This window comes from Pan paniscus, chromosome 7 (genome assembly GCF_029289425.2).
Source record: "Pan paniscus chromosome 7, NHGRI_mPanPan1-v2.0_pri, whole genome shotgun sequence".
NCBI lineage: Eukaryota > Metazoa > Chordata > Mammalia > Primates > Hominidae > Pan > Pan paniscus.
The window spans coordinates 69,938,067-70,010,155 of NC_073256.2; the positions used below are offsets into that span (position 1 = coordinate 69,938,067).

Genomic DNA, 72,089 nt, shown 5'->3' on the forward strand with positions numbered 1-72,089 from the left:
TTCTGCTTATTCCCAGCCCTGAATTATTTAACATTTTAAATATGAAGCTCTTGTTTATTTTGAAAACTGTGATAAAATATGTATAACATAAATCTACCATTTTCACTATTTTTAAGTGTGCAAGTCAGGGGCACTGATTACATTCATAATGTTGTACAGTCGTCACCACTATTCACTTTGAGAACCTTTTTTTTAAATCATCTCAAACAGAAACTCTGCGCCCATTATACAGTAACTCCCTTTCTCCCCTTCTCATTTGTTCCTGAGAATCATTTGCATTTTTTAGGAAGGAAGCTTGAGTTCATTGCATTTTCATCCGACAGGAGGAATGGCAAGTGACTTAAAAACTTCTGATTCTGCATTAGGCCAGCAACCTTGAACATGGGCAAGTAAGCATGTCTTTATGCCAAGGCATGGGGCATAATAATATACAGACTCACAATGCCATGGAATAGATAGCCTTTGGGGTTTCACAGACCCAGAAGAACATCTGTTGGTAATACTTAGGGGCTCCTCAGCCAATCTGGGGATATTTAATTATCTAATTATTTCAAATAAGCCAAGAATCACATGTTTAGGATTTTGGAAGCCTATCCCAAACTAGAAATAAGATACAGAAAGGTTCTCATTGTTTTTGCGGGTGAAACACTTAACCCTGAGTATCAATGATGTTGTAGCTTATCCAAGCACTTTTAAGGAGTGCTTACAATTTTTTCAGAAGTTTGTAAAGGCAAGTTTAGTTTTTGCTCTGAAATGGTTTCCTACATTCGTGTTAAAGACTGCATTTAATTCTTATATTTCCACAATACCTTCTGGAGAGCGCTCATGGGAAGGCAGAATAACCTAAGGCTGAGACACTGTGGGAACCAGATGAGAATCTATTTGGGCCTTGATAGGGATCCTGAAGTTAAGATATGTGGAGACCCTTCAAACAATAGCAGTTTGCAGCTCTGCTAATTATTGGCTCTTGCCTATCTGTTACTGTTAGAATTACTGAGCAAAAAGGTATTGTATTGAAACCCTGGCTGAAACAAGAGGGAGAATTTATGGAGGATTAACTTTCTTTTATCTTTTTACCTTTTAAATAGGGTAATAGTCTCACAAACTGAATTAAAGGGAGGTGCTTTCTTAAAGGCTTTGAAGTTTTTCTTTACAAACAGAGTTGAATTTATTTGAGCCCTTTCCCTTCAAAGTAAAAGCCCCACAAGGAAATGATTTCCTTCATGCATTTCTTGCCCTTTGTGAATTAACAGGAGTTATACAGTAAAAGAGAGGGCCTAATAGGGAGTGGGGGCAAGTCAATCCCTCTAGAATATAAAATAAATGCTGATGGGCTCTTAAAATGACAGAACCATTTTTGTAATGATGAAAAGGTTTTCCTTCTGCATCCTGGAAGCATGAAACCCTGAGGATGAGGATAAAGCTAACAGAGAAAAAAATTCCAAAAATGGTATGCCCCTAAGGTGTGTGCATCTTCATCTTGTACTATTTATTTGTTATTTTAAAAGTAAATTTTATTGCATATATTTGGTGCTATTTAAATTCAGCCAAATGCTGTCCGATGGTGGGGCTTTCTGTATTTCAGCCTCTGAAAAAAATAAACAAGAAAATCGTGTGTAAATGTTTTAAGATAGCCAAAACTGATGTCTTACAAGTTACCAATTTTCATGGCCACCCTATCCCCAGAATAATTTTCCATTAAGAGTGTCCTCTGCAGCAGCCTCAGCTCCCCAGCCAGTTCTACCCCGCTGAGCTCTCCAACTGCACCTCCTTTCCAGGACTATTTCTTCATTTGCACAATGGGAATATAAATGTGGGGTAAGTCAGGAAGCTATAATACTTCTGGGGCTAGAGGCATGGGAATAGAGAAGATGTTCACTTTATGCACTTTTGAAACATTTTGCATCAATTTTATTTTATTAAAAAGAAAAAGTTGGGTGAGATGAAGCCATGTGTGTAGGTGTGCTGACTCACTTTTGTAGGTGACAGTGGGCGTGTCCTGGCTTGGGTCTGTTGTCAGCATGACATCGGGTGAGTGATGACATGAGTCTGGCTTCACCTTCTCTGATGGTAGAATGAGGGGTGTTGAGGGGCAGATGTCTCTTGGAATTTTGAAAGCAAGCATTACTTCCTTTGGAGTTGGGCTCTGGAGAGCAGATTGGGAACGTTTGTAGTGGCAGACAAGTTGCAAAGATAGTACAAAATGTTCCCATATACTCCTCACCCAGTTTTCCCCATTCTTAATCTCTCTATATATGTATGTGCATATTTTTCCTTTTGACTTAATTTCTTAAGTACTTAAGAGTATCTCAAGCCTAGACACTTTGCCAACTATCTAAAGCTCACCTCTGGATGTTCAGACACAAGTAACCTATTAATGTAACATTCTGAGGAAGTCCCTCTGGATCCTACTCCAATCTTGACTGGCTGCCCTTCCTGTCTGAGGATTCCCACTCCCTCCTCTGTGCTAGGTTTCCTGTTCCTAAAAGCCATATTTCTCTCTTCCTTGGTTTACTCATACATAAGCTTTTAAAATAGCTTTCTGAGAAAAAATACATGGGAAATAAAATTTTGCATGTCTAAAAATGTCTTTATTCTAGCTTCGTACTTGACTGATAAATTGGCTGCATACAGACTTTTCCTTTCAGTTCCCACGCTGCTGTTGGGACATCTATAGCCATTATGATTATGAGCCTTTGAAGGGGATCTGTTTGTTTTGTTTATTTTTCCTTTGTGGAAGCATATGTCATGTTATTTTTGTTCTCAGTCTTTTCTTCCCGTGTGTATATATATTCCTTTTTTTATACTACCTGTTCATGTTTCATGGTTGCAATATCGTCTCTTAGTTAATATTAGTTTTGGGGGAGAAATTTCTTCCCCCTGCACAGTCCCTTATTTCTTCCAAGTTGGTTTTTCTACTTGTTTTGGTCTCTGTTTCTGTCTCTGTCTCTATCTCTCTCTCTTTCTCTTTCTCTCCTTCTTTAATGATAAACCATTTCCTCGGGTGTTTGATAATCCTGGACAGGCAAAAAACAGTGGATTGGAAACTCCGACACACAAAGTTGTTACTGTCAGGAGATAGTCTGGACCCATAAGTTGAGCAATGTCTAATATAATTTTTAAAAAAGTGTTTCCTCCTGAGAAGGCCATATTGTCTAGCGAAGGCTGTTCTCATCTCCTGGCAGAAAGAGGAAGCCATCCTGCCAGTATTTTGGAAGCTGCACAGAGGAAGAGGAACCCGAGCTTCAGCAAGCAGTTCCCTTGTTTCACTATTGTAACCCACCTTTACATGTGGGGTGGCCCAAGCCAGAGACTTGGGTTAGCTCTCTTCAGGGAATAAACCTCCATTTTTTTTCCCCTCTGGTAGGGGAGGGTAATTGGGTAATTGGAGATCTGATAGTTGCTTACGTAGACTTTCAATCAGTCACCTAGTTTCCTAAATATATCTAGGTCATCCATTTACCCTTCTTTCAGGTATCTGATATGGTATTTCCAGAGGCTGTGGAGGATTCATATTAATCAGTTTGATTGTCACCTCTCTCCATAGGACTATGCTGTCTTGGGTCTGCTGATTCATTTGTGACTCTCCATCTACTTTCTAGCATCCAAAGTTATTGCCCTTAGCTCCTTTTTGTTCTCTCCTTTTCTGTAGATTTCTGTCTTAAAATTTATTTCTTCATTTTAGTGGGATTGCAGTAGAAATGATAATAGGTGCATGTATTCCACCTGCTATCTTTTTATTAGTGGTCTCTGTTATTATCATTTTCTCCCCTTGATGCCTTCACTTTTCATCCTATTACTTATCCACCTCATGATTAAGCGTTAGAAAAGAGTTCGCCAAATAATTTTGCACTTCAATGACACAGAGACCAAGAAAAAGAAAGATTATTTGACTTAGAGCAGAGCTGAGAAAGTGGCAAGTCAAATGTCTTAATTATTCTGTTATTTTACTTTTTAAATTGAGACAGAATCTCATTCTGTCACCCAGGCTGGAATGCAGTGGCAATCTGATCTTGGCTCATAGCAACTTCTGCCTCCCGGGTTCAAGCAATTCTCTTGCCTCCAGCCTCCCACCTAGCTGGGACTACAGGTGCACACCACCACACCAGGATAATTTTTGTATTTTTTTTAAGTAGAGCCAGGGTTTTGCCATGTTGGTCAGGCTGGTCTCGAACTCCTGACCCCAAGTAATCCACCCACCTCGGCCTCCCAAAGTGCTGGGATTACAGGCATGAGCCACTGTGCCCAGCCTTAATTATACTATTCAATGAATCTCCAGTCCAACAGCAAATGTCCTGTCTTATTTACATACTAAAGGTGTGGTGGTTGCTATCAACAGGCTCAAAAGTCCTCTAATAAGACAATTTCACAGAAAAAAATTTTTAGGCAATTGTTTGCCTAGTGGAATAATACAGCATACATTCTATACAGGCAAAAGTTCGCTAGAATTTGTTGACTTGTATTTTCAACAGTGCCCTACCACTGAAAGTGGCAGTGGAGTTGCAATAAAAATAGTATTTAAAACACATTATAAAAGATAAAACCACTTTATAGTCTTAACTACTATAGTGTGATTTTAATCTGCTTAATGCTTCTCTCGAAAATAAACTGAAATAAAAGTTTTTGTATTTTTTGACATTTGGAACTATTTTTTTTTCATTAAAAATCAATTTATGTGAAATTGTGGTTTTCTTTTTTTTTCTTTTATTTCTTGAGATGGAGTCTCATTCTGCCACCCTGGCTGGACTGCAGTGGCACAATCTAGGCTCACCACAACCTCTGCCTCCCAGGTTCAAGTGAGTCTCCTGCCCCAGCCTCCGGAGTAGCTGGGACTACATGTGCACACCACCACGCCTGGCTAATTTTTGCATTTTAAGTAGAGGTGGGTTTCACCATGTTGGCCCGGCTGGTCTTGAACTCCTGACCTCAGGTGATCCGCCTGCCTCGGCCTCCCAAAGTGCTGGGACTACAGGCATGAGCCACCACGCCCGGCCTATGGTTTTCTTTTATTTCCTCTTGATGCTTAAAAACCTTTTGAGACTCTGGGGAAAACTGTAGAAGACATGACTGTAAATACAGGGTGGTATGTCTTCAGTGATGGTGTGCCAGCCTCATATATTGAAAGTGAAGTTCCTGCTTCTGCATTTATTCATATGCTGGGTAATTTAAGCTACTAAAATGAAAGCAAATAAGAAAAATAAGGGAGAACAAGAATCAGGAAACAATGAAAAGTACTGAACATTTATTGAGTGCCAGTTATGTGCTAGGCATTTTCATGCATGTTGAAGTCTTTGCCTAGAGTTTTCTTTGTTGAACAAAAACCTTAGTGGGCTTATAACTGAGAACTTTGTATATAGGTAATGTGCTCTACCAGAAATTTAGTGTGAAGACTACTATTATTATAAGATAGCAACTATCTTCAAAGGAAAGATATCTGTAATTTGCTGTTAGAATGGCAATGTATTCTTTTAGGAACTTGCTGTGTAGAAATACATATATATTCATATATAAAGTCAACTCTTTGGCCAGGTGAGGTGGCTCACACCTGTAATCCTAGCACTTTGGGAGGCCCAGGCAGGCGGATCATTTGAGCTCACGAGTTCGAGACCAGCCTGGGCAACATGGTGAAACCCCGTCTCTACCAAAAATAGCTGGGGGTGGTGGCGTGCGCCTGTAGTCCCAGTTACTTGGGAGACTGCCGTTGGAGGATCGTTTGAGCCCGGGAGGCCCAGGATGCAGTGAGATGAGATTGCACCACTGCACTCTAGCCTGGGTGGCAGAGTGAGACCCTGTGTAAAAAAAAGAGTATAGTCAACCCCATTATTCATGGATTCTGCATTTGTGAATTCACATGCTTTCTAAAATTTATTTGTAACCCCAGGACCAATGCTTCTGGTTCCATGGCCATTTGCAGATGTGCTGAGGGGAACTTGAGCTGCCTGCCCATAAGGCAGAGCCAGGCAGTGCTCTGCATTCTTGCTTCAGCCCTCACACTGTGAGCACATGTCATTTTGGTAGTTTATTTTTTGGCATATTTTTTGCATGTTTGCACTTTTTGTTTTGGTGATTTCTCTGTTTAAAATGGCTCCCAAGCATAGTGCTGGACTGCTGTTCAGCATTCCTAAGCCCAAGAAGGCTGGGATGTGTCCTACAGAGAAAACACATGTGGTAGATAAGCTTCCCTCAGGCATGAGTTACAGTGCTGGTGGCGGTGAGTTCAATGTTAATGAATCAACAATATACAGTCATGCACCACATAATGACGTTTTGGTCAATGACAGACTGCATATATTATGATGGTCCCATAAGATTATAATAGAGCTGAAAATTCTTATCACCTAGTACTTAGTGCATGCCTTAAATCATTATTTTAGAGTATATTCTTTCTATTTGAAAAGTTGACTGTAAATCAGCCTCAGGCAGGTCCTTGGGGAGGTATCCAGAAGAAGGCATTGTTATCATAGAGATGACAGCTCCAAGCCTGTTGTTGCCCCTGAGGACAAGATGTGAAGGTGGAAGGCAGTGATAGTGATGATCCTGATCTTCGTAGGCCTAGGCTAATGTGTGTGTTTGTGTCTTAGTTTTCAACAAAAAAATTAAAACAAAAAAAACCTTTAAAAATTCAAAATAAAAAAGCTTGTAGAATAAGCATGTAAAGAGGAAAATACTTCTGTACAGCTGTATAATATATTTGTGTTTTACGCTATTACGAAAAGTCAAAACTTAAAAACATAAACTAAAAAGTTACGGTAAACTAACTTTATTATTGAAGAAAAATATTTTATAAATTTAGTGTAGTCTAAGTGTGCAATGTTTATAAAGTCTATAGTAGTGCACAGTAATGTCTTAGGCCTTCACATTCACTCCCCACCCACTCATTCAGTCACCCAGAACAACCTGCAGTCCTGCAAGCTCCATACATGGTGAGTGCTCCATACATGTGTACCATTTTTTATCTTTTTTTTTTTTTTGAGATGGAGTCTTGCTCTGTCTCCCAGGCTGGAGTGCACTGGCATGATCTAGGCTCACTGCAACCTCCGTCTCCTGGATTCAAGCGATTCTTATGCCTCACCCTCCAGAGTAGCTGGGATTACAGGCGTCCACCATCACACCAGGCTAATTTTTGCATTTTTAGTAGAGGTGGGGTTTTGCCATGTTGGCCAGGCTGCTCTCGAAGTCCTGACCTCAGGCGATCCACCCACCGTGGCCTCCCAAAGTGCTGGGATTACAGACGTTAGCCACCACGCCCGGTTCATTTTTTGATCTTTTATGCTGTATTTTTACTGTACCTTTTCAATGTTTGAATACACGTTGTGTTACAATTGCCTACAGCATTCAGTACGGTAACATGCTGTGCAGGTTTGTAGCCTAGGAGCAATAGGCTATACCACACAACCTAGGTGTGTAGTAGGTGCTACTGTCTAGGTTTATGTAAGTGCACTCTGTGATGCTTGCATGATGATGAAATCATCAAACCATACACTTCTCAGAACATATCCCCATTGTTAAGTGATACATGACTGTATATTATATAATGAGTCAATAAACTAAAAAACACATGACACTAGGTTATGTATATTAATCAACTGACAAAAATCTTGTGACCAGAGGCTCACAGAAACCTAACCTTTTATTTCCCCCAGGAGCAATGCTTCAATATTTTCTAATTCAGTGTTCCAAGTAACTTTATAAGACACAACTACTGTGAATAATAAGAATTGACATGTACACACATACAACACTGTCTTCAAGAAAAAAAATCAATTTGGGGAGATATAAAAATAAATAAAGATAATGCAAATGGAAGCATTTGAGTGACACTCAAAGAAAACAACTCAAACACATTGGCAGCTGAATGGAGAATGAGTCCATCTATTGAACTAATTTTTGGTATTCAAGTAAAACTCTTTCCTGCCAATAAAATGGAGGGGTGGCACCTACTGCTTGGCTGCTTTCTGCCTTTTTTTTTTTTTTTTTTTAGTACAAACAAGGCTGTACTCAAAATATGGATAAACATATCCATGTGAATTTTATATAAGGTTCTCCCTTGTAGAATAATTTTTCCTCATTTTCCTCACGTAGCAAAGAGAATGTTTCTTTGATCTCTTCCTGCCATCTAGGCAGTGCAATTCAAACTGCTGTTTAATATCCTTTGCCCTGGTTTATGTTCCCTGAAAGTGACAGATCGTTCTGTTTGTAATCTGCATCTAATCTGTATTTCTGCCAAGGTTCAGCTCTTGTTTTTCCTATTTAGCAGTGGACCAAAGTTTCAAGTGAAGCGTTTAAAGCTGGAGTTTGCAATTCACAAATGCAAAAAAATTAACTTAAAAACGTCGTTCTTGGAGGAGTGTGACTTGGATTAATTTGACTTTTTCTATCATTTAACATGATATCAAATGCTTGAAGGAACTTCAGAAATTCTGGCAGAATATCAGCCAAGGCCTGGTTTTCTCCTGCTGCCTCTCTCCACTGTCCTCCTCTTCTTCTCCCTCCTGAGGTTCACAGAAGAGTCCATCTGTAGCACAGATGTCATGATATTGAGTTCATTAATTCACGGTTTCTAAGACTTGATCAGTGATTTTTTTTCCTTTCTTCTTCTTTTTATTTCATATCTGGGGCCCTTCCGTCGTCTCTCCAGGAGCACTCGTTAGCTCCCTTTGGCTGGCTCTCTCCCCTTCTCTCCCTCCCTTCCTTCTCTTCCCCTCACAGCGGGCTCATTAATCCAGTGCCTTTACCCCAAAACAATTAATCCCAGGTTTTCTTCAGATTTTCTCTGTGCCTCTGATTTCTCTACTCAGACTCTTCACTTTTTCCAATCAATTCCCAGTCATTTGTCTTCATGAGAGTCCATTTCCTATCTAGGATCACCTGGGTTTAGCTTTTGCCAGAGCGTTTTTTTTCTACCAGACCCACAGGTGGTTTAAGGAGAATTTAGAACAGCGTATCTAAGTGCAGTTATTGCTGAATGACCTTGGGGTCAGTAGGCATGACTGAGAGGAGGAAGTCCATCAGTCCAGGACAATGAGCAGGTGGCTTTGGGCACAAGCAACCCACACAATTGTATATTTTCTTTGAGGTTGGCTGCCATTATATGATCTCAGTGTTATAACAGTAGACTGATTCAGTTACTCTTAAAAGCACCAAAATCTATTAAAAATAGTTTATAGAAGAAAAAAAGAAGGAACCTTAAACATATAATATTGAAAGCACTAAATCCAACTGTTGCAATTTACGAATAAGTTATTTACAAGTTTTACTAGAAGTAGGACCATAACTCAGGCCTATAGAGTTCTAGTTCAGTGCTATTTAATTTTTAAGTAATTAATCAATGATTGGCAAGTGTAGCAAAGTAATTAATGACTGGCAAATATTTGGGCTTGTTTCATTATTAAAATCAATCCTTTTATTAATCAGTATTGTGAATTAGTATAATCATTAGTTTTTGGTGAATATTTTCAGTTGCCTTGCAGATAGACATTTTTAACAACTTTATAGAGGTATAATTGGCTTACAATAAACTGCATATATTTAAAGTACTGTTTGACAAAATTTGACATATGTGTATGCTCTTGGAACCATCACCACAAAGCAAAATAATGAACGTATCTGTTACCATCACACATTTCCTTGAACCCTTTTGTAATTCCTCCCTCCCACTCCTTTTCGTTCCATCCATGCCTCCCAGGTTTGGCAACCACTGATTTGTCTTATGTCACCATACGTCAGGGTGTATTTCCTAGGATCTTATCTAAACGGAATTGTACAGTGTGTACTTATTTTTGTCTTTATTTTCTTTTTGACTCAGCATAGTTTTTTCAGATTCGTCCATGCCATTGCCTGAATCAATAGTTTGGTTCACTTCATTGCTGAGTAGAATCCTGTTGTGTGGATCTACCATACTTGTCTTTATCCATTCGCCTGTTGATGGGCATTTGGGTTGCCCCCTTTTGGGGTTGTAGACATAGTTTTCCAACTTTGGAAGGGTTAACATTTGGGGCTGGCCAATTCTTTGTCACAGGAGCTGTTCTGTGCACTGTAGAATGTTCAGCAGAATTCTTGATCTCTACCCATTATATGCCAATTGCACCCCCGCAATGTGACAACCAAAAACGTCTCCAGACGTTGGCAGATATCCTCTGGGAAGCAAAGTCACCTCAAATTGCAAACTACTGGGCAAAAAACAGAGCTGCTGTGAATATTCAAGTAGAAGATTTTGTATTGAAAATATGCCTTCATTTCTCTTGGGTAAATACAGCAGTGGAATGGCTAGGTCATATAGGTGCTTATTTAACTTAAAAAAAAATCAAATGGTATTCAAAAGTGATTAAAAGTTTCCTCCAGCCGGGTGCGGTGGCTCACACCTGTAATCCCAGCACTTTGGGAGGCCGAGGTGGGCTGATCACCTGAGGTTGGGAGTTGGAGACCAGCCTGGCCAACATGGAGAAACCCCCGTCTCTACTAAAGATACAAAATTAGCTGGGTGTGGTGGCGCATGCCTGTAATCCCAGCTACTTGGGAGGCTGAGGCAGGAGAATTGCTTAAACCCGGGAGGCGGAGGTTGCGGTGAGCCTAGATGGCACCGTTGCACTCTAGCCTGGGCAACAAGAGCATAACTCTGTCTCAAAAAAAAAAAAAAAAGTTCCCTCCAGCAGCGTGTGAGAGTTCAAGTTCCTCAACATCCTTGCCAACACTAGATGTGGTCAGTGTTTTCAATTTTACACATTCTAATAGGAGTGAAGTGGTATCTCACTGTGTTTTTACTTTTCATTTATCTGATGACTAACAATATTGAGCATCTTCATATGCTTATCTTCTTTGGTGGAGTTCTTGGAGATCATAATCTTTCATCACTTGATGACCCATATCTTTAAAACTGTTGTTTCATATATTTTGTCCATTTATTTAGTAGTTGCAGGTTGGAGGGTAGACCCAATCCCTGAGAGTTGGTCTTGGCTGAAAGCAGGACTCTGGACACCTGCCCACACATGTTTTCCTAGTAGTTACTCACAGCCACGTAACTCCCTGCTGTATGTCCCCTCTTTCTTCAATTTCCAGTCCTTAGACTTTTGCTTTTCTTGTTTTTGGCTTTTAACATTAGTTTGCTTAATGAAAAGTTTATATCATGTGTTTTCTCTTCTTGTTCTGATTTGCTGACTTCTGTTGCATCTTTAAAAATTGCCAAGGAGCTTATGCACAGTGGCTTACGCCTGTAATACCAGCACTTTGGGAGGAGTGTTAGAGGCCAGGAGTTCAAGACCAGCCTAGCAACAAAGTGAGATTGCTTCTCCTCATGGGGTCTCTATAGAATTTTTTTTTTTTTAATCAGCCAAACATGATCCTAGCTACTTGGGAGACTGAAGTGGGAGAATTTTTTGAGCTCAGGAGTTCGAGGCTGCAATGAGCTATGATTGTGCCACTGCACTCCAGAATGGAGCAAAACCCTATCTCTAAGAAAAAAAATTGCCATGGTAGCTAAATGATGTTTACAAGTTTTAATTAAATAACCAGATACACAAAGGATTAAGAGGATAAATGGATGGAAGGGATGGATAAAGATTGAAAATATCACTTCATTCCATGTAGAGATTTACTTTTGGTGTCCTTACAAGTAAACTGGTATAAAAGAAAACAAGTTATAAAATGGGTTTCATCAAAGTTAAACACTTTAAGAATAAAAGTTAATAAAGCAATAAAGTAAGCTACAGATTGGAAGCAAATATTTGCAACACATTCAACTTTATACAGCTTAAAAATAAAAGTGGTCAAAAGACTTTAACATGCACTTCATAAAAGGAGGTATGCAAATGGCCAGTGAGCGTGCAAGGGTGGACATCATCCCTAGTCATTAGGGAAATGAAAATTGAAACTGCAGTGATACTACTACACATCCACTAGAATGACTATTACTGAAAGGACTAAAAGGACTGACTATGCCAAATACTGGAAAAGATATGGAGCAACTGGAACTCTCATACATTGCTTGTGGGAATGCAATATTGTACAGTCACTTTGGAAAATGGTTTGACAGTGTTTTATAATGTTAAATACTTATTTATCCTATGAATCATCAATCTGAGTCCTAGATATTTTTCTTTTGGAGATGAAAACATATGTCTGTGCAAAAAACTTTTATGTAATATTTATAGAAGAATTATTCATAATAGTTCAGAACTGGAAAGCCCAAATGTTCATCAATAGGTGAATGGATAAACTTGACATGGCCTTATATGGAATACTACTCAGCAATAACAAAGAGTGAAATGCTAATACATGTAACAATCTGGAAGAATCTCAAAAATATGCTTAATGAAAGAAAAAGACTACACATGTATGATCTAATTTATATGAAATCCTAGAAATGGCTAAAACTATAGTGACATAGGGCAGAACAGTCATTCTTGGGGTTGGGGAGAGAACCAGCTGCAAAAGGACAGGAAGAAACATTTTGGGTAATGGAAATGTTTTATATTTTGATTGTGTTGTAGTTATGCAACTGTTTACAATCGCCCAAATTCATCCAACTGTACACTTAACAGAGGGGAATTTTATTGTATGTAAATTATCCTTCAATACAGCTTGAGTAGGGGAGTAAATGGGTGATATTTAAATTGGAAAGATAAATGGGGAATAACTATTTTCTATAGTGAATGGTGCAGTTTCTGAGCTGACATCTCATTCTGTGTTTAGGCTCTTCCACACTTTGTGGACACGCTTTCTTCAGGGATGTTTTAAAGAAAATAATATAAAACTTTGGCGTGTCTTCAATTTTTTACTGAAAACTGTAATACAAGTGCTGCACAAATCACTAGGAACATGCTACAAAACCAAACTAAACTTGCAAATATGTGATTAGCAATTTAGACTGGGAAGTGAAGACACACTACTGGCTCCTTATATTTTACTATCTTTGCTTTAAAAATGTGTGCTGTTAGACTGTGATTAAGGTGTTTGGGTGAAACATAATGAAAGAAAGAAGCAGAATGAAAGAAAGAGCACTACTGAAAACATGTACTTTCCTGACTGAGGAATATTAAAATCAAAGCCTAATTTGACAGCTTAAATGTTGTACGTTCAGCAATAAATAGTGGTGTGTTCAATAGTGACCTTTTTCCCTTGGGTCTTTGAAACCTGAGATCCACTTTGATTTTCTGAGCTAAAGTGTCCTGAATGGAAATATTGCCAGAATTATGCTTTAAAAACACAGGCAGTAAAACCTTGGAAGCATATAGAGAAAAAGGTCTTCAAGTTGTAAATCCCAGTGGGTAAGGGGTTTTTCAAAACACAATTTCTGGAAAATCTCTTGCTTTTCTAATCTACAGTGTGGTGCATTAAACAGGGCTTACAGACCTGTGTCCAATAATGGTACCCTGTGGGAACAGGAGGGCGTGTGCTGCTGAGCACCAGGACACTCTTCTCTTGCTTTCTCCTTTGTTTGTTTGTTTGTTTGTTTTTGAGACAGAGTCTTGCTCTGTCGCCCAGGCTAGAATGCAGTGGCATGATTTTTCAGCTCACTGCAACTTCCACCTCCTGGATTCAAGTGATTCTCCTGCTTTAGCCTCCTGAGTAGCTGTGATTATAGGCACCCGCCACCACACCCGGCTAATTTTTTTGTATTTTTAGTAGAGACAGGGTTTCACCATGTTGGTCAGGCTGGTCTGGAACTCCTGACTGACCTCAGGTGATCCGACCCCTCAGCCTCCCAAAGTGCTGGGATTACAGGTGTGAGCCACAGTGCCTGGCCTCTACTTTCTCCTTTGTTGCTTCGTTCGGCTTCCTGATTGGAGTTTAGAACGCATTTCTTTCTCTCTCTCTCTCTCTCTCTGTCTCTTTCTCTCTGTCTCTGTCTCTCTCTCCCTCTTTAGTAGATACATCAACTTCCTCCAAAATCAAATATCATAAATTCTCATTTGTGATAAAGAATTTTGTAAAAACCAGTGTTCTGACAAACTTATGTCACACTTGTGCCTGAAACATTTGTGTATTACAGATAAAAGGGGCCCATGGAAAGTGGGTTGCTGAGAACACTGGGCCTGGAAGTTGGACAGAGTTTGAATGTTGGCTCCACTATTGATTCTGTTTTTACTAGGTACATGATTTTGAGCCAGTGTCTTAAACTTTCTAGGCCTCAGTTTCCTTATCCATAAAGTGGAATTAATGCCTTGCAAAATTTTTGAGAGGAGATGTTGTATCTCAAACCTGAATGTCCCTTACGTTTGCCACTAAATCTACAGCATCCTAGTCTCCCATCTGCCACATGAAAGGGCCACCTCCCTGTCTTCTCTAGGTTCCCTAGGAGCGCTGTTTCACTTGCAGGCTGAGGAGCAGGCTGAGTTTCTGCAGTCAGTTTGGCTCCACTGTTCTTTGGCTACGCTGCCTGTCTTGGTTGAGGCTGAGCTGGGCTCGGTGCCGGTGAAGTGGTGTCTCTGCCTGCATGGGTCTCTGCCTGGTGCCAAGAGCTTCTACTCCACGTGCCTACACTTGTCTGCTGCTCCTCTGAGTCTCTGTAAGAGGGAGGTGTCTTCTGTAAGAGGGAGGTGTCTTCTGTTTGCATCCCCTTCACTCTGCAAATTACCAGGAATGCTTGTTCCCTGGTACGAGCCTGGCCTGGAGTAGCCCAGCTAATTTTTGCATTTTTTCATAGAGACGGTGTTTCACCCAGGTTGGAGTGCAGTGATGTGATCACAGCTCGCTGCAACCTCTAACTCCAGGGCTCCGTGGTTTCCATCATGGCTGCCTTCTTCTCCAGCTCCCCTGGTCCATGAGACAGACCTGCTTGTGCCCAGACCGAAAATGCAGACAGTATCCACGTAGGTGCTTTCCCGAGGGTCTTGTCCATGTAGGTGCTTTCCGGAGGGGATCGTGGGTCCTGTAAACTCAGGAGATGGATTGTGGGATCATAATGTCCATGTTTTTGTTTCTGTTTTTAAATACTTGGTTTTTTTTCCTACCTATGCTGATATCTCTAAATGTTACAGTTTAGTTTTACCTTTTTGAAATTTAAATAGTTTCTTTCTTTTCTTTTTTTGAGATGGAGTCTGGCTCTGTCACCCAGGCTGGAGTGCCGTGGCGCAATCTCGGCTCACTGCAAGCTCCACCTCCCGGGTTCACGCCATTCTCCTGCCTCAGCCTCCCGAGTAGCTGGGACTACAGGCGACCGCTACCACGTACGGCTAATTTTTTGTATTTTTAGTAGAGACGGGGGTTTCACCGTGTTAGCCAGGATTGTCTTGATCTCCTGACCTCGTGATCAGCCACCCTCGGCCTCCCAAAGTGTTGGGATTACAGGCGTGAGCCACCGCGCCCGGCCTTTCTTTTTTTTTTTTTTTTTGCGTTGAAGTTTCGCTCTTGTTCCCCAGGCTGGAGTGCAAAGGCGCCATCTTGGCTCCCTGCAACCTCCGCCTCCCGGGTTTGAGAGATTCTCCTGCCTCAGCCTCCCAAGTAGCTGGGATTATAGGCATGTGCCACCACACCTGGCTAATTTTGTATTTTTTAGTAGAGACGGAGTTTCACCATGTTGGTCAGGCTGGCCTTGAACTCCTGACCTCAGGTGATCCACCCACCTCACCCTCCCAAAGTTCTGGGATTACAGTTGTGAGCCACCGTGCCCGGCCTAAATAACAAAATTATTTTTCACGTATTCCTTTATGTCTTTGATTTTTTTGCTCACTTTTTTTTTTCTTGATGAAGTTTCGCTCTTTAGCCCAGGCTGGAGTGCAGTGGTGCGATCTCGGCCCACTGCAACCTCTGCCTTCCTGTTTCAAGTGATTCTTCTGCCTTAGCCTCCTGAGTAGCTGGGATTACAGGCATCCACCAACACGCCCAGCTAATTTTTGTATTTTTTCATAGAGAGGGGGTTTCACCCAAGTTGGAGTGCAATGATGTGATCATAGTTCGCTGCAGCCTCTAACTCCTGGGCTCAAGTGATCCTCCTCAGTAGCTAGGGGTACAGATGCATGCCGAGCTAATTTTTTAATTGTTTGTAGACAGGGTCTTGCTATGTTGCCCAGACTGGTCTTAAACTCCTGACCTTAGCGATTCTCCTGATCCTCCCACCTCAGCATCCCAAAGTGTTGGAATTACAGATGTGAGCCACGGTGCCTGGCCCTCACTCTATGTTAATAGGATTCATCAATGTTGGGAATAGCCATGGCTGTTCATTTTCATTACTATATGCTATACTATTGTACATACACACCACAATTTGTCCATCTGCTCTAGTGCTGATGGTAGTTGGCTTATTTCCAGCTTCTCACTATTATAAACAAAACCGTGATGAACCCTCTTGTACATGGCTCTGTACACAGTGTATAGGAACTTCTCCAAGCTGCATGTGCAAGAGCGTCATAGAGGGGTCACCCTGTATGCATATCTCCTACTTTATAGGTTAATCCAAAGCTTTTTTCCAAAGAGATTATACCAACTTACATCCCTGTCAAATAAATCAACATTAGTTGATCACCAACTATGTTATTTAGGTCTTGGGGGAAGAAGCAATAAACAGAACAGACAAAATCCCTGCCAGCATTGAGTTTATATTAAAGTGGATGGTGACAAATTTAAAAAAATAATATTACAAATGTAAATGAAATGAAACAATAATGCATAGTAACGGGGGAGAGGGTAAGAGTGGAGTGAAGTGCTCTTTCAAGCAAAGGTAATTGTGGTGGACTTTCTACCTCTTCAAGGAGGTCAAGGTCAGATTTAAAGATTTATGAACTTGGACTTCTTGTTTTCACTTCTGTAAGATGTAAGGAGCTTGGAAGTCATCTCTCTGTCCTAACAACAAGTAAAAACCTGAACAGACACAAACATCAGCAACTCTTTTTGGATCTACAAGGAGGGAAGGACACAGAGTAAAGTGCTGCCTGCAAGATTGGAGAGACAAGTGAATCCAGGGAGCCATGATTTACTGGAGCAGATACCCATAAGCAGAAACCTCTGCAGAAATTAATGCCAGGGAAGGAAAACCTGAACTGTAAATGACAAATTGGTGGAGCCTCAGAGTGGGCAAAGCTGAGAGTTAAAACTCCAGAGGGATCCACTGATAGGTGTGCTTCCACAATATTAGGAGATTTACCTCCGGAGCTTATCCAGGTTCCCACACTAAATATTGGAGGAAAATCCCCTTGTTCTTCTGACAGGGGAGGGGAAAATGAATCCCTTTGAAATACATCAGTGTATTCTGTTAATAAGGTCTGTCCTTAGGAGAAACAAGTTAGCTAGAGCCTGTCTTGCTGGGGTATTATCAGAGCCTAAAGACCTGGGGGAAGGACTGGCTGGGCAGGTTGGCCCATGCCTGTAATCCTAGCACTCTGGGAGGCCGAGGCAGGGGGATCACTTGAGGTCAGGAGTTTGAGACCAGCCTGGCCAACATGGTGAAACCTCTTCTCTACTAAAAATACAAAAATTAGACAGGCGTGGTGATGCACTCTTGTAATCCCAGCTACTTGGGAGGCTGAGGCAGGAGAAACGTTTGATGGAGGTTGCAGTGGGCCGAGATCGTGCCACTGCACTCCAGCCTGAGTAACAGAGTGACATTCCATCAAAAAAATTTTAATTTAATTTAAAAAGACCTGGGGGAGGGAAATACCTAATTCCAGTCAGCTTCAGCTTTCCACATGGAGAACAGAGGTAAACACCCACCTGTAGCCCACTGTAACCATCCTGTCCCACCTAAGAGGAAGAACTGAGGAGTACTTGTGAAGGTCACCATCCAGAGTCACAGGCTCACTAAAAGACTGAGACCTAATCGCAGGAATTCAGAATGCTTTCTCCCTGCACCCCTTGCCACCACAGCACTAAAGGTCATTTACAGCTATTTTTTTAATGTGGTACATAATGTCCAGCTACCAAGAAACAATTGTAAGACATACCAGAGGGCAAAAAAGCCCAACACAATTTGAAGAAACAGAGCAGGTATCAGAACCAGACTCAGACATGGAAGGGATGCTGGAATTATTAGACCAGGAGTTTAAAACAACTGTGATTAATATGCTAAAGACTCTCATGGGTGAAGAAGACAGCATACAAGAACAGATGGACAGTGGAAGCAGAGAAATGGAAATCCTAAGAAAGAACCAAAAAGAAATGCCAGAGATCAAAAATGCTGTAACAGAAATGAAGGATGTCTTTGATGGGCTTATTAGTAGATTGGACATGGCTGAGGAAAGGCTCTCTGAGCTTGAAGATATGTCAATAGAAACTCCAAAATGTGAAAAGCAAAGAAAACAAAGACCAAAAAACCAAAACAATGTCCCAGGACTATGAGACAACTATAAAAGGTATAACATACACATAACAGGAATACCAGAAGGAGCAGAAAGAAAGAAAGGAAAGAAATATTTGAAATAATAATGACTGAGAATTTTTCCCCAAGTTAATATCAGACACCAAACTACAGATCCAGGAAGCTCGGAAAATACCAAGCAGGATAAATGCCAACAAAACGACACCTTAGCATATCATTTTCAAACTACAGAAAATCAAAGATGTGGAAAAACATCCTTAAAGAAGCCAGAAGGGAAAAATACTTTACCTGTAGAGGACCAAAATAAGAATTACATCTGACTTATTCTCAGAAGTCATGCAAGCAAGAGGAAAGTGGAGTGAAATATTTAGAGTTGAAGTCAGGTACAGTGGCTCATGCCTGTAATCCCAGCACTTTGGGAGGCTGAGGTGGAAGCATCACTTGAGCCTAGAAGTTTGAGACCAGACTGAGCAACATAGGGAGACCTTGTCTATACTAAACATTTTAAAAATTAGCCAGGTGTGGTGGTGTGCACCTGTAGTCCCAGCTGTTCAGGAGGCTGAGGTGGGAGGATTGCTTGAGCCCACGAGTTCAAAGCTGCAGTAAGCTATGGGTGACATGAGTCTGGGTAATAGAGAGAGACCCCGTCTCAAAAATAACAAATAAATAAAGTGTTGAGAGGAAAAAACCACCAACCTAGAATTCTGTACCCTGAGAAAGTATCCATCAAAAGTGACAGAGAAATAAAGACTTTCTCATACAAACAAAATTTGAGAGAATTTGTTGCCAGAAGATCTGCCTTCCAAGAAATGTTAAAAAATATTCTTTAGAGAGAAAGGAAATGATATAGGTCAGAAACTCAAATTTGCATAGAGAAAGGAAGAGTATCAAAGAATGAATAAGTAAAAGTAAAATATTTTATTTTTCTTATTCTTAATTGATGTAAAGATAACAGTTTATTCAAAATAATAATAATAGCAACAATATATTCAATTATGTGTGCCTATGTATTCTCATATATAAGTGAAATGAATGACAGCAATGACACAAGGGATAGAAAGGAGAAATTAAGATTATTTTATCATTCCAAGATACTCACACTACTTGAAGTGGTACAGGGTTACTTGAAAATAGACTTGGATTAGTTATAAATATATGTTGCAAACTCTAGAGTAACCATTAAAAAAGTAAAAAAAAAAAAAACCACACAAGTATAATTAGCATGTAAAGAAAAGTGAGAAAATGAAATCATTGAAATGCTCTATTACAACCTCCAAAGGCAGAAAAAGAGTGAAAGACAAAAATAGGAACAAAGAACCAGGGCAGCAAATAGAAAATAGCAACAAATGTGGTAGATATTAATTCAACTATATCAATGACCGCTATGAATATTAATGGTCTTAATCCACTGTTTAAAAGACAGAAATTCTTAGAGTGAATGAAAACACAAGACCCAACTGTATGTTGTCTACAAAAAAGTCAGTTTAAATATAGACACATATAGGTTAAAAATAGAGGCATAGAGAGTAATATACCATGCTAACTTAATTAAAAGAAAGTGGGAGTAGCTATATTAATTTCAGACAGAGCAGATTTCAAAGCAAGAAAAGGTATTAGGGATAAAGAAGGGCACTATATAATAATAAAGGGGTCAGTTCTCCACAAAGACATAACAATCCTTAACCTGTATACATCTAACTACAGAGCATCAAACTATGGGAGGCAAGAATGGATAGAACTGCAAGGAGAAACAGGTGAATCCACTGTCATAGTTGGAGACTTCAACACTCCTCTATTATAAATGGACAGATCCAGAGGCAGAAAATCAGTAAGGATATAGTTGAACTCAACAACACATTAATCAACTGGATATGATGAACATCTATAAACTACTTTATTCAGCAGTATCAGGATATACATTCTTTTCAAGCTTACACGGAATATTTGCCAAGGAAGACCACATTCTGGGCTATAAAACACACCTTAACAAATTTAAAAGAGTAGAAATTATACAATATCTGCCCTTAGATTGTAATGGAATTAAACTAGAAATCAATAACAGAAAGATAACTGGAAATTACCAAAAACATGCAGATTAAATAACACACTTTCAAATAACACATAAGTCAAAGAAGATATCTCAAGAGAAATTTTAAAATATTTTGAACTAAGTGGAAATGAAAACACAAGTTATCAAAATTTTGGGGATGCAGCAAAAGTAACGCTTAGAGGAAAATGTATAGCACTGAATGCAAATATTAGAAAAGAAAGAAGATCTAAAATCAATAATCTAAGTTTTCATTTTAGATCACCAGAAAAAGAAGAGCTAATTCAATGTAAAGTAAGCAGAAGAAAATAAATAATAAGAATTAGACAAAAAATCAATGGAACTGAAAACAGGAAGTCAATAGATAAAATCAATAGAGAAAAAATCTGGTTCTTTAAAAAGTTCAATACAATTGATAAGAACCTAGCCAGGCTAACTAAAAAGAAGGAGGGAGGGAGAGAAAGAGGGAGATAGACAGTAAGAGAGAGAGAGAGAGAGAGAGAGAGAACACCAATGATCAATATAAGAAACAAAAGAGGGGGACATCAACATAGATCATATAAACATTAAAAAGATAATCAAGGAATACTATGAACAACTCTATCCCCACATTTGGTAACCTAGATGAAATGGACCAATTCCTTGAAAGACACAATTTGCCAAAATTCACATAAGAAATAAACAACTCGAATAGGCCTATATATATTAAAGAAATTGAATCAATAATTAACCTTTCAAAGCACAAAGCACCAGGATCAGATGTGTTCATTGGTGAATTCTGCCACACATTTTAAAAGAAAATGATACCATTTCTCCACAATCTCTTTCAGAGGATAGAAGGAGAAGAGATACTAACTCATTTTATGAGGCCAGCATTACCTTAATACCAAAACTAGACAAAGACTACGAGAAAAGAAAACCACAAACCAATACTTCTCATGAACATAGACGCAAAAATCCTCAACAAAATATTAGAAAATAAAATCTAACATTGTATGAAAAAATTATACACCACAAGCAAATGGGATTTATCCTGGATATGCAAGGCTGGTTCAACATTATAAAATCAATTAATGTAATCTATCACATAAACAGTCTGAAAAATCACATAATCATGTTAATACATGCAGAAAAAGGCATTTGATAAAATCTAATACCCATTCATGACAAGAACTCTCAGTAAACTAGGAATAAACGGGGACCTTTCTAAACTTGATAAAGAATACCTACAAAAAAACACCTATGGCTTACATCATAATTAATGGTGAAAAAGTTGAAGCCTTCTTGCTAAGATCAAGAACAGGGAAAGGATATCCCTCCCCTCTCATCACTCCTTTTTGGTATCAAACTGGAAGTCCTAGCTTATGCAATTAAAAAAAAAAAAGGAAATAAAGGTTATACAGATTGGGAAGGAACAAATAAAACTATCTTTGTTCACAGATGACATGACTGTCTGTATAAAAAAATTCAAAAAATTCAACAAAAATACTCCTGAACTAATAAGCAATTATAGCAAGATTGCAGGATACAAGATTAATACAGAAAAGTCAACAGTTTTTCTATACACCAGCAATGAACAAGTGGAATTTAAACTAAAAACACAACACCATTTACATTAGCACCAAAAAATGAAAAATACTTTGGCATAGATCTAACAAAAATATGTACAGGAGCTACATGAAGAAAATCACAAAATTCTAATGAACAAAATCAAATAACTAAATAAATAGGGAGCTATTTCATGTTCATGGATAAGAAGGCTCAATATTGTAAAGATGCCAGTTCTTCCCAACTTAATCTATAGATTCAATGCAATCCCAATCAAAATTCCTGTAAGTTTTTTGAATATCTTCTAACACATTCTAGAGTTTATATGGAGAGACAAATGACCCAGTGTGGCCAACACAATATTGAAGGATAAGAATAAAGTTGGAGGACTGATACTATCTGACTTCAAGACTTTATATAAAGCTATAGTAATCAAGACAGTGTGGTTTTGGCAAAATAACAGATAAATAGATCAATGGAAGAGAATAGGGAACCCAGAAATAGACACACATAAATATAGTCAACTAATCTTTTACAATGGAGCAAAGTTAGTCTTTTCAACAAAAAGTACTGGAACTGTGTGGACATGCACATGCATGCGCACCTGCGCGCGTGCACACACACACACACACACACACACACACATATATCTAGACACAGATCTTACACCCTTCACAAAAATTAACTCCAAATAGATCATAGACCTAAATGTAAAGACCAAAACTATTAAACTCCTAGAAGATAGAAGAAACCTAGGTGACTGTGGTATGGGGATGACTTTTTAGATATAACACCAAAAGCAGGATCCTGAAAGAACTAATTGATAAGCTGGACTTCATTAAAATTAAAAACCTTTACTATGCCAAAGACAGTGTCAAGCGAATGAAAAGATAAGCTACAGACTTGAAAATATTTACAGAATACACATCATATAAAGAACTGTTACTCAAAATATTCAAGGAACTCAACAAGAAAAGAACAACCCAATAAACAGGTCAAAGACCTTAGCAATACCTCAGTAAAGAAGATACATAGCTGGCAAATATGCATATGATGCTCCACATTATACATCATCAGAAAAATGCAAATTAAAACAATAATGAGATATTACTACATACCTATTAAATGGCCAAAATCTGGAACACTGACAACCACAAATGCTGGTGAGAATGTGGAGCAGCAGAACTCTCATTCATTGCTGGCAGGAAAGCAAAATGGTAAAGCCACTTTGGAGGATAGTTTAGTGGTTTCTTACCAAACTAGACATATCTTTACCATATAAACCAGCAGCTGTACTCTTTGGTGTTCACCCAAAGGAGTCGAAAACTTATGTCCACACAAAAACCTGCACATGGTTTCTTATAGCAGCTTTGTTCATGATCACCAAAACTTGGAAGCAAGATGTCTTGGAAGCAAGAATAAATAAATAAATAAATAAACAAACAAACATGTTGAGAATGGAATATTATTCAGTGCTAACAAGAAATGAACTATCAATCTATGAAAAGACATGAAGGAACCCTAAATGCATATTACTAAGTAAAATAAGCCAATCTGAAAAGGCTACATACTGTATGATTCCAACTATATGACACTGTGGAAAAGCCAAAACTATAGGGATAATAGAAAGATCAGTGGTTGTAAGGGGCTGGTGGAGTGGAGGAGGAACAGGTGGAGCACAAAAGATTTTTAGAGCAAAGAAAATACTCTGTGATACATGTCATTATACACTTGTTGAAATCCATAGAAGTTCTAACACCAAGAGTGAACCCTAATGTAACTGTTGACTTTGAGTGATTATGATGTGTCAGTGTTCATAAATTGTAACAGATGTACCACTCTGTGGGGGGTGTTGATAATGGGGGAGGCTATGCATCTGTGGGAGCAGAGTATATAGGAAATCTCTGTAATTCCCTTGGAATTTTGCTGCAAACCTAAAACTGTTAAAAAAAAAAAAAGATCTTAAAAAAAAGGGCTGGGGCTGGGCGTGGTGGTTCTTGCCTGTAATCCCAGCACTTTTGGAGGCCGAGGTGGGTGGATCACTTGAGCTCAGGAGTTTGAGACCAGCCTGGCCAACCCAGTGAAACCCTGTCTCTTCCAAAAATACAAAAAATTAGCTAGGCATGGTTGCGAGTGCCTGTGGGCTCAGCTATTCAGAAGGCCGAGGCAGGAGGATCGCTTGAGCCTGGGAGGCGGAGGTTGTAGTGAGCTGAGATCGCACCACTGCACTCCAGCCTGGGCGACAGAGACGCTGTCTTAGAAATAAATAAATAAATAAATAAAAAAAAATAAGGGCTGCGTGTGGTGCCTCACACTTGTAATCCTAGCACCTTGGCAGGCCAAGGCATGAAGATTGCTTGAGGCCAGGGGTTTGAGACCTGCTTGGAAAAAATAGTGAGATTTTTGTTTCTATTAAAATAAAAAAAATAGCCAGGTATGGTGGATTGCTTGAACCCAGGAGTTCAAGGATACAGTGAGCTATAATTGTGCCACTGCATCCCAGCCTGGGTGACAGAGTGAGATCCTGTCTCAAGCAAACAAACAAACAAAAAATAACTGTGTCCTTTTGTTGGTTTTAGTTTACATGGCTAATGATATGGGTACATTTTCATGTAGTTCCTTGGCTATTTGAATTTCCTCTTTTGTGAAGTTCCTATTGAAGTTTTTTGGTCCATTTTTGCATTGTCTTCCCTTATTTTCTTATTGATTCATCAGGAGTTTTTCACTCTCTTAATTATATCTTTTGATGAACAAAATTAAAATTATTTGGTCAGATTTATCAATCTTTTTTGCCTAAAACTGCGCTGTTGCTGAATTTTCCTGTGGTTTGGTTTCCTTCCTGCAATCTCTGTGGCTGCCTCCTGATGGATGCACCCGCTCACTCCAGTAAGGCAGAATGGCCTCAAGAGGTCAGAGCACAGGCTTCCAGGGATCCGCCTGGACCTCTGAACCTATAGCCTCATTCCTCATTTTCCCAGTCCCATGGAGCTGTTCACTCCTCAAAGCAATGGGAAAGTGCCTGGTGACCCATTCTTGCCATGTGGACTGTGTGATCCGGTAGCGGCTGCATGCTGTCTCTGGCCTCTGTCCCTGGGAAGATGCTGCTGGTGTGGCTGGGAATGTACTTTCCCTCCTTCGCTTTTCTTCTCGCCTCTTTCAGGCAGTGTCCACTCACACTTGAGTTTTTCTTGGTCCCCACTCCCACCCTGAGCTTGGGTTAGGACCCCCTTGTTGGTCTTCCTGTGGTGCCTACTCTCTACCATTATCACTGCCCTGACCACAGTTCATGCCCAGTGTTAGCGTCTTAAAAAAAGAGTAAACATCTTAACACTCGACACTGTGTGCTCCATGAGGACCAGGGCAGCCAACTAATCCAGCACGGTGAGCACCCAATAACTGCTTGTTGATCTGGAGATGAACACTGACTAAAAAGCATTGTCCAGGCCTTTAGCCTAGTGAGTTCTGTTGGCTGACTACATTTTAAAGATGTCTGTTGGTTTCTTAATAAGGTGAGAACTTTCTCTTCTTACCATTAACTCATATTAGGATTTCTTTCCAGCAAGTGGTGGTGAGCGTGGGTGGAGGGTGGCTGAGAGAAACAAGACACTTGGAAATCTGCTAGGAGAAGGAGAGGCCCTGAAAGCCAGCTGTGGATACTGGATCAAAAGCCATAATCAAATCATCACAAGCAATCTCCGCCCCTTATTCATTTTGGGGAGACTTGCAAAGCCTGGCCAAAGTGAAGAGAGAGCTCCTTGTGTGGTTTGGATGAATCTGAGGCAGCCCCCATGTGGATTCTGTGCTATTCGTGCTGTTTATCTTTTAAAAATAGGGCAGTGGTTACACAGCTGAGGCCCTGAGCCTGCCCAGCTCCCTGCACGACCCTGCCCGCTCCAAGGCTGATAGCACTTCCTTCCTGGCCTCGCGTGGCTTCCTGCACTGGCCTTATCGCCACACAAAACTTGACACTGTACTGGAATGCGCTCAGGGTCCGTAAATGGAAATCTCTTGCTTTCTACATTTACAAACAACTGTCATCTATAAAATGCTTTCTTTATTTCCAGACTTACACTTTCTTTACACTAGTTGGAATGGGGTTCATATGAGATCATTTTCCCTCTCTATCCCTCATTTTCACCTGAAGTTTTAGTCTTTCGTTTTTTGAGCCCAGAAAATAAATAATACACATGGCATCTGTGCAAGCTGCAGTGTTTACAGCAGTTGTGGGGAATGGTTTTCCACATACAGTGAATTATACTTTATGCCATTTCCTTCATTTTATTACATGCCTGCCGTGAAGAAACAGGGTAGGTAGAGGGCTGTGAATGATGTCATGTGAACAGACACACGTTTAGTACCAACATCTTTGGCATTCTTTGCAAATTTTAAGCATTTCAGTGATTAAGAAAGCTTTTTTGGGCTGGGCGTGGTTGCTCACACCTATAATCCCAGCACTTTGGGAGGTCGAGGTGGGTGAATCATTTGAGGTCAGGAGTTCTAGACCAGCCTGGCCAACATGGCAAAATCTTGTCTCTAGTAAAAAAAATACAAAAATTAGCCGGGTGTGGTGGTGCACGCCTGTAATCCCAACTACTGGGGGAGGCTGAGGCAGGAGAATTGCTTGAACCCAGGAGACTGAGGTGAGCCAAAATCGAGCCACTGCATTCCAGCCTGGGTGACAGAGCGAGACTCTGTCTCAAAAAAAGAAAAGAAAAGAAAGAAAAGAAAAGAAAAGAAAAGTAAAGAAAGCTTTTTTGTTTCTCATCATCTGAGATCTGCTGCTGCTGTACTACTTTCTCTCTCTCATACAACTTCAAAGTGGACATTAGGTAAACATCACGTTGAAAATTAACATATGGAGTGCCAAATTCATTTAAGAGAAGATGGGGATCACAAAATATTTAAAGCTTATCTGTCTGAGCTCTTTAATATTCATGAAGACAATGCAACAAGAAGAGTTTCAGAGAAATAGCGCATGTGCTGTTCTCTGCTTTGCAGTGTAGTAAATAAAAGCTATGTTGAAAATAATTTAAAATTTGGTATGGTCCTGATCTGGAAAATTCAAGGGGTTAATGAAAGGGAAAAGTAACTTAAACGAGGTTTCTGGGAGTGTCTCGGCTTTCTGAATGCAGTTGCCTTTCATGAGCTCATGAACCTTCTTAAGATATTATGATCTTTTACCCAGGCAAGGGGAATTTCCTCAGATATGATTAAAGAGTGGGCGGGCCATGTCCTCAGAAGTCAGAAGACTTAATATTGGAAACATGAACTCTCTTGGGGCCATTCCCAATTTTATTTCAGAGGAATCCCCCCCTGCAGAACCACTCCCACGATGGAAGGCAGGGATGAAGGAAGCCTTTTGAAATGTATTTATTTTTTAATCTGGAAGTTGAAGAGTTTCCCCTCCCCCCACCATGGAAACTACTAAATTAAGAGTCTGGATAAACAGTTTGAAGTCTCCTTTTTAGGATGGGTAAAGTAAACAAGTAAAGAGTACTCAAAAATTCTCATTAAAGGTACACAACCATCCTGAGTTATTATTTCCAAGGGAATGTTACCTCAGTCGTGGATGGAAGCGTCATGGGTGACGAAAGATCAGGGCTTTTACTTAAAGAACGAGGCAGCTTTCATTAAGCTACTAAGTGTGAATATGAACTCTGCTGTGACACGTTAGGAAGAAGTAAAATATGACAGGAAAAATAGCAGGCTTAAGATTGAACTGTGAGGGAAGGCTTCTCTGTGGAGCTGTTTATTGAGGCCGGTGGAGGAGAAGCAGCCCACTGGGGTGGAGCGGAGGGAATGGCCGATATTCCAAGGTAGGAGGGAGTCTGACGGTGAACAGAAGGGACAAACGGCCAGAGCCCAGAGAGTGCAGCCAGGGTGGGAATGAATGAGAGGGCAGGTCGAGAGATAGGGAAGGACTAGATCACCTATGGCCTCTTAGATCATGGTAAAAGTTTTGGATATTATTTTTACTGTGGTAAATACACATAAGACAAAATTTGCCATCTGAACTATTTTTAAGTGTACTGTTCAGTGGCATTAAGTATATTCACATTGTGTGCAAGCATCACCACCCTCCATCTCTAGAACTCTTTCATCTTCCCAAGCTGACTCTCTGTACCCATTAAACACCAACTCCCATTTCCCTCTCCTCGCAGCCTGTGGCAACCACAATTCTACTTTCTGTCTCTATGAATTTGAGTACTCGAGGTACCCCATGTGGGTAGGATTGTAAAGTATCTGTCTTTTTTGACTGGCTGATTTCGCTCAGCACTATGTCCTCAGCGTTCATCCATGTTGTAGAATGCATCAGAATTTCATTCCTTTTTAAGGTTGAATGATATCCCATTATATGCATATGCCATGTTTTGTTTATCCATTCACCTATTGATGGACTTTTGGATTATTCTCATATTTTGGTTATTATGAACAATGCTGTTACAAACACCGGTGTACAAATACCTGTTTGAGTTGCTGCTTTCAATTCTTTTGGGTATATAATCAGAAATGGAATTTCTGGATCATATGGTAATTCTACATTTTATTTTTTTAGAGTCGCCACGCTGTTTTCCATAGCAGCTGCATGTTTTACACTCTCACCAGCAATGTACAGGGGTTCCAGTTGCATCACACCCTTGACAGCACTTATGATTTTTTCTGATTTTTATTTTTCTGTAATAGTAATCCTAACGGGTGTGAAGAAGAGTTTGAAATTATTGAGTTAGGAGCCACTGCATGATTTTGACGAGGGAATGACACAATCCCTTTTCTTTTTAAAAAGATCACTCTGGCTGATGGATGGAGAAGAGATTGAAGGGGAGAAGAAAGCAATGGGGCAGACTAATTTTGAGAACATTTTGGTGTCCAGGAAAAGAATGATGATGGTATGACCTATGGTAGTAGTTCTGAAGAAGAGAGGACACAGATTAAAAATATACTTTAGGGTGAGGGGTGGTGGCACTTGCCTATAATCCCAGCACTTTGGGAGGCCAAGGCAGTCAGATCACTTGAGCTCAAGAGTTTGAGACCAGCTTGGCCAACATGGTGAAACGCTGTCTCTACTAAAAATACAAAAATCAGCCAGGCATGATGGCGTGCACCTGTAATCCCAGCTACATGGGAGGCTGAGGCAGGAGAATTGCTTGAACCTGGGAAGTGGAGGTTGCAGTGAGCCGAGATCGCGCTACTGCACTCCAGCAGCCTGATGGAGACTAGGGAGGCAGGCACCAAATTTGGCAATCAATGCCCATAAAATATTCAGTGCAAACATCAAGAGACAGAAAATGGGATTGGTAACATGGATACTGAGGAAACCAACTCAGAAAGGTTAAGTAAGTAACTTAAGTTCACACAGCATAAAATGCAAGTGGCAGAGTCAAGAGGCAAACCCAGGACTGTCTGATTACGAAGACTGGTCTCACCATTTTATGTCACTTCCTTCCAGTCAGAGCCGACCAGTCTCCAGGAATTTGGACTGCTGACTGCATTTATCAACTTTGGGAAATCTCTAGTAATAAAAGGGAGACACGCTGAGTAATAAGTGTGAAGTTTAGAACACAAACCTTGCAAGAGCTTTCAAGAATAAATAAAATTCCAACATGGATAGCCTGGGAGGTCACTCTCCCCAGGCTCTGTGGAAGTGGTGTTGGGGAGCATAGACGTTTGGTCCATGAAGTACAGTACAGCCCCTTTCCACAATGTTGGAGATGAAGCTGGGTCTCCTGTCTGCGCCTGCATATTCCTATAGCTTCCCTGAGTCCTGTGGATGATGACTGGTGAGACAAATCGTGCAGGAAACATGTTTAGTTTGAAAAAAAAATTAAAACAACAACAAAAAAACCCAACATATTTGGAATGTGATAGACAACAAGTGAATAGACAATCTCACTTAGAAATTGTATTTAATAGAGTTAATAAATTCAGTTGCCTTTTGCTGGGGAGTAATGAACAATTTCATCTCCCCCCAAAGACTCTGGAGTCAAAGGTGGTGTTTAGACTCCGTTACCCGGAGCGCTGGTCTCTCATCTGTGTCAGGTACTTGACACAGAGGTATTTTACAGAGGAGGGGTGCTAAGTCACGAGAAGGATGAACAGGAAGAGAAGAGTGATTACAGGCTGGAGGTTAAGAACAGAGATTCCGAAGTTTCACAGTATGAGTAGGAACTCACTGACTAGCTGTATGCTTGGCTAATGCTTCATCCTCTCCAACATTCAGCTTCATCATCTGTAAAAGGAATCCCGTAATGTCTATGTCTCAGGGATCCTGTGAGGGTGAGGTTAGGCATTGCACATGAAGGGCTTAGCTTAGCAAGTACTAGCTGCTTGTTAATCTTTATTACAATGGCATTTGAGCATATGCTTTACCTATGGAGCACATTTTACCTCTGAGCACCCTAGAGAAAGGAGAGTTTGGCAGTTTAGCAAGGGGGTCAGGGGACGTAGGAGGATGGCTACACAACGTACACTAAACTCACAATTAGGGAGTACAATCATGCTTTGTTTCGAAATGGCAAGTTTTTTGACAATGTGTCTTTATATCCATTGCTGGGTTTTTTTGGTTGTTTGTTTGTTTTGTTTTGTTTTGTTTTTAAGATGGACTGTCTCTCTGTTGCCTAGGCTGGAGTGTAGTGTCGCGATCTTGGCTCACCTCAACCTCCGCCTCCCAGGTTGAAGCAATTCTCCTGCCTCAGTCTCCTGAGTAGCTGGGATTACAGGTGCCTGCCACCATGCCCAGCTAATTTTTTGTATTTTTAATAGAGACAGGGTTTCACCATGTTAGCCAGGCTGGTCTCGAACTCCTGACCTCAAGTGATCCTCCCACCTTGGCCTTCCAAAGTGCTGGGATTACAGGCATGAGCCACCACGCCCAGCCATCATCCATTGCTGTTTTAAAGAGTTAAATACATCACATGATTGGAACAAATTAAAAAAGCACTCCGAATTTTTTTCTACATATATTACTAACATAATTAATGACTTCTGAAGCATCAGCTAATTATAGTTTTAAAGGCCTAGAATTCTTTGTAAGGATAGATGGCATTTTTTCTAGAATCTTCCTTTTGGATGAAGGAGAATAAGGCAAAAAAAGCACTGGATTTGGCACTGGGTAGACCTTGGTTTGAATCTTAGCTCTTAGCTGTGTGTCCCCTAGAGAAATGACCTAACCTCTGTGAACCTCCTTCTTCATTTGTATGATGGGGATGATAATATCTCTCTCATCGGATTTTGCAAGGCACGTGAAATGCTTATTACACTGGGTTCATCTTAGGCTATCAATAAATGGTAGCTATTAGTAATTTATTAGTAGCTATCTTGAATCTTTCCCCCTTTTTCTCTTTTCCTCTCCTACTATACAGTATGCTTTTTTCAGGTGAAAGGATACAGGAAAAAAACATTATTGAGCACAGGTCATCAAGTTCCCACGGAATCTTTGAGAAATCAGGGATGTCCTTCTTGCTTTTGACACAGCTTCATAAAATAACTCTTTGACCAGCTATAACCCTCCTTGATAGAAGTTACAGATGGAAATGACTGATGAGTTTGTTTATATCCAGTACTTGTATGGTTCAGCCTTTTAACTGATTTGCTTTTTTTGTGTGTGTGTGACGGAGTCTTGCTCTGTCGCCCAGGCTGGAGTGAAGTGGCGCGATCTCGGCTCACTGCAACCTCTGCCTCCTGGGTTCAAGTAATTCTTCTGCCTCAGTCCCGAGTAGCTGGGATTACAGGTGCATGCCACCATGCCCGGCTAATTTTTGTGTTTTTAGTAGAGATGGCGTTTCACCATATTGGCCAGGCTTGTCTCGAACTCCTGACCTTATGATCTGCCCGCCTCCGCCTCCCAAAGTCCTGGGATTACAGGCATGAGCCATGGCACCCGGCCCTGATTTGCTTTTGAAGAACTACCACAAAAACGCAGTTTCTTTCCCCCTGCTCCTCAGGGGCCACTGCACATTTTAATGAGATTTTTCCTGATTAAGAGCAAAGATGTTCTTTTGCTCAGCCAGTGGCAGTTTGACCTTTCCTGACTCCTCCCTGCGGCCGCAGCACAGTGCCTGACTTCTTCCATGAAAGAGCTGTGGAGCTGGCAGGGCCTAGGTGCTGGTGGAGGGCCCTGTGACTGGACCAGTGGCTGGAGGGAGCAGGAAGTGGTCTGCGATGTAAATGACGGGTCTGAGGTCACCAAGCAATCATCAGGTGGTTAGAAATATGGACTGGGGCTTGTGGAAAGTTCTCATGGAAATATGCCAGAGGCAGTGGTTGTTTGCACAGAGGTGGGAGGTACACTGTGGCATGGACCGACTCACCCACAGGGAGGAAGAGTGTGAGCTTGGATTAGAGAACACTGTGGAAGAAGAACTTTGAGGCTGATGGCCTTGAAGAGCAGTAGAAGGAACCAAGGAAACTAGCAGCAGGGAGCTCTTAGAGTGTAGACATCCAACAGGAAAAGTGCCCAGGGTTACAATATCCAAGAAAGGCCTGAGTCTTGGGTCAAGGAGTCAGCATTAGAGAGTGCTGAGCGGTTGGGGATGGACGAAAGCTCACGGTGCGGGTTAGCTGTGGAGTTTCTGGTGACTCTTCAAGTACCAGTTTCAGAGCCAGGTGGAGAAATGTCATCCTCCAATTATAGGAAGACAGATGTTAACTTGAGGGATCAGGGAGACAGATGTACTCGAGGGATCAGGGGGTGAAGGAAATCTTTAGAACAGTCTTCAGTTTCAGTTTTTAGAAGAACAAGGATCTGAAGCAAATTAAATTTTATCAAATAATTATCTTTTTGACAATTGGCTGAAATTTAGGCTGCTCTCTGGAGCAGATTATATAAATACAGAGTTTCAGATATGCAGAACACTGCTTACACCAAAAAAGCTGCAAAACAACTAAAATGTTTAAAAAAAAATTAAAATTTCTCATGTTTTAACCTGACCTAACACCTAACTAAAATGCTTTTCAACTGCTTTTCTTCAATGCTTTTATTTTTTTGAGACAAGGTCTTACTCTGTGGCTGAGGCTGGAGTTCAGTGGCACGATCATGGCTCACTGCAGCCTTGACCTCCCAGGCTCAAGTGATCCTCCTGCCTCAGCCTCCTGAGTACCTTGAACTACAGGCGTGTGCCACCATGCCCGGCCACCATGCCCTGGCCTGTCTTGGATATTGTAGAGTCGAGATCTTGCCATGTCTCCTGGACTCAAATGATCCCCCCACCTAAGCCTCCCAAAGTGCTGAGTTTAGAGGGGTGAGCCACCACGCCCAGCTGCTTTTTAACTGTTTTCAATCAGCTTCTTGAGTTTTGTTTTCACTGTTTTAAAACTAATTTCAGCCTTCCTGTTTATTGTTTTAAGATTTATTTTAGCTTTTATTCTAAAATAAATTCTAAAATGTACTTACTGGAGTTCGTAGTGCCTGTTAATTTTGGTGCATCTGATGAATGTTAGCTTTCCCATGTGCTGTTAATAACCAACTCTTCTTATAGCCTGTGACACAGCTTATGGAGACAGCCATGGAACTGCCTTGAATAACACAGAGTCAAATTCTAAGAGAATCAGTTTATTCTTTGGTAGAAATCTTAACTTTTGGGGAAATACATTAAAACTTAAAAATCATATCTATTTTACATATTAAACATTAAAAATTAGTCCAGGTAAAGTAGCTCATACCTGTAATCCCAGCACTTTGGGAGGCTGAGGTAGGAGGATCACTTGAGCCAAGGAGTTCAAGACCAGCCTCGGCAATATAGCGAGACCTTGTATCTAAACAAACAAACAAACAAACAAAAAAACTAGCAGGGCACAGTGGCTCATGACTGCAGTTGCAACTACTCAGGAGGCCGAGGGGAAAGGATTGCTTAAGCCCAGGAGGTAGAGGCTGCAGTGAGCCATGATCGCACTGCTGCACTCCAGCCTGGGCAACAGAGTGAGAGCCTGTTAAAAAAAAAAAAGTTGAAAATTAACATGATGGCAATTATGTTACATTTAATATAATATAAAAGTTATTTTAACACTAACCATTATTTTTTGGTTCTCTGGGTTTCAAGTCCAATTTTCTGTCACTAAAGAACCAAATAAGAACCCATTCGTTCTTAGATTTCTAAATTTCCTGAACTGGAATTTTAAAAAATAACATGCTGTGGCTGGTGGCATGGCTCATACCAGTAATCTCAGCACTTTTGGAGGCCAAAGTAGGTGTGCTTGAGGCCAGGAGTTTGAGACCAGCCTGGGCGACATAGCAAGACCCCATCTCTACAAATTAATAGAAAAATTGGCCGGGCATGGTGGCACTTGCATGTGGTCCCAGCTACTCAGGAGGCTGAGATGAAAGGATTGCTTGAGCCTGGGAAGTCGAGGCGGCAGTGCGCCGAGATCCTACCACTGCACTCCAGCCTGGGTGACAAGGCAAGACCCTGTCTGAAAAAAACCAAAAACTCCAAAAAACAAGCAAAACACCCCCAATAAACAAACAAACAAGAACAACAACAAAAAAACATGCTTAAGGGGTGGGTATTGTGCATACACAGAAACAGGCTGGCCAACTTTTAATTTTGCCAACTAAGAGCATTTTTTTTTCAAAAGCTCAATTTATTATCAGCAACAATGGATCAAAGAAATGGCATGATAATACAAAACTATGTGACAACATTTAGCTGTATGGAATGAAGTAGGTCTATATCTACTGACAAAGATCTCCAGGATAAATTAAGTCTTAAAAAAAGGCAAGGTGCAGAACAATGGATTGGGTGGATCCATCCAATGTGCTCCCAAGAGTGGACTGGGAGAGAGGGAGACTTACTCTTCATTGAATTCCCTTTTACACCTTTTGAAGTTTGTATTGTGTCTTCAAAAATAAATACAGATAAATTTAAAGATTAGCTTTGTGAAAAATTCATTCCAGTGTCTTGTTTTTCATTTGCCTAGGATCAGTAAAAGCTTTGTCCTGAGACGGGTACTAGGCTGCAAACAGGCTTTAAGACCCTCCATCCTAACCCACTTTCCACTTACTTTCAAATGAGTAAGCTCTCAGGCAGAAGGGGACAGTCTAGCTGTACCTTAGTCCCCTCCCCCTGAGAAAATGACACATTACGGAAACTATTAGTTCTTAAGAGGGGAGTTGCTGTTTCCAAGACTGAAGAGGAGATATACTATTTCCTAAGATTCACTTCTTTCCCTTTTCTCTATCCTTGTTTATATAGATGGAAAGGTTCATATAAGGAAACATAGCCTCATAGCATTTTCCTTTCAAGGGTGTTTGTAATGTTTGTGTGTGCCAGAATGCCTGCGTTTACTAATATGCACTACACATTGTGTTTATTTCTGTTTCATCAAGGTTTTGCCAGATTATGGCCTGTCTGTGCCTGATAGTGGCTGTGTTTGTGTATGAGCACAGGGTCATCTGATAACAAATTGTCACATCATGCGATTAAGCGATGTTTAAAATGGGTGTAAGCCAGAAAGTGGTCTGACTCCCAGACCACTTTTAGAAGGTCCCATCAACAAAAGAAAGTTCAAGGTATCTTGGAAGAGGTCATTGATTACAACCATCTTGATCATTCTGGACTTGTTCCTTCCTGCAGAGACACAATTAAAATAATGTTGTACAGTAGACATTTTTCATTGTTAGAGGAAGGACACTTTTTCAGACATAAATCAATGTAAAATCTATCTCCTCTTCAGAAAGATAAAAATTCATATTTTTAGAAGCTTGCTCAATGAATTGTATGAGAAGTGATGCTTTATTACAAGCATCAGTGTTCAGTTGCTGTTTCTCATGACTTTCACTGCCACATCTGAGGCCACACAGGCAGACTGTGAGCATCCTGGGCCAGGGACGTCATGTCTGTCACTTTCCCATGCCTGGTATAGTTTTGCAGCACACAGTAAGTGCCTAGCACATTTCCGTTGACTGAATGAATGAATACTTCAAATTAATATTTACTAACAAAAAATCTTAACAAAACCTTAAACTTTGATTTATAATACTTATACTATATTTTTGTACTATTACCTAATCTCTGAATTATCACTGCTATCATCAGCTATAAAACTAAGTTGGTCTGGAAAGTATTGGAAGATAGTTTTGTCTGATAGCTAAAGCTCAGGAAAAAATGTCACCCTAATCATCACTAGTTTTGTGCTTAAGGGAAAATTCCTTGAATTAAGGTTTATTATTGTCATCATTATTTGTCTCAGTAATATGGACATATAAATCACCTTGTTGTAACTGCTTTGAAATTTAATAAAATGAACAAAAGCAGTGAATTTTCTGTTCTCTTCCGTGAAGTCTGGTAATTTTAGTAATCCACTGCCCTATGAGATACAAGGCAACTCTGTTTCCTCTGTAGTCTGTTTTCTCTTCCTTTCTTTCAAAATAACCTGCCATCTTTCCAAAATAAACATGAGGAGGAAATACATGAGTGGGTATGTAATCACCCAGATATTTGGAGCAGCATGCCTCTAAAAAAATTGTAAAAATAGAGTAGTCATCAGAAATTTCTTCTGGTTTTACAGAACTTGTTAATGTTCTTTTCTTGTCTCTATAAGAATTTTTAAAAGAAACATTTACATTAGTGTAAAAAGTTTGCCCAAGTGAAAATTAAATAGCTATCCACCCAAAACTTATTTTCCCGTATAAGGATAATCTTAGATTTTTAGAAACTCGGAGTGAACTTCATGAAAATAATTATTTTACAGATTTTTTTTAGCATTTTAGATTTATAATATTGTATTATATTTCAATCTAATATTTATGAGGCCTCATTCTGTGATGATCTTATTACAGTGTTAATTATGTAATTACATTACAGGTCAATCATAATATGTGTATTTCACATTTGTTTTTAGATACTTTGAATTTAAAGGTATTTTTGGGATTTCTTATAATCCTGGAGGGTTTGTGATACATAACAAACATTTAGAAAACAGGGTTGCTTAGAAGACATCATCTAATGTAATGAGTCTGGTGAATGAGTTTGCGACTTTTAGCTTATGGTTCAGTAAATACAAAGATCATTTTTCTCTCTCTTGCCGTTTCTCTTGTCCCCCTTTTTTCCCTCCTCATTCTCTTCTTCACCTGCCTCCTTTTCATCTTCAGCAAATATTATTTAGCATCTCCTCTCTATGTTGAGTTCAACAACAGTTCAGAGTTTTCAACTGCTGCTGTTGGATCTCAGAGAGGCTGACCTCAGAGTCAGATCCTGCGCTCCTTCTAGATCATTACCATAGACAGAAACAGACCATTTGAAACATGGTACACATTTATTAATAGAGATCCTACTCTTTGGAGTCTGTGATAATTTGTAGGTAGCTAAGCAAAACTTTTTAAGTATACCACCTACCCATCTAAGGAGAGAGGGTTTCCCAAACAATTTAACAGCATCAATAAGATAACAGTGTGTGCTCCTCTCAGGCAAGTCAGCTGCTTTTGCCCAGGCACATACATGCTCAGGAAGCCTGAAGATGCTAATTACAAATCATTCTTAACTTGTCACTAAAGTTGCAAGGAAGCTTACTTGCAAGCAAATCTTTGTAACTATGGGAAAACAGTTTTGAAGGTCTATGGGTAAAGCTAAAACATTAAATTACAAAAAAACAGTTCTTAATCTAGACTAGTTACACCTCAAATTTCAAATTACCCAGACAGTAACACATGGTGTGAGTAGATCTTGTCTTCCCTTTGAGTGTTGATTTATTACAATTCTATCCACTAAAAAGAGCCCATTATTGACTCTCCTGTGAGTGAGTCCTCTAGCCTCGGTTCTGGAGAGAGAGCCCATGAGGTCACGGCTGGCCCTTCAGTGGGTGAACAGGGCCAGTTCTGAGGCTGGAGAGCTTGACCCCATAGGTGGCATTAGCCATCATTCCTGGAGACTCTTGATCTGAAATGGATGCTCCTTCTCACTGTGGAGCTGGGCCTTGGCTGAGGCTGGAGATGTCCACGACCTGGGAATTCCACATCATGATCCTTTCTCTGAATAGTATAGTTCCGCGGCTCACCTAGCCCAGTCGGTGGAGGTGGCTCAGAAGCTGCCCAGTTCATAAACAAGAAGAAAGAAGAAAGGACAGCACCCCCATATCTGCACGGGCTGTTTCTGTACATATGCCCCTCTGGGTCCTGGTCTGGATGGTTTCCTGTGGGTGGATGACTAACTGGCCCAGCTCAAGTTACTTGGCCTCCTTGGCTGCTCCTTGAGCCATCAGACTCATCCCCAGGAAACGAGCTCATCCACAATCATTATAGCTTTAGTCCATGCATTATGACTAAAGCTCTTGAAGATAAGGAGGAAAAGTTAAAATGCTGAGCCACATATCTTCTGGGCAGAGCTATGGAGCATTTCAGACTATACCTTGGAATAGGGCAAGGCAAAATGCCTAGCTTTAATTAGAGAGAGAGAGAGAGGCTGGCATTGATGGAGCTAATTCTTTCTCGCCAAATTGCTATGTAGGGAAAGTTCAGTGTTAGAACTGAAATCCCAGGCTAAGGAACAGCTTACCTGAATTCACACCAGTAACTCTGGGCAGCTTACTAAACACAGTGCCTCAGTTTGCATATACCTATTAAAATGGGGATAGAAACATTAATACTTCAAAAGGTCCTTCGAAGTTTTCTTTGCTGGATTAAATGAGCTAATATCTCTAAAGTTCTTACAGCAGAGAATCACAAAGTTAGCATTAGATGTAGTTCTATTTCTATAAACACAGGCTGTTATCACTGTTATCATCACTAGCCCATGTTTGAATGCAATAACTCTAAGTGACTAAAATAATAGAGAAGGGAAAAAAAAAGAAAAGGAAACTTTCTGGTGAGGAGTGAAGGTAACATCATGTTTCCTTTAAATCTCACAATACCTTTGTGAAATAAGTAAACAGCTATAGAATAAGTCTAGGGATGCACTCTGCAGCAGGAGCACTATGGTTAATAATATTGTACAGTCATCTCTCCTTGGGGGATTTGTTCCAGGACCCATGAGGATACCAACATCTGTGAATGTTCAAGCCTCTTATATAAAATGGCATAGTATTTGCATATAACCTATACACATCCCCCATATACTTTATTTATTTTATTTTTTGAGACAGAGTTTCATTCTTGTTGCCCAGGTTGGAGTGCAATGGCATGATCTCGCCTCACTGCAACCTCCGCCTCCCGGGTTCTCTTGCCTCAGACTCCCAAATAGCTGGGATTACAGGTGTGCACCACCACACCCAGCTAATTTTTGTATTTGTAGTAGAGACAGGGTTTCGCCATGTTGATCAGGCTGGTTTCGAACTCCTGACATAAGGCGATCTGCCCACCTCATCCTCCCAAAGTGCTGGGATCACAGGCGTGAGCCACCGTACCTGGCCCTTCCCATATACTTTAAATCATCTCCAGGTTACTAATAATACCCAATACAATGTAAATAGTGGTTATATTTTCATTTGTATTACTTTTAAATGTTTATTTTTATTTAAAAATGTTTTCTATTTACAACTGGCTGAATCTATGGATGCAGAATGGGAGGATATAGAAGCCAATTGTATACTGAAAATATGTGAAGCAAGTAGATTTTAGGCATGCTTAATACAAGAAAAAGAAGGTGATGGATACGTGAGTTTGACTGTAGTAATCATTTCACTATTATATGTATATCAAAATGTCATGCTGTATACTTTAAATATATATAAAATAAATTGAGAATAAGTAAATAATACTATATGAGAGCTGGGAAAAGAGCTAACATTGTGAGTGAACTAACATTTGCTAGGCATTGTGCTAAACCCATTGCAGATTTAGCTAGTTAAATTATTGTAACTCCTAAAGACTTATTTGTGTATTTATTATTTCATTTAAAAAAGTATTTGAGCAGCTTACTTAAATTCATAACACAAAATAATAGACAAAATAAGAAAATAAGGACCAAGAGAAAAGAAAGCTCAGAGTAGTAAGATAAATATAGTAAGGACGATGTATGAGGCCTTAGTATAATAGATGAGGATGCTGAGGTTCCGAGAAGTTCTGCGCATTGTGTGGGATATCCTGCTACGGCGGAGCTGAGCTGGGTGTCATTCCTGACTCTGTGGGCTCTAATGCAGTTTAGAGTGACTTTTCCAGTTTAAATGGAGCCGAGAGAAGGGGAAGAAAGAGAGCTCAGGCAAAAGGGAAATGTAAAACAAGAGAGAAGATGGAAAAGAGGAAAACTAAGTGGTAGAAGAGAAGGAAACAGGAGGTGAAACAACAGCCATGTGACTGTTGGTTTGTAACAGTGGGGGCTGCCTGTAGGGATGCAGTGGCTCAGGGGAGGGTGAGGGGCCGCTGCTCTGGGATCTGGGACTTTCTTCTCCTTGGACAGGCATCACCAGGCCCCTGAGGCTTACGTGCTGGCACTCACAGAACAGCAATCAGCTCTCTAACACAGTGCTAGATGCAGTTCTGGAAATTGAGATTCTGGGCCACTCTCAATATTTTGAAGTAAAGGAGTGACAAGATTGTACCATTAAGTTCCAGAAGCACAGATACTTCCTGTAAAGAGCCATTTCTTCCACTCCTGGAGAAGCTGGATTCTGGGTCTCAGATGTTCCTGCTTATCTTCATTCAACAGATTCCTGGACCAATTACAGTGTGCCCACCACAGCTGGCCCTTCCTATGGTGGTCCCGCATCTGTGGATGCAACCAATCGTGGAATCGTGGATCAAATGCACTTTAAAAAATCAATAAAACATAAAAACACAACAATAAAAATAATACAAATAGAAACCCAATACAGTATAACAACTACTTACATAACATCTACATTGTCTTAGATATTATAAGTAATCTAGAGATAATTTAACGTATAAGGGAGTTTGTGTGTATCTTATATGCAAGTGCAACCCCATTTTATATCAGGGACTTAAGCTTTGCAGATTTTGGTATCCTCTGGGGTCCTGGAGCCCACCCCTCGGGGATAACGAGGAAGGACTGTATTGGCATGTGGAAGGAAGAAGGTTAATAAGGCACAATCTGGTGGAGAAGACAGACATGGAGCTTACAGCTAAAGTACAGCATAGTAAACGCTCCTCTGAGGATGCACTTCTATCCCTGAGCTCTGGGGGCCCTGGAATGGTGCATCCCACTCTGGCTGGGGCCAGAAGGCAAGGCTTTAAGAGAGGAGGGCACACATAGCTGGCTCAAAGGACCATGTCAGGTGAGGAAGGGAGGGGTGGGAAGCCAGCAGAGAGTTGCGTGAGCCAACATCGTGGCCCCAAAGGGGACTGTGAGATCAGTCAGCCAGGTCCCGGACCAGCAAATGGGGAGGTGGAGAGAAGTGAGGAGGAAGACAGATATGAAATGAGGCTAGAAGGTGGGTTCCAGCCACATTGTTAATGATCTTTTACATTAGTTTCTTACATAGACTCTGCTTGCTCCAGCAATGACCATGGCCTGACCACAGTGTACATTTACTTCCTGTAGCCAGCAGGGCCTGAGCTGAGGACTGAAAGGAGCCTGGTGTGATTGTCGCTCCAGCAGCCTGGCTACATAACCCCTTCTTGGGAGTGTAGGGGACTGCAGCAGGGTCTGAGAGAACTGGTGGGGCCTGGGGAAGCCTCCACGGAGAGGAGGGAGGGCCCAGTGCAAGGAAGGCGTGGCGATGAAGGGACACTTGAATTTGAGGCATGATTGTTAGGATTTGGAGCGGGGCTGACACGTGGTGTTACAGCTTGGGAGACCGACCAGGTAGTGACTATACACATTTCTGTTAAATTGAAGAATCTAAGCTTACTATAGGATGAAAACCATTTCCCAAGAACTCCAGTTCTGTTTTAAAATAGTCTAACTTCGCTTGTGTTCTGGAGAAGCATGCGGCACACTGCACAAGCTACCACCATGGCGCTGCCATCACCTGTTAGCCATATCATCTCTGGCAAATCACCCGCTCCAGAGGCTCTCACTCCTTATCTACAAAACCTGGATAATATCGAGTCCCACAGACTTGAGAATCCCGTTTATAGTTTATGTGAGTGAGGGCTGACCGTGTGTTAGTGCCCTGTGACTAGCAGAGAGAGGTCCGGTTAGCACGTGGCTCTGCCCTCCTCTCCCCTCAGCCCTTCCTCTTCCTCTCCCTTCTTCTCTCTCTTCTCCTTCCTCCTCCTCTTCCTCTTCCTCACTGTTCTCCATCTTCTCCTCCCCTCTGCTTCCTTCTCCTCTTCTTCCTCTTCCTCTCCTCCTTCGTCTTCCTCTGCTTTTTCTTCTTTTCCATAGCTAGATTCTGCAATTCAGAGAAACTAGAATTTGCATTTGTTTTCTTGTGAATAAGAAAAGACAAGTAAGCAATTTCTGGACTTTTATTTGTGGGTCTAGAATTTAGCTAACTGAATAAATAGATATTTAAGTTTTAATATTTAAAACCACTGTTACAGTATCCTTTTGTCTCAATTGGTCTAAGTATTTCGAGTTCCCATCTTCTCATCAATTTCAGATAATCAGGATTTGGTATTTGGGAAGTGCTCATGGCCCATGTGCAGTGAGAACTCCCGTGTGACTGTGTGACCATGTGACCGTGCACAGAGGCGGGCTCCCCGCCTTCTCATGCTACAGGTAGTCAGGTACTGGCCGCTCCCGCAGGCCTTCTCTGCTCCCCTGGCCCCAGCCTTCCCGGGCTTCCATCCCACCAGAGCTGGAACCCAGGGTTCCCACAAGCCTCACTCCACATACAGAGCTTGTAGTGAGGTAGGCTGGTCTCTCTCCTTGACTAGACTGGATTTCAAAAGCAGGGCCCTTGTTCTAGCCATGGTTTTATTCTCTCTTCTAACACAAGATCTGGCGCAAAGCAACCACTGAGCAACTGAAGGGAAAGTGTGAGAGAGTGTGTGTGTGTGTGTGTGAGGCATGTGGGTGGAGAGGAGGCTGTTGCTAACTCTTGTCTTCAAGAAGAGACTGTGGACCATGTGCAACCAGGGTTACTTGTCAGACATGTGCAGAGGAGACAAAGCCTTGGGGGGAATTTGTCACCTCATTAGCACAGGCTCATCTCCCAAGTTTTTTCTAGCAAAACTTCGGCACAGATATTTCACCCCAGTTCTGGAGCTCTTTTAAGGTGGAGAGAGCACTGAGCTACCAGATGCTCCTCCCCTGCCAGCATGGACCAGCAGCACCATATTCTGTGCACCCTCGATGGAGTCTAAACTGTTGGCACGGGAGATAATTTATATTTTAACAGGCACGCTGAAGAAATGTGTGGGGCTGGGCATGGTGGGGAGATGGAGCAGTCCCTGGGCCTCTTTAGGGGCCAGAGTGTGATCATCTGCCCTGTGACTGAGGCTCAGCACTCCTTCGTCCCTTTCTTTTTTTTCTTTTTCTTTTTTTTTGAGATGGAGTCTCACTCTGTCACCCAGGCTGGTGTGCAGTGGTGCGATCTCAGCTCACTGCAACCTTTTCCTCCTGGGTTCAAGAGATTCTTCTGCCTCAGCCTCCTGAGTAGCTGGGATTACAGGCGCCTGCCACCACACCCAGCTAATTTTTGTATTTTTAATAGAGATGGGGTTTCACCATGTTGGCCAGGCTGGTCTCGAACTCCTGACCTCAAGTGATCTGCCCGCCTTGGCCTCCAAAGTCCTGGGATTATAGGCGTGAGCCACTGCGCCTGGCTCCTTGGTCCCTTTCCTTGGCGTCTCTGCACAAGTCTGCTCAGCTTGGATATTGTCTCGGAAACAAGAGAGAGGGGAACATCCCAGGCTGGTGCTGATGCCGCTCCTCCTGGGAACAGCTTTATCTCTGTAGTTTCTAGCACGTAGGCTTTGTAAATAAACCAGGGTCTGGACTTCCCTGCTTTGTTAGTGCAAGCTATCATCGAGGCTTGGAGCCGCCTGGCCTTTATGTCAAAGACATTTGGTTATGTGCCGTCTAGAAGCTACCTCCTACCCAGGGAGGGAGGCCAGCTTGCCTGGTGGTGGTGTCTGCAAGGTGGGCCACAGTTTATCTTGTCTTCTCTTTTGATTTTTTTGGCCTGATGGGAATTTGGTATTTTAAAACAAAGTTATAGGCCAAATTCCCACAAACTGAGAGATGCTAAATTGCTTCCAGTCTTCTGGTAAATTACCATGTTTCCCATTGCCCTTGGAATGATCTTCTAAACACTCTGTTCTATAATCAGGATATTTATTAGGTGTTGTCCACCTCAGATCAGATATAACTCCCAGAGAAAAAAAGGACTGAACAAAGTGTCATCTCCAAGCAGGAAAGAATAAAATACCCATTTCTTTAAAAAACTGTGGTAAAATGCACATTGCGTAACACTGACATTCCTCACTTAATTATTTCTAAGTATACAACTCAGTGGCGCTTCGTAAATTTGCAATTTTGGGTGTCCATCACCACTGTCTAATTCCAGAACATCATTTCCATCACTTCACATATTCTCTCCTTTTTAAAAGCTGGGATTTTGTCTACCTAGTAAAGATACCAAAACAATTTCAATCAACCAGTGATCAGCAGCAATTAGTTCATAAAAAGTCTACATTATATATTGACCATCCACAAGAAACTGTAATTTGATTGAGTTCTTGGGATGGAACATTATGAAGAGATTTTGCAAAATATACATCTATATAAGCTACAGGTATGGATAGATAAATATTTAAGAAAATAAGTAGATAAATGCTTATATGGATTAAATATATTTGGAATAATATTTATAAAAAGATGGGCAGATTTCATTGACTGTATTAAAATTTCAGAAACTTTCCTTATTTGAAGGGAAGATTAAAAATTTGACATGTAGAATATTTTGAAGAAATACAATTTTATTGTTTTTATGTTCATAGAGTAATTCTACTAATAAAAAAGGGAAGGTCAGAATATATTTGATTATTTTACTTAATAAACATAAATGATAGGGAGATGGGGAGATATAGATATGTAGTAATATTATTTATCTTGATTACCCAATAAGAAGATAAAAATCACAAGTAATGATCACATTGATGATTTTATAGCAATATTTATATATGATGACTTTTCTAAGAGCTTTCCCTGGTTATCGACTCTACTTTTAAACAGGAGTTTCTCAGGTTACTTTAAAAATTTTCCTTAGCAAATACTGTCGCAGGAAATGCAAAGTTAAATTTCCTTGAATCATAACAAATTCCAAGTTGTTAGAGCCCTTACACATCACTATATCAGCAATTATTCTTCAGCCACTCTCATTAACTGGTAGCTTTGTAGCAAGATTGTCTCATTCAATAGAGATTGCTCTTTCTTTCTAGGCTAGTGAACTCTGTAACTAGCAGTAATGTGTGTCAATATTTCTAACAAAGTGACATGTTAAGGAAGTTATGTAAGTCACAATTTGTTTTCTACAGAGTATTAGATATCTATTATTGGATATGCCTTTGCACATTAACCTTGCCTGTCTCAGAAACCATCGTTCTCTAATTCAGGGATGACCTCTTGATCATTTCCTTCCCTATTTTTTCTAAGTGGTAGGTCTTTTCTCCAAATTTCCATTACCTTATTTTTGGATCTCTAAATGCACCTCTTTTGTTTGTCATTCCCAGGTCTTCTATAATTGAACTGCGGCATTATGTTTTGTTAATGGGGACTGTCTACAATATCACAAAGCATGTATACATATGTAACTGGAGCAAATGAAAGAGTCAACCAAACTGTATAATGGATGAAAGAATATTTCTTATGTTATTCTCTGTATATTTCTCTGCTATTATTTCATTATTTTAAAAATATTTGTAAAAGTCACTCATCTAAGCCCATAAGTCAGAGACTTTAGGCTTTTTTTTTTTTTTTTTTTTTTCAGAGTCTTGCTTTGTCACTCAGGCTGGAGTGCAGTGGCACAATCATGGCTCCCTGCAGCTTCGACCTCCTGGGCTCAGGTAATCCTTCCACCTCAGCCTTTCGAGTAGCTGAAACTACAGGCACATGCCATCGTGTCTGGCTAATTTTTCTATTTTTTGTAGAGATGGGGTTTCTCCATGTTGCCCAGGCTGGTCTTGAACTCCTGGGTTCAAGTGATTCATCTGCCTCAATCTCCCAAATTTGCCAGGATTTCAGGCATGAGCTTCAGCGCCCAGCCAGATTTTTTATAATAAATTAGAATTGAGCTTCAACTTCATTATTTATTTATTTATTTATTTATTTTTGAGGCAGAGTCTTGCTTTGTCACACAGGCTAGAGTACAATGGCATGATCTCGGCTCACTGCAACCTCTGCCTCCTGGGTTCAAGTGATTCTCCTGCCTCAGCCTCCCAAGTAGCTGGGACTACAGGCACCTGCCGCCATGCCCAGCTAATTTTTGTATTTTTAGTAGAGACAGGATTTCACTACATTGGTCAGGCTGGTCTCGAACTCCTGACCTCAGGTGATCCACCCACCTCGGCCTCCCAAAGTGCTGAAATTACAGGTGTGAGCCACTGCGCCCGGCCAACTTCATTATTTCTGAAGTTCAAATTTTATCTGCCTTCATGTTCCTGGTTTACTGGCAATGCTATCATACAAAAGAATTTTCCAAGTTCATAAATAGGTGTGGTTTTAGCTTTAAGTACAGTGGGTTAAACACACACCTTTTCTTATTTCCTCTCGTTTCTCCTTGGAACTTCCAACCCTTCCAACTTCATCTCCCTGTAGGAAGACTTCCCCCACAACCTGAACCTCACCTTACCCTTTACTCTCAATTTTCTTTCAGTTTCAACAATTACTCAGGCTACTTCCTTGGATTTTCAAAGATGTGCCTTGAGTGTGAAATGGAGGTAATAATCAAAATGAGCTCCTATATTTATGAGGAGAATTAAATAAACTAATGTATATAAAGTGCTAAGCATAGTTTCTGCCCTATGGCCTGCTCTCCCTAACGGTAGCTCTCATCATTTAACCACTCAAGGGCAGGCACATGATATTACCTTACAAATTAGTTCTCAAAGGGAGCTTTGCTAACTTGGTATGGAAGTTCCAAAGACAGGTCATAATGAAAAGGAGAGTTAGGGTGACTAGCAGATAAAATCTGTGACTATCAACTCTTCATTCTGAAAGAACCCAGAAAAGACAAAAGTGAGACTTCAGTGAAAGGCAACAAACTGATGAGAGTTGGGCAAGTCTCTCTTTTTTTAAATTGTGGTAAAATAAAATTCATCATTTTAGCCATTTTTAAGTTTACAGTTTAATAACATTGAGTACATTCATGTTTTGCAAACCTCACCACCATCCATCTTCAGAATTGTTCATCTTACCAAACTGAAATTCCACCTCCATTAAACAACTCCCTAGTCCTCCCTCCCCCTGCCCTATAACCACCATTCTACTTTCTATGTCTACGAATCTGACTCCTCTTGGTGCCTTATGTAAGTGCAATTACACATTATTTGCCCTTTTGTGACTGATCTATTTCATTTATCCTAATGTCTTCAAGGTTCATGAGTGTTATAGCTTGTGTCAGAATTTCCTTCCTTTTCAAGGTTAAATAATATTCTATTGAACGTGTATGCCACATTTTGCTTCTTCATTTATTCATCAATGGACATTTGAGTTGCTTCTACCTTTAGGCTACTGTGAATAATGCTGCTATGAACATGGGTTGATATTGATGTCTGTTTGAATCTCTACTTTCAGTTCTTTTGGGTATATACCCAGAAGTGGAATTGCTGGCTCACATGGTAATTCTATGTTTAATTTTTTGAGGAATTGTCATACTGTTTTCTATAGGGGCCGTGCCATTTTACATTCCCATCAGTAAGATGTAAGGTTTCCTATTTCTCCACATCCTCACCAACACTTTTGTCAAGCCTCTTGACTTTTAAGTGTCTCAGGATACACAAGTGATGGGTATTAAGAGGACTATGAATCACCAATTGTTAACATGTGAGAATGTTGAGGTACTATGAAAAAATCGTCAAAGATAGCTTGATAATTGTCAAAGAAAGCACATGGGAATCAGTAAGTTGTGGTGATTCCAAGCCCAGCTTTGTAATCAAATCACACGTATCCTTGAATTCTTGATTTCTGGCGTGGCACCTGCTAGCAGTGGAACTTTGGGGAAGTGTTGTGACTTTTCTGAACTTCAGTTTACTTATGCATAGAAGGAGGATCACGGTACTTAGCTTGTGGGGTTGTTAAGGGATTTAAATAGATAACCATGGTGGAATACCTAACAGTGCTGCGCAATAGAACTCTGAAAATGGCAGCTTTTGTTACTGTTTTGGAGTTTCTTCTTCTTAATAAGATGATTAACTAAGAATGCCATCTTTTGTTAGATCAGTCGCTACAAACTTGAAATGCTCCTTCATTCTAGAAATGCGTACATACACAGAAGCTTCAAACATTTCATTTTTATCTGATCTGGAAGATGAGAATTTGATGTAAGATTAGAGTAGTTCCAGGAAACAAGAAGTTAGAAGTTAATATGGTCTAAAGACAGACAGGTAACACTTTACGGCAGTTAGATAGATGGAATATTGCTCAATGATAATGGTTTGGAAGCCCCCACAAAAATCTATGATGCCTCTGGAGAAAGATCTGGATCTATTTATTTAATCATTTCTTCCTGTTGTGGTTGGCAAAAGATCTGGAGTTAGATGGAAAGAGAGATCATCCAGGCAAGACATGAGACAGCTTAACTAACCCAACGAAAGACACTTAATGATAGACTCCAATGGAAAGAAAACTCAAAATTCCTGAATAGCAAGAACAGAACATTAATTCTCCTTTTCTTAAGATTGTTATTAGTTTTTTGGATGTTACAAGAATTATGTAGGCTGAGCATGTTGTCTCACGCCTGTAATCCCAACACTTTTGGAGGCTGAGGCGGGTGGATCGCTTGAGCCCAGGAGTTGGAGACCAACCTGGGCAACACGGTGAAACCCTGTCTCTATTAAGAATACAAAAAATTAACTGGGTGTGGTGGTGCATACCTGTAGTCCCAGCTACTCGGGAGGTTGGGTGGGAGGATCACTTGAGTCCCAGAGGTTGAGGCTGCAGTGAGCCAAAATCATGCCACTGCACTCCAGCCCAGGAGACAAAGTGAGACCCTACCTCAAAAAAAAAAAAAAAAAAAAAAAGAAGAAGAAGAAGAATTATGAAAAAAGAAAAAGGCTTCTCCACACGAAGAAATGGAGATAATAATTACCTGAATTATATATCTAAGTAGTAAATGATAGACCCGACAAAAGAAATCAAATTTTCAAATCCCTTGGTCGGGTGCAGTGGCTCATGCCTGTAATCCCAGCACTTTGGGAGGCTGAGGTGGGTGGATCACTTGAGGCCAGGAGTTCAAGACCAACCTGGCCAACATGTTGAAACCCTATCTCTACTAAAAATACAAAAATTAGCTGGACATGGTGGTGTGTGCCTGTAATCCCAGCTACTCTGGTGGCTGAGGCAAAAGAATTGCTTGAACTTGGGAGGTGGAAGCTGCAGTGAGTCGAGATGGCACCACTGCACTCCAGCCTGGGCAACAGAGATCTGAGACAAACACGTAGTGTTTTTCTTTAATGTAGGAGTTGATCGTATATTTTACATAATGCATATGAATTTTGTACATAAGTAAGACAAAATTCCATTTTCTAAATTGCATAATATTGTGGAAAATGGCTATGGAATACCAATAGGAATTCTCTTTAAAACCTCTTCAAGTTTGTTATTTATGTACTCAAACACAGCTATGCATGTACACCATTGCTCTTCCCATAGACGTTAGGAAAGAAACTCATATCATAAAATCTCTGTGATGTCCATTTTCCATCTTGATTTTTGGAACTATGTTTCAAAAAACTCTTGTTTTCTCTTTGATACAATGAAAGTACAAATTTAATTTTTTTTTTTTTTTTTTTTAAGACAGAGTCTTGCTCTGTCACCTAGGCTGGAGTGCAATGGCATGATCTCAGCTCACTGCAACCTCTGCCTCCCAGGTTCAAGCAATTCTCCTGTCTCAGCCTCTCAAGTTGCTGGGATTACAGGCATGCGCCACCACACCCAGCTAATTTTTGTATTTTTTAAGAAAGCTGGAGGAAGATCTTATTCTGAGAAAGGAGAGAGGTAGAGATTGAAATTCGTTTACCAGACCCAAAGGTGTTGTTCGTTTATGTCTTTAAAGCAGGGTTTCCAGCTCTAAAAGTCACCTGAACTTCGCTGATATAGAATCTTTGTGAAATTCCTGAAAGGTAACTCAAGCCAACTCAGCGCCCAACTTTTGATGACATGAAGCACACCTACAATAAGTGGAGGTCTCGCTGACCCAGTGGAAAGCTACAGATTGATACTTCTTTTGTTGAACAGCTTGTGATTTCATTAATTTCATTGACAGTCATTCTGAGTGAAATTTATGAAGGCCACAAAGTAGAGTTAGTGAACCGCATGAAATGTCAGCATGCCCACTTTGAGCTTGGCCATCTCATTTCTCTCTTTCCCCTCCACCCATACTGTTTGCTTTGGCAGGTGACTATTTTTCCAGTCTAATTTATAACGTTTCAATATTTTGCCATGACCTCACTTGAGCTTCATTTCTGACAGCCTTGGAAGGACTTTAATTCCACTCACCACCAGGTATGTGTTCCTAGTAGGTGGACATTTTGTTTTTCATGTAGGCACCAAACCAAAAAAAAAAGGGAAAAAGGTCTGAGAGGCAGCACCTACAAAACCACTTTCCTGAGTTTGACATCGGATGGACTCTTTAACAGTTCATGATCACACTAAGCGATTGCTTTTTCTGCTCATTATCTGTTTCCTTCTCCTTTAATAAGCCAGCATTCTACTCTCAGACATGACCCATCTGCAGAGTGTGTTTTTCTAGCCCCGGTCCTGTATTGGGCTAGGTTCACCAAAACTCAGGAGACCCAGTCTGGGGGCTTTCGCTTTGGTGGTTGAGAGAAAGGCACCGTCACCTTTTCAGCCAGGTCTGCAGTTGTGAGTCATAATCTTGGAGTTGCTGGAAGCAGCCCCGCCACCGCGAGGGGAGAACCTATTTGAGAATGAGCCACCAGGGAGGAGAGCAGGCTGTGCCCTGGAGTCCAGGCACCTGCCCCACACTTCTCCCTGGATGGGCATGAAATGCTGTTTTCCCTTGTGTCAGTTTCAGCTGGATTTTCTGTCATTTGTAATCTGAAAAGTCCTGGCTAATAAAATATTTTTAGAGAAAATTAGTTTATTACCTTTCTGAGATAATTTGAGTACACAGTACTCTAGGGCTGACATCTTAATTTGTGTGTTTAGTAAATGCCTTTTTCCTCCAGTAAAAATGTATCTACAAGGCAAGTTGCATAAGCTAAATTATAGGAATTACAACTGAGAGTGTGTCGTGATGCCCTGGTACTAATAATAAATGTAAATATTTTTGTTTTGATGAATTTAATGTTTAGGTTAGGTGTCTTAGATATTACGCCCAGGTGTAAAGATAAGCATGTATCCTTTAATTAAAGTTATTAAATGTGTAAATATTCTTAATTAGGTGACTTATCAAAGACAAAAAGAGACAAATGCTATCTAACTGTAACCTGATAAATCAAATCTATTAACATAACAATAGGATAGCCAAAATATGGAAAAAATTAAAAAATGAATGTATTCAATCTCTCAGAATTTTTTTTTTTTTTTTTGAAATGGAGTCTTGCTTTGTGGCCCAGGCTGAAGTGCAGTGGCTCCATCTGGGCTTACTGCAACCTCCGCTTCCTGGGTTCAAGCAATTCTCCTGCCTCAGCTTCCCGAGTAGCTGGGATTACAGGTGCTCACCACCACGCCCAGCTAATTTTTGTATTTTAAGTAGAGATGGGGTTTTGCCATGTTGGCCAGGCTGGTCTCGAACTCCTGACCTCAGGTGATCTGCCCGTCTTGGCCTCCCAAACTGCTAGGATTACAGGCATGAGCCACCACACCCGGCCTCTGTCAGAATTTTAAACAAGTAATAATTACGATAAAGCAATACTGAGTATTTCAATCAATACCTAATTTTATTGCATCTGTACTTTCAGCATTTCAGGACTCTGTGTGAAATACATACAAATGTTTACTTTGAATGAGAAAGTCACTACAAATTACAAATTTTAAAAAGTTAACAATGCATCACAAAAAGATGACAAAATCAAAAAACGTATCTTATTAACTAATTGTACATATCTCTATAACACTTTTTCCTTTGTACTTTAAGGTCATACTCTTTAATCACCTCTATATAACACTAATTTTGTAACAGAATTTTCTATAAAGAGAATATAGAGATGGACTAGTCTTTCCTTTAGCATGGTTGATAGATTTTTAAAAAAATTTTGATAGTGTAGAAAAATTTCTTTCAGTTTTACAACTTGTTATTGGTAATATTGGGCAAATCTTTATAATTATCATCAAATTTAGAAAAATCTCTATCAAGTTTCTTTCATATATGAGTATAGGGTTTTAGGGCATTTCTAGTTTGCTTGTAAAGTAGTTTTAAATGCTTCTAGAATGACAGCACATAATCAGTTTGTCATGCTGCTCTCCTTAGAGTGGTGTCATGGATTTTGGATCTGTTCATTGACGGATTTTGTGTAAGCTCCGCTGTAGGTGTAAAACGCTCATGTCAATCCAATGCTGTCTGAAGAAGTATGGTGGTGAGAAGGCAGGGTGGGAGGACACAGAGGTCTTATCCGATGATTGTAAGAGATATTATTTTTTCAATTAAAAATATATTGAACACAGGCCAGGCGCAGTGGCTCACACCTGTAATCCCAGCACTTTGGGAGGCCAAGGCAGGCAGATCACCTGAGGTCAGGAGTTTGAGACCAGCCTGGCAAACATGGTGAAACCCCATCTCTACAAAAAATACAAAAAACTAGCCCAGCATGGTGGTAAGTGCCTGTAATCCCAGCCACTTGGGAGGGTGAGGCAGGAGAATCACTGGAACCCAAGAGGCGGAGTTGCAGTGAGCCAAGATCACGCCATTGTACTCCAGCGCAGGCAACAAAGGGAGACACCATCTCACAAAAACAAAACAAAACAAAACAAAACAGAACTAAAAAGACAAAAAACGTTGAACACAATACTAATATCCTTCCCAGCGTCTTGGAAAGGGCCTATACAAGTGGGGGTGCTGAATTTCGTTAACTTCAGATGTAGTCACCTCTGGACAACACTGAAGATTAGAACAAATTGGGCTAAATCTGAATTCTAGTCTGCTACTTAGAAAAAGACACATACTTCCCAGAAAAAGAATCATTCTAGAATTCCTATGTGTTAAGGGGGCCCATTTGGTAGAGGGGAAGTTCAGGCTCTGAAGCCAACCTTAGCTTCTGAGAGTTGAATAATCTTGCTGAGAACAGAAGGAGATATTCTGCCCAAGCTGTATCTTTGGCAGGTCTTTTCTGTGCAACAAAACAAAAGCTTGTCCTTATATAGGAGCTGGTAAAGGCCGTGTCCTGTGCTTCTATGCAGTGATGAGATTTGAAAAAGGCTCTTGAGATGTATCTGGATGAATTGGATGCTTGCCATTGCTGGTCTTGTCAAATGGCAGCATAGCCATTCCAGAGGGAACTGTGTCCATGCCCCTGTGTCCTGTCCACAGTTGGTGTGGTGCGTGAGTGAGGTTCTCATAAAAAATCAGGGAGGAGTTGCTGGTCCCCATGGAAGTGATGAGCTAGAGAACACAAAGGCCCATGTCCCAGAGGTGGTGAGGAGGCCGGGGCCAGAGAGCCATCAGACACCAGCAGGGCAAAGTGAGGGCAGGAGCATTTTTGAGGCTTTTTGTTTTCTTTTGTCTTTGATTGCATATGCTTGTTCATCACCTCCTAACTTAAAAGGTGAATTTGTTCAAGATGAAGTGTCCATGTTTTCTGTTAGGAAAAGCATAGTTTATACTTGAATGAAGAATAGTTTCTTATTAGAACCCCTGTTATAAGACATGAAGAATATTTAAGGAGGGTTTAGACACTCTCCCAGAAAATAGCCCGGGATCTATGTGCATTGGTGGGCAGCAAGCAGAGTGGTCCCCATGCATCTCTGCATGCAGCTGGTAAGCAGTGACCTTTCACTTTTGGGCGCCGGCCTCTAGAAGGTCCGTCAGTGTTGCTCTGTGGCTTAGTGGTACTCTGAGCTGAAGAGTGTGCAGTACATGCAAAAGGAAGTCCCTTGGATATCTGCAGGCCCTGAATGTCAGTTCTGAGAGAAACTGCCTCAATATTTATGTGTAAAATAAGAGACGCAAGTTAAATAAACTCTACTGCCTTATTGGCATTCTGATTCTAGTATGCTTGGTTGATCCAGGCCCAGGTCCGGCAGAAGAGCCAAACCCAAACTTGCTCTCCAAGGATTCCCCTCTTCCTCTTTTCTTACATATCTGCTACATCCACTAGCCTGTGAGCTTCTAGGGACCAAGGATCAGGTCTCTTCAATTTTGAAACCCCCAAAACTTGCACAGCATGTGGTATAAAATATATGCTCAATGAATGAGTGTTCTTTGTATTTCAGTTTTTTAAAAAGATCACGAGCTGTCTGGGCACGGTGGCTCATGCCTGTAATCTCAGTACTTTGGGAGGCCAAGGCTGGTGGATGACCTGAGGTCAGGAGTTCGAGACCAGACTGGCCAACCACGGCCAACATGGTGAAATCCTATCTCTACAAAAAATACAAAATTAGCTGGGCGTGGTAGTGCACGCCTGTAATCCCAGCTACTTGAGAGGCTGAGTCAGAAGAATTGCTTGAACCCAGGAGGCAGAGGTTGCAGTGAGCCGAGATCGAGCCACTGTACTCCAGCCTGGGTGAGAGAGCAAGACTCCATCTCAAAAAAGAAAAAAAAAAAAGATCATGAGCTATGATTGGTTATATCTTTGGGTTAAACCTCAGGCCCATAGAACCAATTGCCTCTACCTGTAATGCCCCCAAGCATACCTATCACACAGACCAGAGACCAAGCTAATTTCTGTCTCTCTCCAACCTGGCTTTTTTTCTGACTTCCCTTCAGGTAGCCCAAGCAGAACTATGGGGGGTCATCTTAGACCCTCTGTCTCCCTCATTCTTCATTATCCCATTATCCCACCATCCCATGTCCCACTGACCCAGTCCCTGAAGTCCCTCTTATTCAACCCTGGATCCTCAGTGCTTAAGTGACATGGCCTGACATGGCAGTTGCTCAATGACTGTTGGTTGAATAAAAAAATAATGTTATTTAGGGTGTTTGCAGAATCGCATATGTTTACAACCCTCAGTAATACAATGAATTGTCATTTGTTTGAAATGACCTAAGTGTGCAGATCTGAAAGTAGAGAGAGCCCATATGTGATTTGCGTATTTCTTCTCAGTGTTGTGACTTGACTTTGTACAAGAGTGGTCTTTACTCTGGGATGCTTGCTCCACCCACAGTCTGTGAAGACTCTCCAAGAGGTGACTGGCGTTGATAGTCCCTGTAGTCAATTTCCTAGCTGCCTTGCCCGGGCGCTAGGACCTGGCTTCTTTAGCCAGCTGACCTAAAGCTGCTCAGTGTCCTTTGCCACCTCTGCTTTCTCAGGGACCTGACCCCAGCTGAAAAGGGAAGGGCATTCCGCTGTGATTATGTTTCCTCGAGGTATAAACATCTCCTAGGCATTGAAAAAGAAGCCATTGGAAATGTTGCCTTCTTTATCCAAATTAACAACTCCACCTCAACATTTTATACTTCCCACAAATTTTTCTGTCATATTTAAGAATTATTTATCAACATTGGGAAATGTGTTGTTTTGCCCAATTACATACTAGCAAAAATTGTGTTGATTATTCCATCCAGAATAAATTTTTTAATATTTAGAGCCATTTGGTCACAGGAATTATTTAAAATGTTAAGTTTCAATGTATGTACATTCCTTCCCAGGGATATATGATAGTTGATCATAAAATAAACTCTCAAATATCTGAAGATATTATGTTAAAGTTCTGAAGGGGCATGGAGTGGAATATAGCTCTTGAAGAGGAAATGCATTGGTGTAAAATTCCTGATTTTTACTGAAAATCTGGTTCCAGTATTTTAAACAGATAGTGGTCAGTAATAAATGACTGAAGTGTTTATTCCAATGGATGCGTTTGAACGTGAGAGAAAGAATTTTATTTACAAATGTTAATATTTAGACATTTCGAATACACTGGAAGTCACATCCTTTGCAACAGTTTAGATTTAAGATGAAAATTTTTAGATGGCATTGCATCAATGTGCAAAGTGAGAAGGTAGCTTTTCAAAATTCTTGAAGGGGGTATGTGTTTTAGTCACTTTGTAGATGAAGCCATAATATTAAGCAAAGAAAACATCTCTTGACATTCAGTTTAACATAAAACAGTAGAAAGTTAGCACTGAAGAACCAAAAATAGAAGCGATGCTGCATGTCACGTTGCCATAGCATAGGTGCTATTTAGAGCCAGGAAAAGTGAAGCTCAGTTGCCATACAAAAGGCCTCCCCAATTGTGTATGGCTTACTTCCTCACATTGTGGGCCTCCAGGATCCACTGGCAAACGTGGGGTGAGTCAGGTCTGAGCTGCTGATGCCAGGGCCTAGATAAGGCCTGTGGAAATCCCTCCCGGAGCCCAGAGAAGTGGAGAGACAGCCACCCATTTTGTCAAGGTTGAGTAGGATGGTGCCAAGGGCACAGTCCCGCTGGGCCCTGTGGCGCTTAAGCTGAATTAAGCTTAAAGGGAGGTGAATATGCACAGGCTGGAGGCACAGTCCATGGACTTTAGGCTGAAAGAACTCAGTGGCTCAGTCTATCCATGGAGGGAAAGCACTCCCAGGGCAGTGCCTGGCACTTGACACCAGTAAATGTTCTTCTGCCTACGAATTCCAGCAAAGCAGACTTAGTAATACATCCCTAAATGTTACCATGCAGACAATTTTTCCGTAGCTGGTTACTTCCTCTAGAGGCAGGTAAGTAGTAGATCAATGAACTAAGTGCCTCTGCTGTGCTTCTGGCAGGGTCCACTACCCTGACCTCTGTGAATTCCTCCCGCTCAAGAATTCTCACCTGCTGGTGACTCAGGTGGAATGTTCACAAGCATCCTCAAAACCATGTGTTCCAAGAAACTCCTCCATCCCCTATCCTGATCTCCTGTCCTCTGTGCCAGCCACACTCCTGACTTCTCTCTGCTTAGTCATCCTCCATGGATTCCAATCACAAATGCAGAACCGTCTTCAATCTCTCACTTGCTGTCTCTTAGCTAACAGTGTATTCATTTATGTATTTCTTTCTTTTTATTGTGGTAAAATAAGCATAACATGAAATTTACCATTTTAATCAGTTTTAAGCGTATGGTTCAGTGGCATTAAGTACATTCACAATGTCGTGCTGCTATCACCACCATCCATCTCTAGAACATGTTTGTCTCGCATCACAGAAACTCCATACTCATTAAATCATAACTCCCCATTTCTCCCTCCCTGCAGCACCTGATAACCACCAAAATTCAACCACATTGAATTTTGACTCTATGAATTGGACTACTCTGTGTACGTATTATGAGTGGGATCATGCAGTATTTGTCTTTTTGTGTCTTCTTTACTTCACTTAGCGCAATGTCCTCAAGGTTCATGCATGGTGTAGCATGTGCCAGAATGTCCTTCCTTTTAAAGGCTGTATAATATTCCATTGTTTATATACTCCACATTTTGTTTAATCCATTCACTCACAGATACACACTTTAATAGTTTATTAATCTCATCGATTACTATTTTATCATTATTCCATTACTGTAATGGACACAGCAATCCATTAATATTCTAGTTTTTCCCTTTGTCTTAAGATTCTTCTCTTTCAGAATATTTATAAACTCTGCATCTGGCAAAGTTCTAGTATCCAGAATCTATAAGGAACTTACAGAATTCAACAAATAAAAAACAAGTAACGCCATTAAAAAGTGGGCAAAAGATATAAACAGACACTTCTCAGAAGAAGACATACAAGCAGCCAACAAATATATGAAAAATAACATCACTAATAATCAGAAAAATGCAAATCAAAACCACAATGAGATAATATCTCACACCAGTCAGAATGACTATTATTAAAAAGTAAAAAAAATAACAGATGCTGGCAAGGTTGCAAGAAAATGGAACATTTATACACTGTTGGTGGGAATGTAAATTAGTTTAGCCATTGTGGAAAGTAGTTTGGAGATTTCTCAGAGAACTTAAAACAGAACTCCTATGTGACGCAGCAATTCCATTACTGGGTGATATGGTATATATGGTTTGGTTGTGTCTCCACCCAAATCTTATCTTGAATTGTAGCTCCCATAATCCCCACATGTCGTGGGAGCGACCTGGTCGGAGGTAATTGAATAATGGGGGCGGGTTTTTCCCATGCTGTTCTCATGATAGTGAATAGTCTCACAAGGTCTGATGGTTTTATAAAGGGCAGTTCCCCTGCACGTGCCCTCTTGCCTGCCACCATGTAAGATGTGCCTGTGCTCCTCCTTTGTCTTTTGCCATGATTGTGAGGCCTGCCCAGCCATGTGGAATGGTGAGTCCATTAAACCTCTTTTTCTTTATAAATTACCCAGTCTTGGGTATTTCTTTATAGCAGTATGAAAATGGACTAATACATATGGTTTGGCTATGTCCCCACCCAAATCTCATCTTGAGGTGTAGTTCCCATAATCTCCATGTGTTGTGGGAGGGACACAGGGGAGGTAATTGAATCATGGGATGGTTTCCCCCATGCTGTTCTCATGACAGTAAGTTCTCATGAGATCTGATGGTTTTATAAGGGGTTTCCCCCTTCACTGAACTCTCATTCTTCTCTCTGCTGCTACCTTGTGAAGAAGGATGTATTTGCTTCTTCTTCTGCCATGGCCATAAGTTTCCTGAGGCCTTCCCAGCTGTGTGGAACTGTGAGTCAATTAAACCTCTTTATTTTATAAATTACCCAGTCTCAGGTATGTCCTTATAGCAGCACGAGAATAGACTAATATACTGGGTATATACCCAAAGGAGAATAAATCCTTCTACCAAAAAGACACATGTACTTGTGTGTTTTTTGCAGTACTCTCCACAGTAGCAAAGACACTGAATCAACCTATGTGTCCATCAGTGGTGGACTGGATAAAGTAAACGTGGTACATACACACCATGGAATACTACATTGCCATAAAAATGAATGAAATCATGTCCTTTGAACCAACATGGATACAGCTAGTGGCTATTATCCTAAGCAAATTAATGTAGGAACAGAAAAGCAAATACTGCATGTTCTCCCTTATAAGTGGGAGCTAAGCATTGGGTACACATGGACATAGAGATGGGAACAATAAGCACTGGGAACTACAGGGAGATAGAGGGAAGAAAAGGGGTGAGGGCTGACAAACTACATATTGAGTGCTATACTTACTACTTGAGTGATGGATTCAATGGTACCTGAAACCTCAGCATCATGCAATTTACTCATGTAACAAACCTGCATATGTACCCCCTGAATCTAAAGTAAAAGTTGAAATTATTTTTTTAAAGATTCTCTTTCAAATGCATTGCATGCACCACCTGAATAATTTACCTAAAGTTTCTAATAACTGCTCAATTCTACTATGTGTCCCAAATCCTTGTCCCTCAATAGACTGGGCCCAACCAACCCTTCTTGCCTTATCTTTCACCACTTTTCCTAGTTCGCATGTCTTCCCTACTCATGGGGTCAATGGATGAGTACTGTGCTTCGGGCATGCAGAAAACAGAAAGGTCAGGAAAGGCTGCACTGAACACATCCACCCTAGAGAGCTGGAACTGCGTGTGAGAATACCCCCACCTTTCCTGAACCCTCTCCATGGCTGCACTACTCACTCCTTGCTCTGTGGACTCCTGCTTCACTCCCCACTTCTGTGAGCCTTGTGTTCCACGTGAGTGGGATGCCCACCAGGTTGGTGGTGGTGATCACTCAATGGCTATGGGCTTAGAGCCTGGAGCTAGATGGCCTCTTCCCAGATCTCAGCTCTGCCACGCCCTAGCCTGTCACCTGGGACAAATAACTCCTGTGTGGATGGTTCTTCTGCTATACACTGTAAAGTGGGGGTAACAGTAATGGTACCCCACACCGGCATGTTGTGAGGATTCCTACTACACTGTGTTTGTAATGAACTATCACAGGACCGTGCTGACTGGAGATGATTGCACTATTACCTTTTTGTGACCATCCTTGGCTGGATCATAAACTTTAGCTCATTTATTTTATGCTCTCTTTCAAATTATTTTTGAATGTATAATTATGTGCTAGACACAAGAAGTGCTGGTAACGAAAAGACACTGATTTTGCTCTTCAGAAGCTTAGAGTATGTATTTACGGCTCTCTCTGGAGCTCCATGGCCGTGGCATACTGCATCACTCTCCTTCTCCTTGCCTTCCTCCTTCCCTCTTTTCCTTCCTTTTCTTCCTCTCTCCACTCTTTCCTTCTCCCTTCCCTCCATCTCTTCCCCTCCCTCCCTTCCTTCTTTCCTTCCCTCTTTCCTTCCCTTCTTCCTTCCCTTCTTATTTTCCTCTTCCTGTTTCTCCCTCCCTTCTTCCTTTCCTTCTTTCTCTTTCCTTCCTGCCCTCCCTCTTGGCTTTTTCCCCTTCTTCCTTCCTTTTCTCCTTCCTTTCTCACTTCCTTTCTCCCTTCTTCCCTTTCTTCCTTCCTTTTTTTCTTCCAGGTGACATATGAGGTGCCTGCCCTGTGCTGGCACTGCCCCAAACACTGGGGGCCCTGAAGTGAGCAGGACAGCCACTCCCCCATGGGATGTACTAGTTAATGGGGGAGACAAACCATAAATGCATGAGTGAATAAATAACATGATTCAAAAGACACATAAATACTCTGAAAAAATCATGAAGTGTAACAGGAGTTCTGTGTGCTGTTCACCATAGCTTGGTCAGGGGTGGCCCCTCTAGGAGGCAATGGTTGAGTATGACCTAAAGGTGGTGGTGGTTGTGGGGGGTCAGCCCTGCCCAGATCTGCGGGCAGAGCAATCCAGGCAGAGAGAACCCCTGAGACCCGGACACAGGACTGGGCTTTGTGTGTGTGGGTGGAGTGAGCCTGAGGGAGGTTGGGGGGTTGTGACAGGGAGTGAGGTGGGAGAGGTGGGCCAGAGTAGACGGTGGTGCTAGCAGCAGCTTGGGTTTTATCTCAAGTGTGATGGGAAGCCATTTAGGGGTCAAGGGACTCGATCTCACAGGCAAAGGATGTGATCCGATGTACATTTAGAAGAGTGTCCTCTGCCTGTGAAGCACAGGAGAGGGATAAGAGGAGGAGTGGGGACCAGGTGGGTGGCTGAGCAGGACACACCTAGCGCTGCTGGGGGAATCCCTGGAGAGCAGCGCCGTCTTCCGGAGGGGGCTGTAGTGATGCAGCCCTGAGCGCTGCCTTCCTGCTTCCTTCTTACTTTTTGTTTGTTTGTTTGTTTGTTTGAGACAGAGTTTCACTCTAGTTGCCCAGGCTGGAGTGCAATGGAACCATCTCAGCTCACTGCAACCTTCGCCTCCCAGGTTCAAGTGATTCTCCTGCCTCAGCCTCTCAAGTAGCTGGGATTAGAGGCATGTGTCACCACACCAGCTGATTTTTGTATTTTTAGTAAAGATGGGGTTTCACCATGTTGGTCAGGCTGGTCTCAAACTCCTGACCTCAGGCGATCCACCGCCTCGGCCTCCCAAACTGCTGGGATTACAGGCACGAGCCATTGTGCTTGGCCTCTTACCTTTAAAAAATTAAATAAGAGCTAAGTAGATATTGTATTGTTAGACAACCAAAAATTTTTTTAAAAATTGTTAAATTTTATCTACCAAAAATAATTTTAAACTTATCCTAAGTAGAATAGTGAATTTATTGAATTTCTAAGTTTAATAGAATGCAATCATTTTATATACCAGAGATGGAAGAGACAAATTCAGTCCTTTCACGTCTACCTGATACAACCTATGTAATTTTAAATATTTCATGGGCTGAGTGTTTAGTGTTTCTTGAAGGAAATTTTTTCAAACATCTTTCTATTAAGAAGTTAAATTGTAAATTTTTAAAAATTTAAACTAAAAAACGCCAATGAGCACCTATTCAATGTAAGAAGCAATGAAGGCAAGTGGACCGGAGGTCAAAGGGCTGAGACACAAATAATTTTTGAATTAATTTCTTAGGTAATATTCAACTCTATGGCCAATTCAAAAGGAATTCCTCTCTGTCCTGTAAATTTATTTATTCTAGGCATTTGTAGGTTACTCACCTTAATCCTTCACTCATCTCCTGTCCCCTAATCCTTGTCAAAAAAGGAAAAAAAGAATCATTGATTAGCTCAGCAAAACATCAAAGGAGCAATCTTCCCCATAAATCAATCCCTCCATTCTCCGACTTGCTTTGTTGATTTCTCCCAAACTTCCCCATTTATCTATTGAGTGGCTCATTCCTAAAGCCTCAGGTGTGTTGTCAGAAACTCTTCCCTTTTATGCTTTTCAACTATAAGTTGTTAACGACTTAGTGATGCTCAGAAGTAAATCAGGTAATGCTGCCCCAGTGAACGGCACTGAGGACATCAAAACTCAGCAACTCAGCAGTGTCTCACCTTGGGCATGAGGTTGACTAAAATCCGAGACTCAGCTCCATGCTTCCTCAGAAAGCACATTCATTTCTCAAAGAGTACAAAGGGGGTCAGTTTGCTTTTGTTGTTTTCTCTCTTTTCTAGAAATGAAATTAATACAACGATAACCTCCTTCCCCCTAGACCTGAGTATTGATTTCTGCTTTGCTCCCTGGCCCTCTTCTAAGTTCTGAAGACATTACCAGAGGAGCTATTGATCAGCAGGCTGCCTGTCGCTTCCTTGGGCGCAAAGGACAGCAGCCCCATCACCTCCATGCCCCGGAATAGACCTGGAGGTAAAGGGTCAGAGATGAAAGGCTTCTGATTAGTTCTTCTTTGTAAGCCGCCTCCCAGGAAGCGCTGAGCTTCTGTTTACACCTGTCCTTGGCATTTAAGATGGAAAACTTTTACTCCCAGGTCCGTGCACGGGTGTAGCTGAAGCAGAACTCTTATCTTTCTCAGCTTCTCATTGGGAGAGATGGATTGTTTGTTGTTAAGCCGGGTTGGCTTTGTAAGTAAAAAGTTTATGCTTCCTGGGCCTTTCATTTGTCGCCTGCACCGCTGCGGCTTCATCTGTTATAGGAACCTCAGTGCTTTTAGACATTCACTAAAGGACACTCAAATCAATTTCCTCTGAGAAAAAGAACCTGGAGAGTCTGTGGGACTCCATTTTTTTTCCGTTAAGTTGTGGCAATGTCATTGATTTCATTGCTGAACCAGAGCAGAGGGGGTCAAGGGAGATTCATGAAAGTAGGAGAAAGAATGACAGAAAAAAGCCATTACTTATCCATGTACCTGGAATGGCCCGACAAAATTCAGAAGGTCAAGTGGCTTTGGGTTAACCCATCCCCTTTATAGCTAACTCAATAATTAACCTTTAGAAACAAGGTCATACCATGAAATTCTGCTAATCCTTTATTAATATTTTCTACATACTCTCTCCTTTTTAGCCCTAGATGATTGTCGTTAAGCAAGATTTCTCACCTGATTTATGACAATACTCTCCTCTCTTTTCCTTGCCCCTAGTCATGCCCTTACACAAATCCTTTCAAAGCCTCTGGTTACCTGCAGGTATCTGCCAAAACCCCTGGGATGGCAGACAACAGCCTTCACTTTGGGCCCTATGCAAACCGTGGCTGCTTCTCTGCAGCCAAGTCCTGGCTCCCTCCTCCTTCAGCCAGGGGCAGAGTTGCCATGGAGCTCCTGCAACTTAAGTTGAGAGCCCATCCGGCATATGTGTCCGGCACCTAACGAAAAGTTCAACATTTTGGATCCTTTTTTAAAAACAGGGCCGCCCAAGTTACACATGCTTCAAGACCTACCACACCTGGAACTGCCCTTCTCTAATTCTGTGACTCATTTGTACTGACCTTGAAGCTTCTTGGACATGGCAGCCATGCTGTTTAAATCTTGCCCATGCCTATTACTTGTCCATTCCCCATAGCAGACGCTAAGGCCCTGAGAACAGAAATGGCTTTGGTGGTTTCCGCATCCCCAGTTCATATATGGAGTGCAAATTGGATGTAAACAGAATGAATGAATGAATGACACTCTTAGATTGGTGCAAAAGTAATTGCAGTTTTTGCCATCTTTTTTTTTGAGACAGAGTCTCGCATTGTCACCTGGGCTGGAGTACAGTGGCGCTATCTTGGCTCACTGCAACCTCCGCCTCCCAGGTTTAAGCAATTCTCCTACCTCAGCCTCTGAAGTAGCTGGGATTACAGGTGCCCGCCATCACACCCAGGTAATTTTTTGTATTTTTAGTACAGTCAGGATTTCACTATGTTGGCCAGGCTGGTCTCAAACTCCTGACCTTGTGATATGCCTGCCTTGGCCTCCCAAAGTGTTGGGATTACAGGCATGAGCCACTGCGCCTGGCTGCCATCATTTTTAAATGGCAAAAACTTTTACACCAACCTAATAGAATGTTGTTATCTAATTTCATCATCTAATTTATCTAACAATAACAGTGACTAACAGAAACCAACTGGATATTATGCACAAGGTACTGTTATAAGGGATGTATGTATAATGTTCCATTTAATCCTCTCAACACCCCTAAGAAGCCCAGTTTGTAGATGAGGAAACTGAAGCACAAAGAACGCTACTTGCTCGTCTAAATCACTCAGCTAGTGTGTGCTAGTGCCAGGATTTTAAAAGAGGTAGACTGACTCTTGCATACTGAATTATATAGCATCAAAGAGTAAGGGTAACTTGCTTGAACTCGGAGTTCACTTTGTTCCAGGCCTTCAATGAGAACTGATACCTGACTAAAGAATTCTTAGTGCAAATTGTTATCCCAAGGAAAGACAGAAACCATCTATTGTGATCAATTAGGCTCCACAGATAGTTCAGATTCCTGGATGCTCAGAGGTAAAGGGGACTGTGATTTATATTCTCACTGATCAAATGAAGGAAGGTATTTTCATGCTTATCTCCTAAGTTCTCTTTAGTTTTTAGAGCTGGGAATGGATGACTAGGCCACACATCCAATTAGCTGCAGAGAAGGCATAAATGTGCTGAGTTTAGTTGAATAATAAAAGTGAATCTTCATGCCTTGTGTAATTGCAGTAGTGCTGCCTGGTAAGAGGACCCCTTCACCCCCTGCTGCTCCCTTCTTTGCTCTTTGCTCTCTCCCCTGTCCCTTTTCCTGTGAGAGAGAAAGACCAGCAGGTTTCATGGCTATCAAAACAGTAGCTTTCAGTCCCCTACCCTTTCCAGAACCTGCAAAACAGCTCCCCAAACCCTGTCCATTCCACTTCCTGACCACTGAAAAGCTCCCTCTTGTCATCCTCTTGGGCTCCAGCATGGAAGCAAGCAGGGAACAGGCGTGTGTGTGTGTTGTGTGTGTGTGTAGTGTGTGTGTGGCCACACCTGCACCAAGGTTAGTAAGGCAACGTTCACTGCCTTGCTTCCATGCTAGTTAAAATCTCTGGCTGCAGGAAATATGATTGGAAATTATTCCACAAACAGCTGAGTATTATTAACTAAATTAAATGGAAGGCACCCCTTTGGTTAAGGCTCAAATGTCATTAACTCAATGAATTAAGGTGGCAATCACATGACCTCAGTGGAAAATGAGAATCACATAGATTTGCTGAGATGCAAATACACATTTACTCTTTTTCCCTTGAATTTTTTTTCATTTGCATGTCTCACTTTTTTGAATATTTCAACCATTAATACAGTATACCCATTTGGGGGAGAAAGTTTGTATAACAAGAATAACAGGCCAGGTGCAGTGGTTCACGCCTGTAATCCCAGCACTTTCAGAGGCTGAGGCGGAAGAATCAATTGAGGCCAGAAGTTTAAGAGCAGCCCAAGCAACACAGCAAGACCCTGCCTCTACAAAAATAATTTTAAAAATTATCCAGGTGTGGTGGTGCACACCTATGATCCTAGCTACTCAAGAAGCTGAGGCAGAGGATTGCTTGAAACCAGGAGTTGGAGGTTACAGTGAGCTATGATTGCTCCACTTCACTGCAGCCTGGGTAATATGGTGATACAGTCTCAAAAAGGAAAAAAAAAAAAAAAGAATGACATGGAAACTCTGCCCATATTTTAGATTGGGACAGATTGACCTAACCTAACATAGGAGCAATGAGGGTTTCCTTTTCTCTCCTCCAGTGTCAATTTAATTCTGTCATTAAAGAAATAGGTTGGTTTTCAGGGGCCTATCTGCAAATGCTAATCTTTACTGTGATAAGCAAGAAATCTAAATGCTATTTGTTTCAGAGTATTTTCCATTAACATCAAACCCAGTTGATAACTCACCTTGTGTCATAAAACAATTCACATAGATCTTAGGATTAGTAGACCTTTGAAGAGAGTGTCAATCAAGATATGGCCACTGTGTGCCCTACTGCTCCTAAGTCCTGCTGGAGATTGGCTTCTCCTAGTTGTCCGGCAATTCTAGATCATTTATTAACAACGCTTGGGCATATGAGTCCCGCTTGTCCAATGAGCATATGATGAAATTTCAACTCACTCCATTAGACCACGTCACCAGCCAGTAGAAGATGCCCTTTAGAATTAACCTGATGTGGTTAGGTTAAGTCAATACGATGTTTATCACTTGCTTGTTTAATTCTTGTTTGATCTTCACTAAGGATGACATTTGGGCAGTTCCTTACAGTTGTGTGTCCAAGAATTGGAAGCCCAGCAAGGAAGATATCCTTGGAAAAGCTGAAACAAGAAATAAAGAGAGAAGTGGGTTTTGGAAGACACTGAAGGAAATCACATCCTATCTTCCAAAAGGATGTGGAGCTAGTTTTACGTCTCTCTTTAACAACCCGGGTGACAGAGACCAGTAACTTAGGCTCCCCGGGCATGTTTACCCTCTTATTTCACGAGGAGATCAAACTAGATATTTTCTTTAAGTCTCTTCCATTAGTTAATCAGTACATTAGTTATTCAAATGGATTTCTGGCTGTTCTCCAGCCTCGGGCTGATCCAGACCGGCAATACTGCATTTACCATTCCCCAGGCAAGGCACTTCCCCAAACCCAGGATCTTCCCACTGAGGGGCCTTCCCCCACAACAGGACCAGCTTAGGTGACAGTGCTTTCAGAGGCCTTCCCATGGGCCCCGCTCCTGCAGACTTTCTGAGCCTTCTTCCTGCTGCATTTTGGACAGCATGCATCACCATGGGAACTCCAGCAGCTCACATTTCGGATCCTGCAGACTTGTGCTTGTCTTTCTCGCTAGTTGTCAGCAATGGGTGGGCAGGGTCTTTCTCTCTCCTTCACGGCCATGCCCACCCAAGCTGACCAGGTACCTGGTTTCCAGTGGGGCTCAGCTACTATTGGTTGAACGAATGCTCAAAGAATGAATGTGCCACTTCTGTATCACACGATTGTTTATCTGTGCTCTGACTACCAATCAATTTAGCTATTTCAGTGACTATCTCTCTGACAACAATTTGATTTCATTGCCTTTGAGAATCCATGTTTGTATTTCTTAAAAGTGTAAGCGGCCGGCCGCGGTGGCTCATGCCTATAATCCCAGCACTTTGGGAGCCCGAGGCGGGCGGATCACGAGGTGGGGAGATCGAGACCATCCTGGCTAAGACGGTGAAACCCTGTTTCTACTAAAAAAAATACAAAAAAATTAGCCGGGCTTGGTGGCGGGCGCCTGTCGTCCCAGCTACTGGGGAGGCTGAGGCAGGAGAATGGCGTGAACCCAGGAGGCGGAGCTTGCAGTGAGTGGAGATCGCGCCACTGTGCTTCAGCATGGGAGACAGGGCAAGACTCCGTCTCAAAAAAAAAAAAAAAAAAGTGTAAGCTTTGTTTTTATAACCTTTTAATTGCAAAATAATGCCAAATATATAGAAAATATCTAAGTATAGGACAAAGAAACCTTGTATACCCTTCACTCAAATTCACCAATGTTTAACATTTTGGCACATCTATTTGAGCTTTCTCTCTCTCTCTCTCTCTCTGTGTATATTTATATATTTTTTTCTGAAGCATTTAAATGTAAGTTGCCTATATCATGTCCGTGTGTATTTTCCAACAGTAGGAATTTTTTCTTACATATCTACAGCTTAGTTATCAAATTTAAATAATTTAAATTTGGTACAGTACTTCTATCCAATAGGTGTTTCATATTCCTGTGTCTTAATTATCCCAATAAAGTCCTTAATAGCAATTTTATTTCTGATATAAGATCCAGTCCAGGATCATTTGTTTTCGTGTCATGAATCTTCTAAAATTTGGAACAACTCCTCAGTCTTTGTCTTTTACCATCAATATCTTTGAAGAATACAGGACACTTACTTTATAGAGTGTCTTTCAATTTCGGTTCCTCTGATTTTTTTATGGTTAGTTTTGTGTGTGCCTTTTTGGCTAGAAGCCTGCATAAGTAATATTCCCAGGGCATCCCACCTGGAAGCACATGTTGTCCATTCATTTACCTCATTTTGGTAATGTTAATTTTGATTAGTTAGTTAAGGTGGTGTTTGCTTTTTCACAGCATGGTTACTATTTCTCTTTCTTAGTTACTAGCCACCTTGTTGGAAGATACTCTGAGACTATCTTGTTCTTCATCAAACTCTCTGCACCAGATTTAGATTTATTGATGATTCTTGTCTGAATCAGTTTTTACTATAATAGTTGCAAAATGATGTTTTAAAAACCCTTTTTTCTCTTCTGTATTAGTTAGCTTTCTACCTAAGGAAGAGCTTTCCCTTTTTCCTTTTCTTTCCTTCCTTCCTTTTTTCCTTCCTTCTTTCCTTGCCTCCCTCCCTCCCCCCTCTCTCCCTCCCTCCCTCCCTCTCTTTTTTCTCCCTCCCTCCCTCCCTCCCTGTCTGCCTGCCTATTACCACATGGACTCATGAATTCGTACCCTATTGAATGGGTTATAAGTAATTACTTTCTTCCTTTATTTTGATACTAAAGTTGTTGACTATTTGGTCAGTAGGAGCCTTGAAATGTGTTTGTGTGTTGAATAGTACAATAAAATTTCAACCAAAAACCTATGTTTTTCCTGTGATTAATTATTCAAGGAAAATAAATGTATATCATTTAAATAGAGCCTATAATATAATTTTAAAATTTCTACAGCTGATTTGGAAAATGGTTACTATTTCTGACATAATTGTATTGCAATTTACATTTCTCCTATTATAATCTTCTGAGGCAGCCCATTTTATTACTGAACAGTTCTACTTAATCCATTTATTCAAAATGTTATTGAGTGTCTATAATGATTAAAATAGAGGTAATAGAAAGGCAAACAATGGTTTAAGTCTACATGAGTTGTTTTTGTGTTCTAACCAAACCATAGAATCTCAGTTATAGTTTTATATGCCTGTGAAATTTTATTTATTTTGAGGATTTCAATTTTATTGTTTCCTCCTACACACACTTGTATATTACAGATTTTTCTTTTAGAATCAGGATATTGCTAAAATCACTTTAGGGATGAGAATAAAACATTTGAAATCTAAAACATGTTTGGGTCATATTATGGCTATATCTTGTGCATTCATTTCTATTATGGAGAACCTATCCTTCTGATGTGTAAGTTCCTCTAGACTAGCTTGCTGAAGCTGTTCTCAGAAAACGGGTGTCTTAGGCATATTATACCTTTATTAATCTAGAATGTGTTCTATCGTCCTATTCTGCGAGGATCAGGCCACTTCTGAAATCCCGAAATCTACAAAATTTACGCTCTGGAGAGTTTTAAGAAGACATTGATCAATGACAAGGGCTTTAGATTGGGTGCCTAGAAAGCAAGGGTCTAGAAACCTTGTTGTGTCAAGAACTAGTGATGATTAGGACAAAGGAGGAAAGGGACAAGAAACAAGGTAGAGGCCTACCTGTGTAGTCCTGTGTCACTTAACGCTGGTGATACATTCTGAGAAATGCATCATGAAGTGATTCTGTCATTGTGGGAACATCACAGGGTGTACTTTCACAAACCCAGGCCGAGCCTACTACACACTAGGCTGTATGGTATAGTCTATTGCTCCTAAGCTACAAACCTACAGTACATGTGACTGTACTAAATAGTAGTAGGTGATTGTAACACAATGGTAAATATTTGTATATAAACATAGCTAAACATAGAAAATGTGCAGTAAAAATATGGTACGAAAGATAATAGATGTACGCAGCTCCATTATAATCTTATGGAACCACCATCATATATGCAGTCCGCTGGTGTCAGAAATGTTGTTATGCGTGACTTTCAGATGACTTTTTAAAGAACTGGGTTATAAGAGAGAGTAAAATTTTTTTCTTTATTGCTCCAAAAGAAAAATGGAAAAATTAGCTCTTATGGATACAATTACAGAAATCCTATTTTGACACCGCAGAGGATAAACTTTCCATTAACTCTGCTGGCTAGTCCCAGGCCATTCATTCATCATGTGAGTACTGCACATTCTTTGGCCTTTGATTTTGTCTTCCCCTTTCTGATCCTCTGCACCAGCCTCTGGCAGTCCAACGTTGCTGACTTCTCTGAGCCTCTGTGCCTTTGCTGGAGCACTTTCTCCCCCTGCCTCCAGCCTGTCTCCCTCACAGAGCTCCTGCACATCCTCAGCACCTGCCCATCCTTCTAGGAAGCCGGACTGCCTCACTTTCCAAGTAAGCCAGGCCATGGTCTGCTTCCCAACCAGCCCACTGTGCCCTCTAAAATGGTAGTGGCTGCAACATTTTTATCCTATTTGTTGACTCGTGTGAATCTGTCTCCTAGACTGTGGGAGACAGTACTCAGGTACCATAAGCACACATAGTGACCAAACACTTAAAATGTGGTTGGTGCTGCCATATTGGGCAACACAGATTCTAGAATATCTCAGCAAGCTCTGTTAAGCAGTGCTGACCTGGATAAACTCCTTAACGGCAAGAACTGTATTGTGTCCATCCCCAGTCAAACACAGAGCTGAGGTACATTAAAGACATTCAGTAAATATTTTCTTTTTTTTTTTTTTGAGATGGGGTTTCGCTCTTGTTGCCCAGGCTGGAGTGCAATGGCGCCATCTTGGCTCACTGCAACCTCTGCCTCCCGGGTTCAAGCGATTTTCCTGCCTTAGCCTCCATTAAAGGCATCTGCCAATAAGCCCAGCTAATATTTTGTATTTGTAGTAGAGACCGGGCTTCACCATTTTGGCCAGGCTGGTCTCGAACTCCTGACCTCAGGTGATCCGCCCGTCTTGGCCTCCCAAAGTGCTGGGATTACAGGCGTGAGCCACCATGCCCGGCTTCAGTAAATGTTTTCAAAATAAGTAAGTTAAATAGACCAGTCCAATGACAGAATGGGCTACATAATGAATAGTGGAGTTTTCATTGTAGGAGGAATTTAAACTTAGGATAAATGTCATCTGCTGGGGTTACCATGAAAACAGACATGCAGGCTGGGCGTGGTGGCTCACGCCTGTAATCCCAGCACTTTGGGAGGCCAAGGCGGGCGAATCACCTGAGGTGGGGAATTCAAGAGCAGCCTGACCAACATGGAGAAACCCCATCTCTACTAATAACACAAAAATTAGCCGGGCGTGGTGGCGCATGCCTGTAACCCCAGCTACTTAGGAGGCTGAGGCACGAGAATCGCTTGAACCCGGGAGGCGGAGGTTGCGGTAAGCCGAGATCACGCCATTGCACTCCAGCCTGGGCAACAAGAGCAAGACTCCATCTCAAGAAAAAAAAAAAAGAGAGAGAGACATGCATACGTTGCATGACAAGCTGTAGCACATTAAAGTAGGTAGCTTCCAGTTCTAAGAGTTTATAATTATTAGAAGGAATTAAATGTAACACAGAACATGAAATCATTTCTGATTTAAAGTATTTCCTATTGAGCCACAGAAATGAGAAATTCCTCACTTTATTTAAATTACATAAAGTTTACTCCACTTGAAGAACTCACGTCAGAAAAAAAAAAGAGTTTATCTTTAAAAATTTGCTCTTCCTCTGAACACCCAGATTATCAAAACACAGCTGAAAACAACACCAAAGGGGCTGTTCTCAAAAACAAGGAAGTCAACTTTTTAAAAAGGGATTGTCAATTAAGTAACTAGATAGCCAGGCGTAGCACAGGTGAATAATCTGAATGTTACAGAAGTGACAGCTTTATTTTTTGAATATTTTTTTCAACCCATAATTCAGGATTTCCACTGGTAGCGAGGATCCTCTCTGGTGCTGAGGATGTGGCCACGGGCGAGAGAGAAAGGGAGAGACACACACGATGTCCGCAAGATGAGTGAGGGATACCCTGGGAGTTCAGCTGGAGCGGAGGGAAGGCACCAGGATCTCAGCAGGGCCTGGCCTCCGGAAAGGACCCTGGTGAGAAG

At 41.1% G+C, this 72,089-nt stretch overlaps 1 non-coding gene across 1 annotated transcript; it reads left to right on the forward strand.

The window, feature by feature from the left end:
- The first annotated feature begins 29,438 nt into the window (after positions 1-29,438).
- Positions 29,439-29,647, forward strand: LOC112440742 (small nucleolar RNA SNORA73 family). Its single transcript, XR_003028756.1, has one exon. It is a non-coding gene; the product is annotated as a small nucleolar RNA SNORA73 family (small nucleolar RNA).
- The last annotated feature ends 42,442 nt before the right edge of the window (positions 29,648-72,089 follow it).